Below are 72089 nucleotides of genomic sequence, written 5' to 3'. Positions count from 1 at the left end.
TGAAGGAAAAGTGATCAGCCCTCCGCTTCAGGTACCAGTCCAGAGTAATATTGAATAAATATTACAGTGAAAAAATCACTTTTATTTATTTGACCCCCCTGAGAATCGAACCCGGGACCTCCAGAACGGTAGCTGAGCGTGCTGACCATTACACTACGGAGGCGGAGAATTTTAGTTTAAGTAGTAAAAATCTATCGAGACAGCTAAACTGGTAGTACACAACATAGTCGTGGTGGCAACTGAAATGTATGAAAGTGAAGCATTGTGCTGGCAAAAAGGGCGAAAGTAGGTATATATTTACATAGTTACATTTAAGTACAAACTACTCATTGATTATTATTTTGTTGACATCTCATCAAAGATGAAGAATAATATGGAAGTCTTTTACGGGGCTGACGACCGTCATAATAAATAATAATAATAAAACCCTTATCCGCACCCCAATGGTGCATAGGGCACTGCTTCATATGAACATATATACCAGTCCAGAGTAATATTGAATAAATATTACAGTGAAAAAATCACTTATATTTATTTGACCCCCCTGGGAATCGAACCCGGGACCTCCAGAACGGTAGCCGAGCGTGCTGACCATTACACTACAGAGGCGGACAAGACGACCGTCATAGGCTGGTTTAACTGATCACTTTACACATGTGTAACATTCACCAATTCTACCCATTATTTACAACCACACTACTAAAATTCTTGGAAGTTCTATAAATATGAACCAATTTTGAAACATTGTTCTTGAATCACTAGAACTTCACCAGAGACATCTATTAGTGAGATGAAAAGAAGCTATTTACTAAGCTGAAACTCTTTTATTAGTATGTGAGGTCCAAATCCTGGATTATAATCACACACATGAGAAACGCCAGAAAATATGATTTTAATTTTTTTTATTTAAGCTTATTATTTGACCAGATAATTTAAAAATGACTCTTGTAATTGGAGATAATCCAGATTTTGTGAACAAGTATTTGGACACACTCAAAATGTTGTAAATACTTATTGATTATTTGTATTTCTATATTTATGGTCATTATCGTAGATTGCGTTTGTACTTTTTTTTAATTACTCATAATTTGGAACAACGAGCTTATTCTACGATAAGAGCAGTTGAATAACACTGGCCAACAATGATTTTGTAACAGAAATTTTGATTTATTTTTTTACAAAAATGTTAATAAAATTAGTATATAACCACTCACCGAGATTTTACGTCTACCGGTTTCGAGACGTACCCGTCTCTCCGTCAGGACAATCACTAACACAGCATGCAAACAATACTACCCTTCACCACCATAGCACCATTTACACACTCAAAACTACACAAAATGTCTAACACATGCGATTTTTGGTCGACCCGAAGACCAACATGCACTATAGTTTTCAATACAGACATGCGTTACGAGCCGAGGTTAAACGTGCATAAAATTAGACCTGTAATCGAATCAACTTATATACTCGTAGGATGAAAGGAGTGGGCGGGGTTCGAATTGGATATTGACGAATCGTGTTTAACCGATGTCGAATCAAACAATGGACTATATGTAAAATTTATTTGGTTGTTAATTAGAGGAATATTATTTTTATGGCTGATTTAAAGAAATTTTGATGACTGATTTGGACTAATTTGATCGTTCTTATTCAAAGTCTGTATGGTGACAAGCTAGTATTACGTCAAGTTTTGATGTCCAGCCCAAGAAGACCGAGAAGAAAGCGGCGGCTCCACTTTCCTGCCTTCAGACTCAGCCGATTGACGACGTTTTTCATTAATACATTTTTTTAAATATATTTTCTCTCATTATCATATTCATATCATAATCCATACCTGTATGAGCGCCCTTGAGGTAGTTTTTTTTTACGAAAATGGCGCTATATAAATCATCCTAGACTATTATTATAATTATTACAGTCATATTATTGTTTGTATGGACCCCATACATCGAAACCGTAATAGTGGTTGGTATATACACATGTTTTAGTTTAAGGTCTAAAGGATTCAAAAAAAGTATTGATAATTATGGAGTAACAGTGGAAATATATTGACTTATTTGTATTGAATATGATAGAATTATATATTTATTATATTTACATAAATAATAAGATTAACTTTATTTATTGTTTCGGCATTAACTTTGTGGTAAGACATGTTACAATGATTAAAGAAAACACTTCGTTTTTTACCACTTGAGTTTTATTATAGACTACATGTTTCAGAAGTTAAACTTCCATCATTCAGGTCTGTATAAAAACAAAATAACAGTTATTATACAGACCTGAATGATGGAAGTTTAACTTCTGAAACATGTAGTCTAAAATAAAACTCAAGTGGTAAAAAACGAAGTGTTTTCTTCAATCATTGTAAGATAAACTTTAGTCAATATCAGAATTAAAAAATATCCATAGGTAAAAAATCTCTCCGCCTCCGTAGTGTAATGGTCAGCATGCTCGGCTACCGTTCTGGAGGTCCCGGGCTCGATTCCCAGGGGGGCTTAATAAATATAAGTGATTTTTTTACTCTAATATTTATTCAATATTACACTGGATTGGTACCTGAAGTGGAGGGCTGATCACCTTTCCGTCATGTGTAATCGATCGAGATAACACCGCGTTTATATGAAGCAGTGCCCTATGCACCATTGGGGTGCGGTAAAGGTTTTATTATTATTATTAAAAAATCTGAAGTGCTACAATTTTTTTTGCTTTCGTTGTTGAATTCAGCCATGCAAATAGCATAAAGATCAGGTATTTTTATGCATGTTACAAAATAAAAGTTGTAAATTGTTGGCCAGTGTAATAATGATCGCGCGCAATATCAGTCACCTTTTCCATATTGTTTTATAATTTTAACTTTGGTCTTCATTGTTATGGCGTGTCTTTCCTCATTATCAATTTGAGAATCAAATTTTCATTTGTTTGACATTTCAAGGGTCATAGTTGGGTAGAAGCTCGACTGTGAAATTGAAACAAAGATTCTCGCCTCTTTTCTAAGACAAGTCACTGCTGACAATCAGGCGGCATCTCTCATCTGAACTTCGGGACGTAGCTCTGACTTGGGAAGATGCAAGGAAGCTGGCAGCCGACAAAAGAGCCTAAAGACAGTTTGTGAACTCCATATACTCCACATAAGAAATAAAAATGTATGTTATAATGATTAAAGAAAACACTTGTTTTTTACCACTTGAGTTTTATTATAGACTACATGTTTCAGAAGTTAAACTTCCATCATTCAGGTCTGTATAATAACTATAATATAAAATATAAAATTGTTCTATAAATAAGGAGAGGGTAAAGTAAGGGGAAGGGGTTAATCAAGGGGCGGAGTTTGAAAAAAAATCTTACCTCCCCATATCCAACCTGCATATTATACAAATAATAATTTACATAAAATCCTCGATAACTCAAAATCTAAAATTAATTTATTACAAAAAAGTGGTGTTTATAAAATTTCATGTGGAGATTGTGATAAAAAATATATAGGCCAAACTGCGAGAAATTTAAAGATTACAATTAAAGAACATCATAGCGGTCTTGTTAGTAATTATTTTTCGGAATTTGCAAATCACATAATAGATACTAGTCACTCATTTCACTCTCATAAATTAAAATTATTACACCTTGTTCCATATAAAGGCAAAATTATGAATTATCTTGAAAATTTATAAATCCAAAAAAACCTAAATTCTAATAATAATTTATTAAATAATATATTGTTTCAAAATTCTTCACCTTTGCTTTCCATTTTTCATTTGTTTTCAAACTCCGCACCTTGACTAACCCCTTCCCCTTACTTTCCCCTCTTCTTATTTATAGAACAATTTTATATTTTATATTTTAGTTATTATACAGACCTGAATGATGGAAGTTTAACTTCTGAAACATGTAGTCTATAATAAAACTCAAGTGGTAAAAAACAAATGTTTTCTTTAATCGTTGTAACATGTCTTACCACAAAGTTAAAGCCGAAACAATAAATAAAAATGTATGTCGTATATTTGTTCATATTGTAGTCATACAGGAGAAAGTGACCAAATGTATTTTTTATAAAAACGTGATGATTGAATATTTGATATCTTACTAGCTTAATATTGCCCTGAATAAAATCCCAAAGCATTTTAAACGTGGAAATATAATATATTGACTTTTTAAAAATGACTTACTGCATTGATGTTTATTTTCTTGCTAAACAAGAGTGACTTAAATGGCCTTCCTGAACATTTTACGTTTTGTTAGTTGGTCACTTTATCCTGTACGACTACGATATATAAATTTATATGCTTCATACATTTTTATAATATTTGAATATATTCGAATGATCATTAATAACGGTATTGATATTTGAATTTTCGTCTTTGTATCGCACCCCATACAGTGTACATAATATGTACAATTCAATGAAGGGATTGTTATTTTGAGGCTTCTATTTCATCATCCCTTCATCCTTTTACCCATCAATCTCCTCTAGAGCCTTCCTCCCCAATAGAACACAACCTTTTCATATCCTCGACCTATAATCCAATACACGCAATTTATTAAATAAGCGCTTATCATGAGTGATACGATGAGCAATGGGCTTGGGTATATTGATTCGAGCGAAATTCTGGAGAACCAATATGTTTGTTCATATATCTCTCACTCCTTTCAACAACGTCATATTTTAAAAAAAAAACTTGGTTTTTCAGGAGAACGTTTTAAAAGTTTAAAAATATAATACAATGTATTAAATATAAATTTCATGCCACTTATTAAACTTTTTACCGTACAACAGATCTTTTTAGGTAAAACCTGGAGTTTTTTCTCCATTTCAAAACATTAAGTATCTGTATTTAAAAAAAATAATTAAACAACACCTTTTGTTCAAAATGCAAAAACAACACTTTTTGTCCTGTAGCGGGTAAATATTAAGTTAAAAATATGCCTCTTTTGCTGGGATTTAGTACATTTTCTGGGTATTCTGAAAACCTACACAACAGAAAATTTACGATTTTTTATTTATGACGTTCTTGAAAGGAGTGAGTGACATGTTTATGTGTAAACGAGGGTTTTTCATAAAATTAGGTTCCCAAATTTCTCAAAAATATACAGCTTTAATGTTTTCCTTGGCATTATACATAATTTTAAATCTTAAAACATACTCTTTTCATACATTTCTACCTAATTGTTGTTTCTTTCTAAACACTTTTGCAAATAATTATCCAACTTTTGTGTCCTTGTAAAAATCGAGTGACCTCTTCTTTGACTTCAACAACAATAAACTCCGATAGATACGAATGCAAGACAGATAAGCATTATCGATAAAATTAAGAAAAGTATGTCGAGATGGTTTGGGCATATGGAACGAATGAGTGAGAAAAGAAAGATAGAAGAAGTTTATGCATCAAATGTAGTCGGAAAAAGGAGCAAAGGAAGACTGAAGAAAACTTTGCATGATCAAGTATGTTAAATATTTGAAAGCGGCCTGGTCAGGATTCGAAATTATTTCATTAATTGATTCAGCAGTCACATTGTGGTAAAATCTATAAATTTTAAATTACCTAATGTATTACTTAGTAAATACCACTTTTTCTTAAAATCTACTGTGACACGTGTTTCGATGCATTCTGCATAATTTTTAACATCGGAAAATGCATCGGAACACATCTCACAGTAGATTTTAAGAAAAAGTGGTATATACGTCGTAAAACATTAATTAAAAATTCGAAATAATTATTAACGTAACCTAATCTAACCTAGGGTATGTATGTATATAACCTAGGAGATGCATGCATGTTGAATAGGCGAAGAACGTTAGCAAAGACAGAGAGTAGCGTGGCGTTCTATTCTCTCTACCTACCCCTGCGGGGAAGCAGCATGATGGTTAGTTACTTTATTTAGTTAGGTAAGCGATGTGTTACAGAATTCAGAATTCATGATTCGATTATTCCTGAGAATGTATTCGAACATAAGGTATTTGTATGTTCAATGATTGGCTTATATCTATGTATGCATTCATTACGTCATATTTTGTAGGAAATGTAAGTATACAAAGAAACGAGGATAAAAAGTAATACAATACAAACACGATATCTACTGTACAACCCTGAATAGATCACATTACTTTTATCAAAAGGCTGAATGAAATCATAGATTGATTCTAAAGGAATTGCTTTTAAAAAGAGTATTGATGGCCTGAATATAAAAACAGGGGTGGAAAAACATTTTGAGTATAAAAAATGAAGATTTATTTCTTGAATATTTTTCGCAGATACTTTGTGGCACATTTTATAAACTTTATTATTATTTATTTACTTTTAACCACTTTTTATTGGTACACTTTATCCAACCGCTTTTGACATGAACCTTGTCATCATCAGGGTTATTAACTTTATTTTTAATGTTTATTGTTATCTTTATGTTTTACTTAGTAAATACCACTATTTCTTAAAATCTACTGTGACACGTGTTTCAATGCATTCTGCATCATTTTCAAACACCATTTTCAAAAACATGAATTAAAAATGGAAAGATTTTACCACAAAGTGACTGCCGAATCAATAAATGAAATAATTAACTTTAACCTAACTATGAGAATTTCAATGTTTTAGAATTTAGTACATAACCCTGATGATGTTCATGGTTCGACAAGGTTCTTGTCGAAACCGGTCGGATAAAGTGTACCAATAAAAAGTGGTTAAAACAAAGTTGTTTTATTTTATAAAGTTTGAAGACTTATTATTTTCTCCTTGTTATATTTTCAATGAATATCCAAAATAAAAAGTGAAAATAAATTTTATGTAGGCAAAAATCGTTAGATTTTTCTATTGTTTTTATTACTCAATTCAGACTACTGTGAAAGTCCAAAAAGGAGGCCTTTGTTCAATACTGGACACAAGAAGAAAAATGAAGAAAGTAAAATAGTAAAGCTGAAGAACGTAAGTTAGTTAAATAAGCAGCGGATAATCCTATATGGTAACTTCTAAATCAATAAAAAAATATAATTACATTTATATCGTAGTCGTACAGGAGAAAGTGACCAACTACCAAAACGTAAAATGTTCAGGAGGGCCATTTAAGTCACTTTTGCTTGGCAAAAAAATAAACATCAATGCAGTTAGTCATTTTTAACAAATGAATATATTATACCTTCAAGTTTAAAATCTTTTTGAATTTTTTCTCTGCAATATTAAGCTAGTAAGATATCAAATAGTCAATGATCACGTTTTTGTAAAAAATGCACTTGGTCTCTTTCTCCTGTATGACTACGATATATACGTTTGGTAACTATAAAAATAAATTTAATAAGTAATTCAAAAGTTGCTAGCCAAAAATTCAATATGGCTATATCCGCTACAAAGACCAAGAGTATGGTGTTCTCTCGCACCCCAGTGGGATGTAGCGTGACTGTGGATGGCGTCTTGGTAGAGCAGGTGGAAAAGTTTAAATACCTGGGTGTGGACCTATGTGCTCAGACGGATCTGCGATACGAAGTGATGGGGCAAGTGAACAAAGCTGCAGCCATCTCAGGATGCCTGAAAAATGCTATATGGAAAAACCCTGAGATGAAGATCGGCAGCAAGATCAAGATATACAAAACTTGTGTCCGACCCATCATGACGTATGGAATCGAAAGTAGAGCAGACACCGCTGCCACAAAAAACACGCTCAGAGTGTCAGAAATGAAGACTCCGAGAAGCATAACAGGCAAGAGTCTTCGAGATAGATTGAGAAATGCCAAGATCAGGGAAATATGCGAAATCGAAGATGTCGTTAGGTGGGGAAGGCAACGAAGAAGACAATGGTATGCGCATGTGAGGAGAATGGAACCATCCAGACTCCCCCACATCGCATTGTACGGCCAACCCCATGGTAGACGACTCCCGGGCAGACCACCAAAGAGATGGGCCGATAGCTGGGAATCGACGTCGCAGGAGGCTAATCCCTCTTAAAAACAGGCCGTAAGGCCTACAATAAGAAGAAGAAGAAGAAGAAGAAGAATTCAAAAGTTTGGGCGTATTTGTATTTTAAAAGATAATTACCGATAATCTATTTTTATTGGAATTATCCAAAATGTTGGTATATTGCCACCGTGTGATTAGTTCTTGCATTTTTGCCAAAAACTCAAGCTGAAATGTCACATTTTTTGCTTGAGTTCTCCAGAAATAATTATTTTCACATCATTAGTCATTTTTGGCTTCGTTTTATGAAAAAAATCAGTTCTCACCCGTCATTTGAAACAGACATTAATTTTGAAGATGACGTAATGATTTGAAAGTTAATGTATTTTAAGACATTTGCTCCTAGATAAAGATCTTGGAGCTTATGTCTCAGAATATATAATTGCGTTATGACTTGCTCTAATTGTAAAAAAAAAATATATTTTCTTATATTGTATCGACGCTGGTGTATGGAAGCGAAATCCGCAGGGGTAGGCAGAGAGAATACATCGCTACACCACTCTGCCTTTGCAAACATTCTTCGCCTCTTCCACGTACATATATCTCCTCATATGTCAATACCCACCGATTATTTCGACTCCTAACCTGACAGCTTTCAAGTATTTTACATACCTGATCATGCAAAGTATATTTCGGTCTTCCTCTGTTCCTTTTAATACAACTACATACGAGTACGTTTCATAAATTTGCGTTTTTATACAACTCAAGCGTTCCACATGTTCAAGCCATCACAACGTACCTTTCTTAACTTGATCAATAATCCTTAGATCAGCCTTGCATTCTTTCCTTATTTTACTATTCGAAAATCAATCTTACATCGTTTTGCCGAACATTTGTCTAAGGGATCGCTCTTCAATCTGGCAAATCAGCTAAAAAACCCTAAAATCACATTTCTCCCTTACTTTTTAGATTATACAGTTTTTTATCGATAATTTCATTTTCATTTAATATTTAGAGTGAATTTTTGTTGACAACAAGCCTTGATTTTATGTGGAATATTTAGGGCCATATGTAGCGTAAATTGACATGGCGGATGCATGAAATTATGTATGGTAATTGGTATGCATGAAACGTGACATGCACACTTCTTAATTACGTATGCATGTCGGGAAATTTAATTATGTACAGCAGACCTCATATTCAGTAGGTACGAGAAACTGAATATTGTAAGGCATCCTTGAGGTGATTTTTCACGAAAACTTCGCTGTATAAATTTTAAACAAAAAACATGCTTCTGAATATTATGAATGTGTCAACATATTTGATGATAGATTTGTGTATTTATTGTGTGTATTAAAAGCATTGTTAACTTTGTGGTATGGTAACATGACACTCTCCTTATAATTCATATTTACTTGTGTATAAAAAAGAACAACTTCGTGACTGCCGATTTCGGAATAATCATTCCATCATTAGGTCAAATGTATGTTTTGAATATTGAAAGCATTAACTTTGTGGATTATCTTGATATATTATTTCGAGAAATAAAAATACTTTGTGTTCTGATCCACTCACATTTTTATTTAACGAACTAGTTTCGGCAACAACCTGTTGCCCTCTTCAGGGTTATAAATGTAACCCTGAAGAGGGCAACAGGTTGTTGCCGAAACTAGTTGGTTAAATAAAAATGTGAGTGGATCAGAACACAAAGTATTTTTATTTCTCGAAATAATATAGGTCAAATGTAGATTAAAATTAAATTGTAACGTTCTGATATTTATAAAAAAAAAAAAAATTGAAAGACAGATAGGAGACAAATCGCTCACTCCTTTCAAGAACATCATAAATCAAAAACTTTATTTTTCAGGAGAACGTTTTTTTAAGTTTAAAAATAACATACAATGTATTAAAAATAAATATCAAGCCACTTGTTGAACTTTTTACCTTGCAACAAATCTTTTTAGGTAAAACCTGAAGGTTTTTTCTCCATTTGAAAAATATTAAGTAAATTTAAAAATAAATAATTAAGCAATACCTTTTCTTCGAAATGCAAAAATAACACTTTCTGCCCTGTAGCAGGTAAATATTTAGTTATAAATTTGCCTCTTTTTGGGATAAAGTACATTTTCTGGGTATTCCGAAAATTGACGATTTTTGATTTATGACGTTCTTGAAAGGAGTGAGCGATAATGAATCACAATGGGAATATTTTTGAATATGGACTTGTAGTGAAATTTAATGGGTTATTTATTATGGGTTAGTCTTTATTAATTGCTTTACTAATTTCTACTTTTTCTTGATCATCTAAACAAAAAATGAATCAACGGGGATAGAAATTTTACACGCAAATAAAACTGGTCTTGTATAGTTTTGTTTAGATAATCTAGAAAAATAAGTAAAGCCATTAATAAAAGCTTACCCATATAAAAGACCAATTAAATATAACTACTGTTCCACTTTTAGAAAAAAATGTCATTATGATTAATTTGTCTTCTTTCTCTCTTTCAATTTTTATTTGTTTAAATTAATGTTATTTTAAGCACAGTACAATATTATTATTTAACTGTAATAATATTTAAATTTAAGGACAACCCTGTTTCTCTTTTAACGGAAAGAAATGTATGTTAGCGTTCTTTTGTCATTTTCAGATCAAATCTAATAGTATCTCTGTGCTATTTTTCTAATGCAATCTGTCTCTAGAGTTTACGTCGTTTATGGATTAGTTTTTTTTATTTTTTTTTCATAAATTAATTAATTTATTAAAATTAAAAATAAAAATAAAATAAAAATAAACATTTTTACCCACCAAGACACTTTTTGTGTCTCGTTGATGGAATTAAATTTTTTTTTTTTTTTACATATTTTAACATGATATACATATAAGGAAACAGAAACAGATTATTTTTACAAAAGTAAAAATAATAACAAAAAGCTGAACTATATATCCAATTTCCAATATCTCATTGAATATTGATCTGTTCCACGTGTCTGAAGGAGTTTTCCGAAGCGGGATTCTTCTACAATAGCAATAGTATTCTTACATATCTTCGATTTAAATGTATTTTAATATACACGTACGTATGTACTTTAAATTTTAAGTTTGTAATGTGTACGTTAATTGTATATAAATAAATTGAGTTGAAATTGAATTGAATTGAATATTATTATTTAAAAAAAAAAAAACAGATCTAAGCAGCTTCTTTTTTTTAACATATAACTCATATTTACTAGTTAATTTTTTTCATTTTCATTATTATTTTTTGTTTTATGTATTAATTTTTAAATCAAACACAGATTTTTTTGTGTCTACTAAGTTGTATTTTATTAACAAAAATACATAAAAATTAATATTGTGACAGTTGTTTCGCCTAGTTATGGCATTTTCAAACGATTATAGTTATAAGCACTTAAAATATATATTTTTTTAAATATTTATTGAATCCATTTCCAACAACCTTTGCTATAATCTTTAATAAAATGTAGACCCACATACAGGCAATGCCTTCGTACGATTTTTTCTGTATTAATTTAATATAATAATTTTTGTATTTTTAATAACATATGCTATGTTGTAAATTAATAAAAAAAATGCTTTAAAAAAGCACAAACTTTTTCATACTTGTAGAATAAGGTAGAAAAATTTCATTCTAAAGATTATTAATATTTAACTCTTACCACTCTGTAGGCCAGACATTCTTGCCCGTATGATTCTAGTAGGCAGCTCCGTGAGCCACAATGTCCGGCCCGGCGCAGGTATAACTTTAATCACTGATTTCTCCATCACCCAAGTATATTGTACCAAAAAATATTTCAGATAAATACAGTTAATCTTTTTTATTTATTGTTTCGGCATTAACTTTGTGGTAAGACATGTTACAATGATTAAAGAAAACACTTCGTTTTTTACCACTTGAGTTTTATTATAGACTACATGTTTCAGAAGTTAAACTTTCATCATTCAGGTCTGTATAGTAACTAAAATATAAAATATAAAATTGTTCTACTTTCCCCTCTCCTTATTTATAGAACAATTTTATATTTTATATTTTAGTTATTATACAGACCTGAATGATGGAAGTTTAACTTCTGAAACATGTAGTCTATAATAAAACTCAAGTGGTAAAAAACGAAGTGTTTTCTTTAATCATTGTAACAGTTAATCTTAATATACATGGTCATACGAATTGCCAGACAGAGTGTCCCAAAATTAAGGAAGCAAAATATTCATTTTAATGGTAGCATTTTGTGATCAAAGAAGCTGATCAGTTATGAGAAAAAATGGTCAGAGTGGAAAGGGTTAAAGCATTTACTTTGTGGTTAGTCCTTTTTATTTTAATTTTAATTTTTAATATAATGTTTTTAATCAAAAAAATATAAAAGTAGCAACATATCACTGGATCTGGGTTGTGACCTTTCTAAGCTAAGGAACCATTCGAAGCGTAATCGATTCCAAAGGACAAATTAATTCCAGATAGTCCGAATATCAAACCAAAAGGGGTCAGAATGCTTCGGTAATTAGAGTTTAGATTGTTCTTTTAGGGTTGGAGAGTTAGGGAATGAATCCTTTATTAATGATCCAAAACGAATCCTTGAGTTGCCAACAAATTTCGCAAGCGAATGAGATAAATAATTGATTATGAAATGTACAACATTTTGACTGGGTCTAAATCTAAATACTTGTTCACAAATCTGGATTAACGCCAATTAGTAGTTTTTTCTTTATAAAATTAAACAACTTTGTTTTAACCACTTTTTTATTATAAGTACACTTTAACCCTGATGATGACAAGGTTCTTGTCGAAACCGGTAGGTTAAAGTATACTAATGATAAAAAAAATGGTTAAAACAAAGTCCGCCTCCGTAGTGTCATGGTCAGCATGCTCGGCTACCGTTCTGGAGATCCCGGGTTCGATTCCCAGGGGGGTTTAATAAATATAAGTGATTTTTTCACTCTAATATTTATTCAATATTACACTGGACTGGTACCTGAAGTGGAGGGGTGATCACCTTTCCTTCATGTGTAATCGATCGAGATAACACTGCGTTTATATGAAGCAGTGCCCTATGCACCATTGGGGTAAGGGATTTATTTTATTATTAAAACAAAGTTGTTTAATTTTATAAAGCTTATAAAATGTGCCACAAAGTATTTGCGAAAAACATTTATATAATATTTAATTTTTTTTGCTTGATAATATTTTTATGCTTTAATATTTTAAAAAACTTTCCTCATTCTAGCATAGATGGTTTTATCTAGCAACTATTCCTACTTCAATCTTATATTCCTGTCTAATATCTTCGTGTTTTATTCTGTCACACAACGAATGTAACTCCTTACCTTTTATTAACTTTTTTTTTCAAAACAATATATTTATTTCGAAAAAAAATATTACGTGAATGAATCAAAAAATCAATTACGTTAAATGTTTTTATAACCCTTATATCCGCACCCGATGGTGCATAGGGTACTACATCATTTAAACGCAGTGTTATCTTGGAAAGATAACACTGCGTTTATATGATGTAGTACTGGTGCATAGGGTACTACATCATATGAACGCAGTGTAATGGTGCATAGGGTACTACATCATATAAACGCAGTGTTATTGTTAACACATAAAGGAAAGGTGATCAGCCCTCCGCTTCAGGAATTAGTCCAGGGTAATATTGAATGAATATAAGAGTGAAAAATCACTTATATTTATCTGAACTCCTCCCTAGGAATCGAACCTGGGACCTCCAGTACTGTAGTTGAGCACGCTAACCATTAGACTACGGAGGCAGATAAAAATATAAAATGTTTCTAGGGTTGTAAGAAAATTAAGTTGCACGTTATCGAATATCCTACATTAAATATGACAAGTCTGCTGACGTTATTTATTTATAAACAAGGACGCTACTAAGTTTGACTACGTTGGCATTACTAAGGAAGTTAACGTTGGACTGCGTTTTTTCACCATGTTTGAAGTTAACGTATGACCATGTTTTTAACCACGTTTGACGCTACAAAGGATGTTATAATTTTACCAAGTTTTTTACCACGTTAGACGCTACTAAAGAAGTTAAGGTTTGACTACGTTTTTTACCACGTTTGAAGCTACTAAATAAGTTAACGTTTGACTACGTTTTTTTTACCACTTTTGACGCTACTAAATAAGTTAACATTGGAAAACGTTTTTAACCACGTTTGACGCCACTAAAGATGTTAATGTTTGACCACGTTTTGTACCACGTTTGACGCTATTAAAGAAGTAAACGTTTGACTACGTTTATAACTACATTTGACGCTACAATGGAGGTTAACGTTTGACCAATTTTTTTACCACATTTTACGCTACTAAGTTAGCGTTTGACTATGTTTTTAACCACGTTTGATGCTACAAAGAAAGTTAACGTTTGACCAATTTTTTTACCACATTTGACGCTACTAAGGATGCTAACGTTGGACCACGTTTTTTTACCACGTTTGACGCTACTAAGAAAGTTAACCTTTCGGTGACTTGTAGCCCTGATCACAGCATTACCATTCTCAGGTTCTCTTTGAGCCCAGAGAGGTCGGAGAGCAAACACTTAGACGCTATTTAACAGTCTTTAATAGCACCAATTAAACCATCCGGCTTAAGTCTCCTTGGCAAATCTCACCTTTACGCCACGGAGAACTTAAATATCAACTAGTCACATTGTTGAGTTTGCATATTTACAGTGGACTTGTGGAACTCGGTTACCTACCACTTAAGAGTTTGATGTACCTTATGAATTCATTGGCGCTCAGAGGAAATATATCTAAAGCGGTGGTTCCCAATTGGTTTTTCCTGGGTACCTCTTCAAAAAAGCCTCCAAGCTCGCAGGAATCTGATATAACAACAAAAAATTCTATCATTTTCTTTTCTAACATTTATCACCACCAAAAAAGTTTAAATGCATGATGGAAATCAGTTTAATATGACAAATGTCTTGACTTTGAAGACTTGTATAAAATATTAATTATGTACAACATTTTGAGTGTGTCCAAATACTTGTTCACAAATCTGGATCATCTTCAATTAAAGGAGTTATTTTTCATATTATTTTTTGACATCTCATTAAAAATTAAGAAGTATATGGATGTCTGGGCATTTGCGGGGCGCACACACTCAAAATGTTAAACATATTGAAAATTTTGTAAATAAATTATCTGGTCAAATTATAAGCTTAATATATATTCAGAACTAAGAACCAAGAATTTGAGTAGTGTGGCTGTCAATAATGGGTAGAATTGGTGAATGTTACACGTGTGTAAAGTGATCACTTAAACCAGCCTATGACGGTCGTCAGCCCCGTAAATGCCCAGACTTCCATATTCTTCTTCATCTTTGATGAGATGTCAAAAAATAATATTAATTATGTTTTCTATTTTCTAGCAAACATTTTATTGAAATTTAATTCATAGCAATGTAACTGGATTTTCGTAATTTAGTACAATATAAAATTTTATATCTTGAAATACATATGTATGATAATATTTGTGTGTGTCATATATAAGCAGATATATCGCTGGTTGAACACCAAAGGACTACAAAGAAAAAAAAAACCTCGTTATTCTGAAATGGTATCTAAATCGTCAACATTTTCATATTCGAAAAAGACACCCATGATTCTACCGTTAGAAATTTCCATTTTTAAATCGAGAGTTTTATTACTTAAAATAGTTTTATTTTTTTGCGTTGTGTCCCTTTGGCATTTAACCACCGATATATCTGTTTGTATATATCACTCGCTCCTGTCAAGAACGTAAGAAATAAATAAATAAAAAATATATTCCAGTAAAAGAGGCATATTTTCAACTTAATATTTACCCGCTACATGGCAAAAAAAATTGTTTTTGCATTTCGAAGAAAAGGTATTGATCAATTAATTATTAAAATAAACTAAATATTTTTATAATGTAAAAAAAAACCTTCAGGTTTTACCTAAAAATATCTGTTGCACAGTAAAAAGTTCAATAAGTGGCTTGATATTTATTTTTAAAACATTTTATTATATTTTTAAACTTACGTTCTCCTGAAAAATCAAGTTATCCGTCTCTTGTGACGTGGACTGCCAGCTGTCACCTCATCGCTTTGGAGGTCTTCCAGGTGGTCTTCTTCCGTCTAAGTTCTCTTTTAAAAACAAAATTTAAATTATTCTGACATGGGCAATCTAGAATAGTCTTTGCTGTTTTCTCCGTCTGACTTTATCCTCCGTACCACACATTTAGTTTTTATTCATTCATGTCGTTTTAAATGTTAAAATGCTGTATTTTGTTAAACACCCTCGAATCGATTTTTTCACAAAAATTTCACTGTTTAAATTACCCAATAAATAATAACATAAATGTGCACATTTTTCTTTGTACAACTATGAAAAATCTATTTGTGTTTGGATCAGCTCCAATCTCAAGTCGCCTTTGAGTTGAAATCGGTATGGTTTTTAATTTTTCTGTTTGACTTATCTAAGTGAAGAGATTGCCTTCGCTCATCTCCGGGGGTATGTAATCCACAGTTTTGAGATTGGATAATGGTCTTTTTTCATTGATACCTCAACATGAGTGATAGAGTCTGTTTGTGGTAGGAATATAGAATTCTGGGCATTTACAGGGCTTTCTATAATGCAAAACAATATTGAGAGAAAAACAATTCTCTTTTTTTTTTAATTTATAAGAGTTTAATAAAAAGTATTTTTAATAAATTATTGAGCACGTTTTTATAAAAACAATCATTGGGGTCAAAACTTTTCTTTACTTTATATGAGTGGAAGATAAAACAATAAAACAATTGCGTACCACTGATTGAAAAACACTGATCTAAAGTCTCGTTTGAGATGGGTTTGGATATTTTAAAGTTTGAAAACAGTCTGAAGATTTGTCTACTTAAGCTCGCTTCAACTCAAATCGTACGGCCTACATTTAGATAAACTGAAGCGGCTTTAAGATGATTAATCCCCAAACACAATTAAACATTAACTTCAAACGTCTACTTGTCACTTTCTATTCCCTTTAATTACTTTATTTTTGTAAAATCTGAGTAAAATTGTAAAATTGACAAAAAAACGCACTATATTTACAGTACAATTTACTAAAAATACAAATTATAAATAAAATGATTTATTTTAATGTTTTCTAATGGTATTATTCCAAATTTTGTCCGCCTCTGTAGTGTAATGGTCAGCACGCTCGGCTACCGTTCTGGAGGTCCCGGGTTCGATTCCCAGGGGGGTCAAATAAATATAAGTGATTTTTTCACTGTAATATTTATTCAATATTACCCTGGTCTGGTACCTGAAGCGGAGGGCTGATCACCTTTCCTTCGTATGTAAACGATCAAGATAACACTGTATTCATATGAAGCAGTGCCCTATGCACCATTGGGGTGCGGATAAGGGTTTTATTATTTTTTATTATTATTATTCCAAAAGTTGAAGGTTGATTGAACAGCTTTTTTTGACAGAAAAGGCAGTGCCATCTGTTGAACGTAACAGCAACATATATAAAATTAACATTTTTCAAAGCGGATAACGTGTTTCTTGACAGAATTTCTCATTTATTTATTTATTTAAACATCATGTACAGAAAATAAATTAGTAAATTGGCGGGCTTATCGCTAAAAAGCAATTTCTTTTAACCAACTAAAAACATACTAGTTATATTTGATACCATTTATAGCTGTTTGCAATCAGATGGTTCATAGTACTTGAACATTAAAAAAACATAAATTGCAAATATACATATAAAAAAGAAGACACAAGACATTTGTACACAATTTGAAATATGAATGATCCGGTGAATGTGATAAATTTCAATTTTAAATATAGTGTTTGATCATAATATTTACAATTTTTAAATTGATATGGTTTATGATATAATAATAACTCATGAAATTCATTGGAATAATCCGAGGGTATGGATGAGAAGATGTATAAATGCTAAAGAGGCGAAGATTGTTTGCAAAGACAGAATGGAGTAGCTTTTTATTCTCTCTGTCTACCCCTACGGAGAAACGGTGTGATTGTTAGTTGGTTAATATACATACAAACCCCTTTAATTATTAATTCATATAGATTTAACACGGACCAGTGTCAATCGATGAAAAAAGTCAATAATTTTAACAAATTCACATTAACTATATTATTTTTCAGGATTGCCCATTTATGTATGTATTATAACGACATTTTTCACTTTTATTTTAGCACCGGAAATGTCTTTTTTTTTCAGCCTTCTGACATCTGAATAAGATGTCCGTTTCCTCTGTCGAGACAATCCATTAATCGTCTTCCCATGTCTCACTAAACTCTGGACCGTCTTCAGAATATCCCCGAACCAGGGATGAGTGACGTACTGTCGGAGTTTCCTTCTTGTCGACTTCTTCGTCTGGATGTCTAAAAACGTAAAATTTGTCTTTTATTGGGTAACGTTTCCGGCTTTTTTTACTAAAGCTAAAAATATTTTATACACATTTGTATATATATTTTTTATACAAACTTTTTTTTTATTATTTTTATTTATTTTATATTCTTTTGCATTTCATAATACAATATCAATACAATTACAAAAAAATATATAATACAAAAAAAGATCCCACAAAGGCATTGCCTGTGTGTGGTTATACATTATATTTTATGTCATAGTAAAGCGCACTGGCAAGAAAACAATAGATCTTGTCAGAAATAAAATTAGATTTAAAGTGTTAGTTAATATAAACTACAAATATTCGATTTCAATTTTTTTTTTAAAGTTAGAAAATATGTACCAAATCGCTCACTCCTTTCAAGAACGTTATTAATAAAAAATCGTAAATTTTCAGTTGTGCATGTTTTCGGAATGGCTAGAAAATGTACTATATCCCAGCAAAAGAAGCATATTTTTAACATAATATTTCTTCGTTACAGAGCAGAAAGTGTTGTTTTTGCATTTTGAAGAAAAGGAACTGTTTGATAATTTTTTTTAAATAAACTAAATGTTTTTTCAAATGGATAAAGAACCTTTAGGTTCAACCTAAAAATATATGTCACACAATAAAAAGTTCAATAAGTGGCTTGACATTTATTTTTAATACTTTGTGTTACATTTTTAAACTTTAAAAACGTTCTCCTGAAAAATCAAGTTCTTTGATTTATGACGTTCTTGAAAAGAGTGAGCGATATGAGTTACACGTTTAAAAGAAAATTTTGTTTTGTTTATCAGATTGCAAAAATTTAAATAAGAACAAATTTATGAGTTAGAAATAGAGGCAGAGGAGGACCGCTTAGTGACATGAGATTTATATTATAAGTGACATGACATTTATGTTATATGTATGAGTTCCAATTTTATTAAAATTTGATTGTGAATCATGGGTAGAATGGTGAAAATTACACGTGTGTAAAGTAACAGGTCGTAGGCCCTGTAAATACTTAAACTACCATATTTCCTTCTACGTTGAGGTGTCAAAATGTTTAGATAACTTCGAACCCCATAGTACAGAAACCCATATTTGTGAACAAGAAATTGGAAATTCCGGATTTATTTATAATATACACATCGTAGTCGTACAGGAAAAAAAGACCAGTAACAAAACGTAAATTATTCAGGAGGGCCATTTAAGTCACTTATGCTTGTCAAAAAATAAATATCAATGCAGTTTGTCATTTTTAACAAGTCAAAATATTATACTTCCAAGTTTAAAATCGCTTTGAGATTTTTTCAGGGCAAAATTAAGGTAGTAAGATATGAAATAGTCAGTGGTCGTGTTTTTGTAAAAAATGCACTTGGTCACTTTTTCCTGTATGTCTATGATATATTAACAGAATATACGTATGTTATACTCGTATATGTAAACAGAATACCATATCGCTCACTCCTTTCAAGAACGTCATAAATCAAAAAACTTGATTTTTCAGGAGAACGTTTTTAAAGTTCAAAAATATAATACAATGTATTAAAAATAAATATCAAGCCAATTACTGAACTTTTTACTGTGCAACAGATCTTTTAAAGTAAAACATGAAGGTTTTATCTCCATTTAAAAAATATTTAGTTTATTTTAAAAAATAATTAAACAATACCTTTTCTTCAAAATGCAAAAACAACACTTTCTGCCCTGTGGCGGGTAAATATTAAGTTAAAAATATGCCGCTTCTGCTGGGATATAGTAAATTTTTTGGACATTCCGAAAACATGCCCAACTGAAAATTGACGAATTTTGATTTATGACGTTCTTGAAAGGAGTGAGCGATATGTTAATAGAAATATATAATTGATGAAATTTAAATAATGCTTACATATTTTTTCCCGGTAAATATCAGGTCGTGTAAATCAAAATTTTAGGGACCCCAACCTTGTTGCAATTTTAAACTATGTAAATATATTTTTAACTTTAGACTGAAACTGATAATTATTGATCTTGTATAAGATGTTAAGCTCTACAAGTTACTTAACTTTAGTTAAATTAACTGTACTTTAAAAAAATTAAGCCAAATTAAAAATAAAAACATAATTATTCTCAAGGATTGATTTTTTCGACTGATTATTACATTATCTCCGTAATTGAAAATCCAATGTATTCAAATCATAAACCAATATATGATATTCACAAAGTAAACTCCACTCAAATTAATTAGATAAGAATATCATATTAGCCAGCTCTTGAATAATTTACGATTGCTCAAAAATGGTAATACCCGACGCCGTTCTTTGGGGTGTGTGGATATTAGATAATAATTTAAAGTCCTATTCTGGCTGAAACAATGGGGTTCAATATTTGAACAACCCTCATAATGTCTACAATTAACGAGGATAAATTATGGAAAATTCAAAGCCTTATTTGTTCAGAACAAATGATAATTTCTCAGGATGAAACCAAGGTAAATTGGATACATACTCCTGAATCTATTGTTTATATCGTGAGAATACTGGCAAAAAAACTTTAACTCGAAAATATGCAATTTTGACTTGATAATGTACTTATCGCTCACTCCTTTCAAGAACGTCATGAATCAAAAATCGTCAAATTTCAGTTGTGCATGTTTTCAGAATGCTAAAAAATGTACTATATCCCAGCAAAAGAGGCATATTTTTATCTTAATATTTACCCGCTACGGGGCAGCAAGTATTGTTTTTGCATTTTGAAGAAAAGGTATTGTTTGATTATTTTTTTAAATGTACTAAATATTTTTCAAATGGAGAAAAAACTGCCAGATTTTACTTAAAAAGATCTGTTGCACAGTAAAAAGTTCAATAAGTGGCTTGATATTTATTTTTAATACATTGTATTATATTTTGTTTTTCTGAAAAATCAAGTTTTTTGATTTATGACGTTCTTGAAAGGAGTGAGCGTTATATGAAAACTTTATAAATTTTCAATGTTCTATAAACTGGCAAAATACATTAAGTAGGTAGTTTAAAATGTCATATGTATGTGGATTTACAAGTAAATTTAACATTGAGTTTAATGGTGGGTATATTATTTAAGCTAAAAGCTTTAAATAAGAGGGATTATTCAAACAGGCATTTTAGCTTGTTACGGAAATATATTTTTAAAAAAAAATCATTAAATTTTAAATTTGCTTCGGGTTTTGGTCCCGTGGTTAGTGTCACGGACACTTAAGTCAGAGTTTCTCGGTTAGTTACTCGAACCACAATTCAAAACATATTTCTAATGCTTAGGATCACAGAAATAGTATAAGATTCAAGTATTTTTGCATTTAATATAACACAAATATTTCTCTTTTAATAAAAAAATGTTAAGGATAGAAAAACATGATTTTAAATTCAAGGTTTACTTACGAAATTTTTAGTGTGACCAAATACTTGTTCACAAATCTGTATTATCTCTGGAGTTATTTTTTACATTTTTGACATCTCAACATAAATGAAGAAGAATATGGAAGTCTGGGTATGGATCTTGTCCGACTCTATAGTGTAATGGTTAGTGATATAGTTTGATTCCCAAATGGGGGGTGAAAATAAATATTAGTGATTTTTCACTCTAATATTTATTTGATATTACCCTGGACTGGTCCCTGAAGTGCGCGAGTGATCACGTTGCCTTCATATAAGTAACGATCAAGATAACACTGCACCAGTACGATGCAGTGTCCTATGCACTATTAGGTGCGAAAAAAGGTAAGAAGAAGAAGAATGGTATATAATCTACGAGTTCCAAAAACATGTCAATGATGATTAGTGAATGGTGAATGTTACAAAGGAATAAAATGATCACTTAACCAGCCTGTGATAGGGAATAAACCCTGGAAATTCCCAGACGTCCATACTTTTCTTCGTCTATGTTGAGATATCGTAATTTAAAAATATTCCTTAGAAGAGAAACATAAATTATGAAATAGGATTTAGACACATCAAAATTTTAACTTAATTTGCTTTATGTCATAGGTTCGCCGCAGTTAAATACATATATATATTTATATATTTATTATAAAACCCTTTATCCACACCCAAATGGTGCATAAGGCACTGTCATATAAACGCAGTGTTATCTTGATTGTGTATACATGAAGGAAAGGTGATCAGCCTTCCGCTTCAGGTACCAGTCCATGGTAATTTTGAATAAATATTACACTGAAAAAATCACTAATATTTATTTTACCCCCCTTGGGAATCAAACCCGAAACCTCCAGAACGGTAGCCGAGCGTGCTGACCATTACACTACGAAGGCGGACAAAAGTTACATACATAATACACAAATATATTTTATGTTGTAGGTACAGGTATGTGAATATATATATATGTGGTATACCATATGTTACATTCTAAGAAACCTCGCTTTTAAACAGTAAGAACATTTGACGCTGAAACTGATTATAGGAAAGGTATAGTCCCTTAAATGGAAAAGGGTTTCGGGCTAAAACTTAGCACTCAAAGTTTTCAACGAAATTCTAGAGTAAGTACCTACAATCCACATCCCCGAGTAAAGTTAATTTTCTGAGCTTATGTAACGAACACTAAGTTTTAAGTAAGCCTACAATTAATTGACATCTGCTTTGTTCTGCCTCGGAATTCAGCCATAAACAAACCTACTTTACGTGAGATAATTTAATTTAAAAGAGAAAACGCAAAAAATGCCATCAAAATAAATTAACCAAAAAATAAGAGAGGTACATTTGTAATTTCATATATCGCTCACTCCTTTCAAGAACGTCATAAATCAAAAATCGTCAATTTTCAATTGTGCATGTTTTCGGAATGCCCAAAAAATGTACTATATCCCAGCAAAAGAAGCATATTTTTAACTTAATATTTACCCACCACAGGGCAGAAAATGTTGTTTTTGCATTTTGAAGAAAAGGTATTGTTTAATTATTTTTTAAATAAACTAAATATTTTTCAAATAGAGAAAATACCATCAGGTGTTACTTAAAAATATCTATTTCACAGTAAAAAGTTCAGTAAAAGGCTGAATATTTATTTTTAATACATTGTATTATATTTTTAAACTTTAAAAACGTTCTCCTGAAAAATCAAGTTTTTTGATTTATGACGTTCTTGAAAGGAGTGAGCGATATATTAACTATGTGGAATGACATATTGATTCATATTTGGCTCACATACTTTTAAATTATTACACTCAGTGTCAAATAAAGGTCAAGTTAAGAATTAAAAAAAAATTAGAAATACAATACAATACAATAAATACGATCAGATCAATCAGAACCTAAAATCTGGCGGTGTCAAAAGTCTGCGTAATCGGAGGGCATGTATGACTAGATGTATGGATGTGAAGGAGGCGAGGAGTGTATGTCAGGACAGAAGAGTGTGGCGCTCCATCCTCTCTGCCTACCCCTGAGTTCGGAAAAACGGCGTGATGGTAGTAGTAGTAGTATGTAGTAGTAGAAATACATGAAAACTTTAATTCTGATTATGGTCTTTTAAAATATGTCACCACTATTATCTATGTTTTTCTTTTTACAAAAAGTCCCGTTTTTTATTAATCATTCCACTCTCCTTCATTTATTGTCCTATCAACCTATAGAGGTTGATTTACCTAAATACTTTTTGCTCGTTAGTTTTACCTGTAGATATAAAAAAAAAATCTATTGGTTTTCAAAACTAATAGAACGTGTGGGATGAAATATAACTCATAAACTGGTATTATCAAGTATTTATTTGAAATAAAATCTAAAGTGGAGCAAATTTCTGAATTTTTAAATAAAAACTTGGACATACTTAAAATATTATAAACAGAATTAAAACTTCGTTATTGGTCCGAAAATTAGATGAATAAAAATTGTACAGGAACTTTTCAAGGATCTCAAGGGTGGAAGGTAAAGTAAATTGAGAAGAATCTAACATAAATTTAATGAAGGTTTCTGAAAATAAAAACTTTTTGTAAGCAATTGAATATAAATTTAGATGAAACTTAAATATTTATCTTACGGATAAAATATGTTTATAATGCAATAGATTTTCACCCAAAAGACGATACATATATATAAATATATATATATATATATATATATATATATATATATATATATATTTATATATATATATATATATATATGTATATATATATATATATATATATATAAATATATATATATATATATATATATATATATATATATATATATATATATATATATATATATATATATATATATATATATATATATATATATATATATATATATATATATATATATATATATATGTTATATATATATATATATATATATATATATATATATATATATATATATATATATATATATATATATATATATATATATATATATATATATATATATATAAATGCGTATATTTCAAAGGTGTCTCAACTTGAGACAAACGTCACTATGAATGTTCAATAAACTAACTAACCAACTAACCATCACGCCGCTTCCCCGCAGGGGTAGACAGAGAGAATAGAGCGCCACACCACTCTGTCCTTGCAAACATTCTTCGCCTCTTCCACGTTCATGCATCTCCTCATACATACCCGCCGATTGTTACGACTCCTAACCTGACCACTTTCAAGTATTTGGCATACCTGATCGTGCCATGTTTTTCTCGGTCTTCCTCTGCTTCTTTTCCCACTAACATTCGCCTCATAAATTTGTTTTACCGTTCTTTCGTCACTCATTCGTTCCACATGTCCAAACCATCTCAACACACCTTTCTTAATTTTATCGATAATACTTATCTCAGCTTTGCATTCCTTCCTTATTTCACTATTCGCACATCTATCATACATCGTTTTGTCGCACATTCTTCTGAGAGATCGCATTTCGACTGCATTCAGTCTACTTTCATCCTTCTTTTGCCAACTCCATGTTTCACTTCCATACATTAGAGTTGGAACCAGGACTCCGTTGTGCACTGCCAGTTTAGCTTCCGCTGATAAGTTTTTATTTGCTATAACTGATTTCAGTGCACCGTTCACTTTGTTCTCAGCATTCACTCTCCTTTCTTTATCTTTATCAATCTTTCCATCCCTAGAAAACATACTACCCAAATACACGAAATCATCTACCTGTTCCAAAATCTCTCCGTTTACCAATATTTCACATTTAGATCTGCATTCTTCTCTTTCAAAAACCATAATCTTGGATTTGCTAACATTCATCAATAAGTCACTTTCCTTGCACACATTATACACTTTTGTCACCAACGCCTGCAGGTCTTCTCTCCTATTGGCAAGAAGAACTTCCAACCTTGAGATCCAAGAAGACTTTCTTCTACTTTCATAGTAAAACAAACATTTTTTTGTCTGAATTTGAGAATATATAAACTATGCTTAAAACACGTGCGTGTTAATTTGCAGAAATTAATTTAATTTAATTTTTTACAATACAATAAAATTTATTGAACGTGAAATTTTGGAATATGGTTCCGAATAGGATAAAACAGAAAATGCCTTATTTCACAAAGTAAATGAGCAGTTGAAAAGCATTTGATAGAACTTTCTATTGGTGATTATTTCAACAAGAATTTAATGGTCCCAAAACGAAAGCTTCGTTAATTTCAAGTAATTTATTGTAAAGAAGATAATTAACACGAACAAAGATTTATACTGCGAATTATTGTTTTTCTGCGCTGTCGTTCGTTAATTTATGTACTTTAAAAGAATCAAATCCTTGGAAATAATTGTCAATTAACAGTAATTTATATATTCTGCAGAAAGTTTTAATGACGTAGATAATCAAAAACGGTTCAGGATTCTGATTCAGTTCTGGTTCCATTTTTCAGGGTTATTTTATTCTGTAGACCAGCGATTCTCAAAGTGTGCTTCGTGGAGCTCTGAGACTCCGCAAGTTCTCTGCGAGAGCTTCATCGTGATGAAGAGCATAATTTATTAGTTTTCTGTTTAATTTAAATAACAATTAGTTCATACCTACAAATATATATTAAGTATAATTTATTTTTAGATTAAAACCAATATTTTTAGCTTTTCCACTTTTTTATTTGACCAGCGACCGGGTTTCGTCGTTACCGACATCATCAGACTGGTGAGAGGCTGTACAAATTGTTATGTTATATATAAAAGAAGGCAGGAGTTGATAACCATGATTTGATATAATTTTATGAGATATATTAAGAGATATATTAAGTATATGTAATAAGAATTCCAATTTTATTTTTTGACATTTCAGTTTAGATGTAGAAGAATATGGAAGTCTGAGCGTTTACAGGGCTTACAACCGTCATAGGCTTGGTAAAGTGATTACTTTCACACGTGTATCATTAAAAAATTCTACCGATAATTGATAAACATACTACACAAATTTCGGAAACTTTTAGATATATTGATCATACTTGTAACACAGTATGTGCGAGTTCACAACTGCCATATATTTTTCGACGAGGAAAGCATTTATTTTGATAAGTCATTACTTCCATATTCCTCTTGACCTTTATTGAGATCTCAAAAACCAATGTTAAAAATATTTCTTTATTGGAGATAATCCAGATTTCTGTCAAAAAAGTATGAAGTTTCTTCCGATAGTATGACTAAATCCACAAAATCTGCAAAAAAAACAGCTTATCGTGTACGAGTAGGTATTGCATTACTATGTTGTTGATTCTTATACCATTGTAGGGGTCAGTAGTGTTTAATGTATCTTTTTGGCATGATTTTCTTAAAATGATTTAGTCCTAAAATGAAATAAATTAATGAACCAGGTGTGCTTTTTAGGTAAAAAATATTATATTAAGTATATCAAAGGGGTTTCGATGCAAAACGTTTGAGAATCGCTGATGTAGACGTTTTGAAATATATTCTAGCGCCCAACAGATGATATGAGTGAAAGTGACACACGGCAGAGCGACCAAAGAATCGATAAATAACAGCTTTCTTCATTTTCACTTGTGATATTTTGCAAATGGGGTACGTTCAAAAACTTTTATTTGCTTAAGTTTAAAATATGTATTTTGATAACTGACTGATATTGAAGTAGTTTTATATTTAGGCGTCTTTCTTAAAATACCAAATAAATAAATAAGTGATAGATAGATTTGTTAACGAAGATTTGGACACACTTAAAATATTGCGGATAAAATAACTGGTCTTATAAATAATGTCTTTTTTATGATGACCATACTTTGGTCCTTGTCGAAAGTAGAAAAAATCTGCAGAAGCTGTGTTTTACTCATCAAGGGTGTTTGTTGAGTATAAAGAAATGATTTTTTGATGATTTGGACAAATACAAAATCATTGTTTTTCAAAGAGAATAATGTAAATTTGGATATTAAATAGAAGTTCACAGGGAAAGAACTGCAATATAAATTTGAAGATTGTAAAGTAGAAAAACCAAAGAAATTAATTTAATTTAAAAACTCTATTTAACTAAATTAAATAAAGAATAAAAACAAAAATAATCAAAAATTCGAAACAGGTAGACGATTTCCTATATTTGGGAAGTATGCTTTTTAAGGAAGGAAAGATTGATAAAGTTATATTATAAAGGAGAATAAATAAATGGTGGAAAAAAGTAAATGGTGCACTGAAATCTATTGACTGGTTGTACATAAAAAAAACAATATTTTGAAATATTAAAATAATGAAATTATAAAAAAAGAAAGGGAAAATTTTCTTTCATATTATTTTTTATATTTACAAAAAAGGAGTGAGTACCTCTTATAAAACTAAATTTATCGTATTAAAATTCATACACGGGGGATTTTGATCTCTTTGTTTGAGCCGGCTAGGTAAATTTTAGAAGATATTGAAGTGTTTGTATTTAAATTAACAGAGATCTTCATATGATATTTTAACCCTCTCCTTATTATCATTCAATTGTGTAAAACCACTTTAATAACACATAGTGAAGGATGATGATGAGGAGAGTATTATTTTACCATATCACAAGGTAAACAATGCTTTTAATATACAAAATATATTAATTAATTATTCACTATTAAAACTATGATTGCCGCCATGAGATCTATAAAAGGCAATATAATGTACAGTTGACGCGGGACGTCTTTCAAATTAGTGTTAATTTAAATGGTTTATTATTTTACAACCTCATTAAAACTACACAAATGTCCTTTCGCAGAGAGATTATCCTGAAATTGTCATTATTTTCATCCCTTAAGTAGTTATACTAACGAGTGTATCTACATTAAATTGTAGGACAGAGTGCTAACTTAAAACAGAACCTTTTAGGATAGGTGTGAAATAATTTTAACATACAGAGGGCTATGCATATACATAACAAAGGGTGAATATTTTAAATATTACTTTTAAGGGTTCTTTTAGATGACCTTTTTCAAAAGAAATAAAAAAAATCATGAAAAGTTTTAGGTTTTTCAAATGAAAAATATACGTTAGAAAATCGTAGAAATTCTATGGTAGGCCCCATTTTTGATGAGCTTTAAGCTGCGTGAAAACAAACTGCTTTTTTAAATACTTTTTCTAAAGACATTGTTTAATATTTAAATAAAGCTTCTGCAGGGTGGAAATGAAATGAATGAATAACTGAAGAAAAACAAATGCTACTATATTCTTTAAATTAATATGACTACAAAATGTGGGTATTAACCGTTAAATTGTTTTATATGTAGTTTGTGGGTACCTACTCAAATTATTTAGTTATAAGTAAGAATTACATTTTTTCACAAGAAAATTAATACAAAGAGAATATATGTTATTAATATCCCCCACATCTGATTTTTTTTTTAACAAGTTATCAATGAGGTACCCATATTAACCACAAATTAAGTCAACATTGTTTGGTTTTGTTTTTCCATTTTTTTACTGTATTTTAAAATTTTCAGCTTTTATTTAAATACATAATGAATATTCAGAAAACCAGCCGATTCGGGTTTGTGTTTTATCTCCTGGATTTTTTTCCAATTACACAGAGTAATTTACAACCCTTCTCGTGAAAGCCTACATTTGGGGAGAAAATGTTTTTCAGTACAAATATTTATCACAAAAGAGGGTTGCACAATTTTCGGTTGAATCGCGGTATTCTAATGTTTTTACTCAAAAAATAATTTTATAAAATTGATTTTAATAGATGAAGACCGAGGAAAACTGGCTACGGTCAAGTATTTCAAATACTTGAAAGTGGTCAGGTATGTATGATGGAGATGCAAGAATTCGGAAGAGGTAAGGATTTTTTGCAAAGACATATTGGTGTGGCGTTCTGGTATCTTTGCCAATCTCTGCGGGTAAGCGGTGGGATGTAAACATGTTTTCTGTTGCATTATAGCACTTATTTTTACTTTATTGCTCTTCTTAACTTATACATCTTATAACTGCTTATGTTTTTATTATTTTATTTTTATTTTTTTTACCATAACTCTAAATTAAGTCTGCCTATTTATCTTTTTAACTTTTGCTATATTTTATTCTTGCTGTTTACTTTTAACTCATTTAACATTTGTGAAATTTTGTAATTGGAATTTTAAAATTACCTGTTTTATTTGTTTTTCATTATTGTAAATGTATTATTGTTAATGTTCTGTTAAATTTCTAAATAAATAAAATAAAATAAAATAGTATAGTGAAATGTGCCTTTGTACAGGAGAACTAAGTGGGGGGACACTTGAATATAAATTTATAATTTTAGAAAACGTTAAAAAATCTTTTTTGCATTTCTTATATAAGTGTAGAGTATTCGCCTTTGAAGTGCATTGGAAGGTGCATTTGGCTACTATGCTGGTGGTCCTGAGTTCGATTCCCAGGGGGGTCAGCATTAATAATAAGTGATTTATCATTTTAATATTTATTTAAGATAACCCTGGATTGGTCGGTAGACTGACGACCTTACATTCACGTTAATAAAGATATCAAAACAATACTGTATCAATCCAGTGAAGTGTGCTATGTACCATTAGGTGCGAATTATTTTAATTTAAGATTCAAAATATCTAGTCATATTCAGTATTCTCTTTTTTGTATTGCTTATCGTGAATTTTTTATTATTTTTTCTAACCTTTGACCGTACTCATTGGTGCATGGGACACTGCATTGACGCTGTGATATATTAAACGTTGATTGAATGATGTCAGATGAACTCTCTTGTATCATTTCAAAGTGATATGAAATCAATAAGAGTATTAATGTCACTAATATTTATTGAACCCGCCAAGAACTCCAAGAACTCAAACGCGCTTACCACTAAACTACAGATGTAGAAAATTTATCATTTAAATAATTTCATCATCAAACTAAGTGATTTCGAAATTCAAGTCAAAATTACGTAAAGCCATATTCCATTTATTACGATCAAGATAACAGTATATCAAGCTATATATTTCTCGAATCCAGTGACTAGCATGCGACAAACACATAACATTTTTTCATTTAGAATAAATCTTCGATACAAACGTCTCCACACATTACCTCGACACTTAAGCTTTTCTGTAAGCTCTATACTGCGCAGAGCTTTATACATCCTGGAGGCAGTAATATAAACTTTTATACCCTTAACACGCTAACGTTCTCACCTTTCTCGCTGTGATAGGATGCAATCACATCGTTTTTTACGTTCTTGTTCTAGAACGAATAGAATACTCAATTAATAAGATTTTTTAAATTGAACAAATCTTCTTCTTCTTTTAGGACTAGGTCCTGTTACTCTCCGGTCCGCTCCTGGGAGGTGGAAGACCAGCCATCCTTCCATCGTTTAGGTGGTCTTCCTAGGGGTCTGATCCCGCTTATGTTGCTGTCCGCTGCCACCCTCACCACTCGATCCGAACTCGCTCTTTTTTGAACAAATGATTAGCAAAAATGTATTTTTATTTATTTCTAAATAAAGATTAATAATAATAATAAGATGGAAGGCTATTTAAAGATAAAAATAATGATAGAACCCTTATCCGCAGCCTAATGGTGCATAGGGCACTGCTCTATATAAACGCAGTGTTATCTTGATCGTTTACACATGAAGGAAAGGTGATTAGCCCTCCGCTTCAGTTACCAGTCCAGGGTAGTATTGAATAAATATTACAGTGAAAAAATCACTTTTGTATTTATTTGATCCCCCTGGAAATCGAACCGGTGACCTCCAGAACGGTTTACAACGAGAACGGGGAACAATACGGAGTCGGACAAAAGAGCGCTATAAAAGGCTATATAATTAGGATTTCGACATCTCAACAAAGATAAAGAAGAATATGAAAGTCTGGGTATTTACAGGACTTATGACCTGTCGTAGGCTGGTTAATGAATCACTTTACGTACGCGCAACATTTAACATTTTACCCATGATTTTTACCACACCACTCAATTTTTGGAATTACTGGATATAATGATCAATCTCATGACACATATCTTCTTCCTGGCTAATTGTCTTTGTAGACTGCTGCGGTCAGCTTCCTCGTTCTCAAGTTATAGCTCTATTTGTCCTGGAAAACATCACCTAGGCCATGCATTCGAATTGTGTTATCTTACTGCATAACCCATGAATTCCTTGGTCTTCCTCTGGATAACTTTCGAGGAAAATCTATTTCTATTGCCTGGTTAACTACATGTTCGGGTTCTCTGCATCCCATATACCCATACCATCTCAATTGTCTTTCTTCTACCTTCCTTTCAATATCTGTTACGCCCAGGCTTCCACGAATGCGTAACAAATATCACTCACTCCTTTCAACAACGTCATAAATAAAAAAAACTAGATTTTTCAAGAGATCGTTTTTAATGTTAAAAAATATATTTATTTATTTATATATTCATTTATTGAACTTTTTTACTGTGCAACAGATCTTTTAAGGTAAAACTTGAATGATTTTTCTCCATTTGGAAATATTTTCTTCAAAATGCAAAAACGACATTTCTTGCCACGTAGCGGGTAAATATTAAGTTAAAAATATGTCGCTTTTGCTGGGATATAGTACATTTTCTGGAATTTCCGAAAACATGCAAAACTAAAAATTGACGACTTTTGATACATGACTTCTTGAAAAGAGTGGGCGAAATGAGTTCACAATAGTCATCTATGTTGGATTGAGGAAAGCTTTCAATTATAACAGACCCTTTATTTGAGTAATTTTTCAGGCGTGTCTTTAAAGTTATCAGAATTACTGAAGAATGATGTTCTATGACGGAAAATGGAAAGTGTTCTTTTCTGAGAAGAAATAAAATAACATAATCTAAATGGTACATAAAAATATCGTCAAGATATTAAAGTACATTGCGTGAAGAATATTATTAGCTTAAGAAATATGATAGGTTTGTGATGTATTTAAAATGAAGCCATTTGTGCAAGAAAATGGTCATTTTTTAAAGATAAATGTAATTTAAAAAATGATTTTTCAAATTATTTTAATTATTTGTCTTTGAGTATTCAATGGGGATTTTTTTCTCGTTCGCTTGGTACAAGTCAAAAGAAAATGAACGAATAAATGAAAATTTATCCGTCCTAAAGTTTGCGAGTTGCAAACTCTGCGAATTATAGTTGCGAATTACTTATCCATGGCATATTGCAAAAGTTAAGCCAACAATATTTTCTGTGATTCTGTAAAATGCATATCTGGAAATGGAAACTGTGTAACTTCTTGTCGTCAAGCAATTCAAGCTTTTGATACAAAATTCTTACACGACAACGTACTTTTTAGTTTTTGTATTTTTAGCATATTAAGTAAAAGTTCTCTACGTAGGCGTAGGTACCATAAACAAACCGTTGATAAAAATCATTTTGAAGGAATGAATAATTTATTCACTACTTGCTGTACCATGCCATGTTGGCTGTGATTTAGTTTGGTTAAATGTAATAGAAAGAAAAACACTCACTTTCCTAATTTGTTTAATTCCATAATGTTTGTAAGGCGATAAAAATATTAAAAATCTTTTAAACAATTATGCCACAGGAACGTTGTCGTGAAATCTTTTTAAATTTCCTTGTTTTTCACCGATTATTTTAAAAAAATTGACAAAACGTTACATCCGAATGTCACGATGGTTCAAGTTAAATATTTATTCAAAAAAACCTTTTCCCGCGATGGCAGCGCCATCTGTTCGGTGTTACAGCAATATGCACACTATTAATCATTGCTTTTGGCTGAGCTTATTGAGAGATACTGTCACATTGCGTTCATTATTTAAAATAATGGTTCATTATTAAAAATAGGTATCAAATTGTGGTAGAGTGGGTTCGAACCGAGAAACTCTGACTTAAGAGTCCGCGACACTAACCACGGGACCACAACCCGACAAATATTAATAAATAACTCAGATTTTAAAATGTAATTTAACTATATTTTGTATATTAAAAGCATTGATTACTTTGTCCGGTTGTCACAAATAAGCGTTTAAAAAAGTGGTATTACAATGGATGATAAGGAGAGTGTTTTTTACTTTAACTGCTTATTTTCTATCTTCTTACTATTACATTAACCAGAATGAGCCATAGCAAGGCATGGTCGAGTATAGCTAGTTCATTATAAAATATTTCTTCCGTTAAATTTTCGGATGTTTACTTCAGTTAACAGTATTCAAGGAATTTTTTTATTCAATTTTCTTACCAAGATACGCAATTTTACAGGAAAGAAGCTTTGAACATCTCCTTGGTTAGTGTACTTTTATATCTCGTATAAAGCTAAGAAAATTATAATCTGAAAATAAAATAAATAAACCTGTTGCTATTAGTTGCTAAGAGATGGAAACGCTGGGAGAACAGAAATAATACAGCGGTGACTGCCAACCTTCAGAGTGAATAAAAAATTGAATTATTCTATTTCACTACAGTATCTCTTTATCATTTGTAAAAAAATGTAAATAAATGTTTTTTTCCTTAGAATCTTAAGTTGGTATTATCTATGATTTTTTATCTAAAATTTAAATAAAAACCATACAGTAGCTTTTTTACAACATTTTGAGTGAGTCCAAATTTTTGTTCACAAATCTGGATTATCTCCAATCAGGAGTTATTTTATAGATTATTATTGACATCTTAATATAGATGAAGAAGAATATGGAAGTCTGGGCATTTACAGGGCTTACAATCCGTGTATAAAGTGATCATTTAAATCAGCCGATGACGGTCGTAAGCCCTGCAAATTCCCAGAATGTCATGTAGTTTAAAAAAAGTAGTTTATTCGCTTAAACAAGGCGGTAAAACGGTTTGTCCGCCTCCGTAATGTAATGGGTAACATGTTCAGATCGTGTTAAAGGTCCTTGGTTCGATTTCCAGGGGGAGGTAAAAGTTAATGTTAGTGATTTTACACTTTGGTATTATTTTAACACTACCCTGGACTGGTGATCACCTCGCCGCCATGTAAGTAACCATTAAGATAACACTGCGTCAATACGATGCAGTGTCCTATGGACCATTGGATGGAGATAAGGGTAAGAAAAAGAAAAAAAAGGCGGGAATATATTTTTTTAAAATAATTTAATATTATTTTTATTTTGACATATCACGTTAAATGATTTATTGATCCGAAAAAGAAGAAAAAAAGGTTTTTTGCCAAAATTTAAATATTAATAATAATTCGTTAATAATTTGTTAGTTTTTTGGTTTGCGCCGCCCAGGACGACCACTGCTGACAATTCGTCGGCAGTTCTCGTCGGCAGTTCTCGTCAGAACTTCGGGACGCGGATCTGACTTGGGAGGATGCAAGGGAGCTGGCAGCCGACAGAAAAGCCTGGAGACAGTTTCTGGACTCCATATGCTCCACCTAGGGAGCGGATATGGTTTATTATTTATTATTTATAGTTTGTACAGAATATATACGTATTTAGTATTAAGTATGGTTATATTCTAAGTATGTATTGACGATAAATATAACACTGTATTTATATACAATACAATACCATTAGCACCATTGGGTGTGAATAAGATTTAGAAGGAAGGAAGTTCGTATTTTCTCACAAGTTTTACCAAATTATTTCTGACCGATTTTTTCCGATCATGAACCAATTTTCCGATGTTTGCACGCCTCATTAAAGATCTTTATCCGAAGGCAAAATTGATTAAGTTCATTATGGCTTAATCTTGGCGTTCGTAGCTCGTTATGCCTAATAGCCGGCATATTGAATTTAGTTATTAAATTTTGATGGGCAACCCGAGATTTAAGGGTAGTTAACACTCGTGTATTGAGGTGTATTAGAATATACATACGTTCACGTGTTCCTTACACATAGAGTTCTTACTTTTATAGGTTTAATCTACGGAGCAAACAACGTAAATTTAATATTAATTAAGAAAAAAACGTAAATGATGTAAAAATACAATATAATTAAATAGATTTATATTATCCACTGACACTTCGTGATGGAATTGCATTTTTAATATATTGTTAGATTAAAACCAATATTTTTAGTTTTTCACTTTATTTTTATTTGACCAGCGACCGGGTTTCATCATTACCGACATCATCAGACTGGTGAGAGGCTATACAAATTGTTATGTTATATATAAAACAAGGCAGGAGTTAATAACCATGATTTGATAGAATTTTATTGAGAAATTATTTAATTTGAGTGAATTTAAGTATTGTATCATATTAAAAATATTTTTTATTAAGGTTTATTTGTATTGAAAGTACGATTTTGTATAAAGTTATAATAGATTTGCATTTTTTTGTTTTTTTATTTTTTATTAATGAATTTAAATTCATTTCCAAAAAATGCAAATCTATTATAACTTTATATAAAATCGTGCTCTCAATACAAAAAAACCTTTATAAAAAATATTTTTCATATCATACAATACTTAAATTCACTCAAATTAAATTAATTTCTCAATAAAATTATATCAAATTATGGTTATCAACTCCTGCCTTGTTTTATATATAACATAACAATTTGTATAGCCTCCCAACAGTCTGATGATGTCGGTAACGACGAAATCCGGTCGCTGGTCAAATAAAAATAAAGGGGAAAAGCTAAAAATATTGGTTTTAATCTAATGATATAATTAAAGTTCCTTTAAATGAATGTCCTTGAAGTATCAAAGTATATTAAAAATGGTACATAATAATTTACTTGGTTTATATTTATTCTAATTAAATTAAACACTTGAATAATCCACTTAATTGAGTTTTATTTTTATTTACGACTAGTTTCGAAAACGACAATTGTTTTCATCTTCTGGTACAAATTAAAACTAACGAATAAAAATATATTTAGGTGTATATATAGGTTAATAAATATAGGTAGGGGGGTTTAGGAACAACATCTTTTGTTAATGGAAACATTGATAATAATGGTGACGTATTTTGAAACAGTATATTATTAATTATTGTTTTATCTGAATTAAAATTTTTATGTTTTTCTAAATTTTCTAAATTATTCATGACGTGACCTTTATTTGTAACAGAGTGTAATAATTTAAGTATATGAGAGTCAAATGAGTGGTTAGTATCCATGATATGATTTGCAAATTCCGAAAAATAATTACTTGCTAGTCCACGACGATGTTCTCTAATTCTAATTCTTAGACTTCTCGCAATTTGGCCACCATATTTTTTATTGTAGTCACTGCAAGAAATTTCATAAATACCGCTTCTATCTAATATATTTACTTTTGATTTTGAGTTTCCAAGAATTTGACCCAAGTTGTTACTCGTATAATACGCAGGTTAAATATGAATCATGTCATTCCACAAAGTTAATGCCGAATCAATAAATAATATAGTTTATATTTAATCAAACAATGCATTTTAACTATACGAATGAGTTGTGAAGATTTTTTTTTATAAATGTCTCAAAAAAAAACAAATGTTTTTATATACGAATGGTCGAAGCATCACAAGGCTAAGTTTAAAAGTATATTTAAAAAAAAATGTAGAATACAATTCACATGGCTAGTATTTTTATCAAGAACTGAACTTGAACTCTTTTCACAACATTTTGAGTTTGTCTAAATACCTTGTTCACAAAATCTGGATTATCTCCAATTACAGGAGTTATTTTCATATTATATTTTGACATCTCATCAAACATAAAGAAGAATATGGAAGTCTGGGCATTTACGGGGCTGTTATTTACACTTAGTCCGCCTCCGTAGTGTAATGGTCAGCATGCTCGGCTACCGTTCTGGAGGTCCCGGGTTCGATTCCCAGAGGGCGTTTAATAAATATAAGTGATTTTTTCACTCTAATATTTATTTAATATTACACTGGACTGGTACCTGAAGTGGAGGGCTGATCACCTTTCCTTCATGTGTAATCGATCGAGATAACACTGCGTTTATATGAAGCAGTACCCTATGCACCATTGGGGTGTGGTAAGGTTTTTTTATTTTTATATTTACACATGTGTAAAGTGATAACTTAAACCAGCCTATGACGGTCGTCAGCCCCGTAAATGCCCAGACTTCCATATCCTTCTTCATCTTTGATGAGATGTCAAAAGATAATTTCAACTCTTTAAATGAAATGTGATTTTTTTAAAATAAATGTATCAACAAAACAAATATATTTTTATAGGAATGGTCTGAGCATCTCAAGGCTAACGACCTGGTGCTGGTTGGCAAAAATAATCACTGAGCAATATTTAAAGTATGCGGAAATGCTCAGACTTTTGTGTTTCTTTCATATAAAAAATTAGAGAATTTACAATCAATGATGATTTAAAAAAAAATATTTATCATACTACAAGAAACTTTAAATAAAATTTTAATTTTAAACTTGTGTGGTTTTTAATAATGGGGAGAATATTAAATAATACTTTCCTTATCATTCATCGTACAATTTGTGTAATAAGTACCACTAAAAAATGGTGACTGCATGTAAAATGATCACTAAACCAGCCTTTGTCATTGTGTTAGGTGTTAGGCTAGGTAAAAAACCCTATAAATATCCAGACTTCTATATAATACTTCATTAAAGTTGAGATATCATTAAAAAATGTACCAATTAAATCTTGATGTTTAAATTACAAATAAATTCATACTCCTGACAAATCAAATGTGCCCAATTGCGTCAAATCGACTTGAATTTCCACTAAAGTATGTAAATTGTAGCACTGGCAGCGTGAAAGTTTCAGGAAACGCCGGTATTTTCCGCGAAATCGGCCGTAAAACCAGCTCCAGCCGGCGTTTCAATACAATAGAGCCTCTCTTGCTAATTTCCCTAGAGGAAATTGCAACCAGTACTTATCCGGCTACACTATGCCTTTCCATAAAATGATATTCTCTCGACTTGTCATTATGCTTAAAGTAATGCACGCAAAGCTCCCCGAATCACATGACGTTTGAATCCTGCAAGCTTTCTCTCTATGATGTAGAAATATAGAAATAAAGTTAGCAAGTTCATAAGATTAGATGAAGAAAAAGGGAAAATATAAATATTATTTTGCGACATCTCACCAAAGATGAAGAAGAATATGGAAGTCTGGGCTTTTACGGGGCTGACGACTGTCATAGGCTGGTTTAAGCGATCCCTTTACATACGTGTAACATTCACCAATTCTACCCATTATTGACTACCACACTACTCAAAATTTGGAAGTTCTATATATATGAACCAATTTTGGAATAATATTATCGAATCACTAGAACTTTACTAGATACATCTATTGGTGAGATGAAAAGAAGCTTTTTCTAAGCAGAATTTTTTTTATTAGTATGTGAGGTCCGAATCCTGGATTATAATCACACGGAAAATCACAAGAAACGCCAGAAAATATCATTTCATTTTTATTGTTTAATCTTATAATGTGACCAGATAATTTATTTACAAAATTTTGAGTGCGTCCAAATACTTGTATTTACTTGTAATACAAAATCTGGATTATCTCCAATTGCAGAAATTATTTTTTGACGTCTCAGATGTCAAAAAAATAACTAAAATAAACCTATAAAAATAACTACGGTAATTGGAGATAATCCAGATTTTGTGAACAAGTATTTGGACACACTCTATATGTTATTCATCCATGTTGAGATGTCAAAAATAATGAAAAAAGTAAATATTGTAATAAATACGACTTATGACAGTGAATATCTTTGAAATGTTTGTTGGTTCCTTATACTCATCTCATTAAGCAGGAATTTCGTTATTAATTATAAAAGTGTGAATAATACTTAATACATGTGTTGAGTATATATTTTAAAACATGAAAGACTAATATTTTCCCAACAAGCTTTGTAATATCATAATATAAATAATGACGAGATTATCGAAAATGATTACATGAAGGGAAAGATTCTCGTTAATAAAAGCGTCTGCCTGCTATTTTCTTTGTACAAAGGTAAATTTGCAAAGGCAAATCATTTTCCAGCAAAGCCTGAGGTAAATTTGGAAAATCATTTTAAAACTTTGCTTCTTGTTCGTCGAAAATCTTAATAATTACGTCGGATTAAAGCCACGTTATACGCCATCGTAAAAACAGATGAATTTATTAGAATATAAGTTTATTAAGTAAAAATAAAGATACCTACGTATTTTTCGTGTTATAATATAGCTTTATGTTTTAATTTTTAAATCAAACACAGATTTTTTGAGTCTATTAATTTGTATTTGTATTGTTAAAAACACATAAAAATTAATATTGTGACAATTTTTTCGCCTAGTTGTGGCATTTTCTTACGAATGTCAATTTTGCCTAGTTAAAGCATTTTCACACATTCGTGGAAAATGAAAATGGAGTTCTACAATTCAAACGCCAAATCAAAAATAATAATAATAACTGGTTGAAAAAACAAAATATCGAAATTTTCTCATGTGTGGGATTATAATCCAGGATTCGGACCTCACATACTAATATAAGAGTTTCTGCTTGGTAAAAAGCTTCTTTACATCTCACCAATAGATGTCTCTAGTGAAGTTCTAGTGATTCAAGAACAAGGTTTCTAAATTGGTTCATATTTACAGAACTTCCAAGAATTTTTCAATAATGGGTAGAATTGGTGAATGTTACACGTTTGTAAAGCAATCACTTAAGCAATCGTTGAATAACTTGGATTGAGATTTCGAAGTCATAGAACATTAATTAACTTATTTTTATAGCTTATAAAAACTCTATATTTTGTTTACAACATTCTGAGTGTGTCCAAATACTTGTTCACAAAATCTGGAATATCTCCAAACACAGTGGTTATTTTCATATTATTTTTTGACATCACATCAAAGATGAAGAAGAACATAGAAGTCTGGGCATTTACGGGGCGACGATTTATAGGCTGGTTTAAGTGATCACTTTACACACGTGAAACATTCACTAATTCTACCCATAATTGACAACCACACTACTCAAATTCTTGGATATCTTTATGTTTCATTTTTCAATTTATATTTTATCCCATCCTGTATATCAGCTACGTGTTTTCTTTCAAAACATTACAATATATTTGGTTGAATACAGTTTATAGATCATTTATATCAATGACAAATCATATTGGATAACGAGGACCTGACCGCCTGTCAGCAGATTAACTAGTCCATGCGACAGTCTTCGTAACAAGTGGAGATTCAAATTGACACAATAAAAATAATGTGCGATTATTGGCCTCTCTCAGAACCAAGATGTAAATATAAAATTATATTCATTAAATTATAAATTGCAATTTACAAATATGTGCCCCACTCAATTTTTCCACACCGAGGGCATACTTTGCAATATAAATTATAAAATTAAAATAAACAAAATTGTTTATGAAATGCAATAAAATATGACATTTACAACATTTTGAGTGTGTCCAAATACTTGTTCACAAGTATTTGTGAACAAGTATTTGGACACACTCAAAATGTTGTAAATAAATTTTCTGGTCAAATTATAAGCTTAAATAATAAAAATGAAAATGGTATTTTCTGGCGTTTCTCATGTGTGTGATTATAATCCAGGATTTGGACCTCACATACTAATATAAGAGTTTCTGCTTAGTAAAAAGCTTCTTTACATCTCACCAATAGATGTCTCTAGTGAAGTTCTAGTGATTCAAGAACAAGGTTTCTAAATTGGTTCATATATAAAGAACTTACAAGAATTTGAGTAGTGTGGTTGTCAATAATGGGTAGAATTGGTGAATGTTACACGTGTGTAAAGTGATCACTTAAACCAGCCGATGACGGTCGTCAGCCCCGTAAACGCCCAGACTTCCATATTCTTCTTCATCTTTCATGAGATGTCAAAAATAATATGCAAATATGACATGGCTGAATGACGCAATCGATTTTAGGTCTCCCTATTACCGTTATTCATTAATGAATTTGATTTTTTTAGTTTCTATTTTAAATGACCTTATGGAAGCAGGTTGTACAATTTTATTGGAAAAAAGTAAGATATTTTTGCCAAAAGAAGTATATTGTTAAAGAAAACACTTGATTTTTACCACTTAAGTTTATTTTATGACGACTGATTACGCAAGCTAAGCTTCATTCTTTAGGTCTAAATGTTAACTACGTATATATAGTAGTATGTTTACATTCAGACCTGAAGATGGAAGCTTTACTTCCGGAACTAGTTGTCATAAAATCAACTCAAGTGGTAAAAAACCATTGTTTTTTTTGATAATATCTTTACGTCGCATCACAAAGTTACCACAAATTAAATTCCATAACAATTAATAAAACAAAAGAAGTATGTTTTAGATTTTACTTGTCGTATTTTTATGTGTTTGGGTTCTAATGTATGTTACCGTTAAGTATGTTAATCGTAATTTAAATATGTTCAAAATGTAGGTTTGCTTTATTTTCTTGTAACAAAAAGAATAACAAAATAAAAGTATTTAAGATAAATTATCTAACGAAACATTTTTCTCTGTTTTATTTAATAAGAAAAAGAAATTTAACCCTGATGTGACAGGCATTTCATTATTTTGCTTCATTAATTTTTTTATTACAAAAAAATAATTAAAATAAGACCGCACAAAGGCACCAATCTCCGCCAATTATGAGTACAAGGGTTCCTGTTTTAATTTTACGTAAAGTCGTTAATTTTATTGAAAGGGAATAAATTGAATAAAGAATTTTTGTTCCACTGAATAAAAACAGAGACGTCAATTTAAATTAGTAAAGATGAATAATTTCGCTGAAAAAACAAAGAAACCATGGGAAAGTCAAATCAAAAATATTTTCAGGTTTATAAAATTGACTGAAAATTGTTTGGCGTATTTGAGTGGCTTATTCGTGGATGTCATTATTTTTCGGTGATATTTCAATCGATTTTTTATTATTTACATAATTTTTTCCACGATTGGAGGTTACACTTTTTGAATGTTTATTTTTGTTGGCAGCAAATACAGTGGCGTTGTTGACTTACCATAGTTATTGATTTCATATGTCAATATTATTTTACAGTAGAATATATATTGAGTTTTCCGTTTTCATTTATTTAATAATGTTTTTATTGTATACAAAGGAGATTATATCTACATATTTTTGCTTGTTGAAAAAAAATACGAAAATGTTAGTAATATTAGTATACATATAATCACTCACCGAGATTTTTATGTCTACCGGTTTCGAGACGTAACCGTCTCTTCGTGAGAACATTCACTACCACAGCAAGAAAACAATACTACCCTTCACTACCATAGCACTATTTTAAAAATAATAATAAATAAATAATGTTATCTTGATCGTTTACACATGAAGGAAAGGTGATCAGCCCTCCGCTTCAGGTACCAGTCCAGGGTAATATTGAATAAATATGACAGTGAAAAAATCACTTATATTTATTTTACCCCCCTTGGGAATCGAACCCGGGACTATAGCACTATTTACACACTTAAAACTACACAAAATGTTTTTTACTAAAAAAACCCGACGACCAACATGCAATAGGTAGACCAAAATCACATGTGTTAAACATTTTGTGTAGTTTTAAGTGTATAAATAGTGCTATGGTAGTGAAGGGTAGTATTGTTCGCATGCTGTGGAAGTGATTGTCCTGACGAAGAGACGGGTACGTCTCGATATACTAACATTTTTGTAAAAAAAGGAAAAATAACTAACCATAATGTAAATGCTATAAATATTAATAATATTGAGGATAAAAATACTTATTACTATGGTAGATTATTTGGTTTTGTTATATATGTTTTATCCTTGACGTATTTTAATTCATGTTTCTTATTTTATTTTATCATGTCATTTTTCCTAAAACTAATTTTTATTTCAAGTATGTCAATGATGCACTAGTTCAAAATATCTTGCCGTATTTAACCTAACATTCGTTTGATAATGCCCTAACAAGGCGAAACAATTGTCGCAATATAATTTGTATGTGTTTTTGTTAATAAAATACAACTTAGTAGACTCAAAAAATCTGTGTTTGATTTATAATTAATTGTACATAAATTAAAATGGAGTTCTACAAATTAAACGCCAATTCAATAAATAAATTTAACCTAAGTATTAATCATACTATGATATATTTCAAATATGAGTTGTTTTTAAAATTAATATTGAAATAATGGAAATTCATAAATAATAACGATGAATGAATGAATCGGTTGTATTATAAAAATTACTGTTTTCTGTTTTTGGAAGATACAATTTACTGTAGTAACTCAACGAATGAAATATACGAACTTTAAACCGAACAATAAGCTTAACGAATAATCCATTAAAAATTTAGATTTCAACCTTACTTACATCCTTATTTTGTCAATTCTATGCTTTGCTTCTACATAAAAAGTTTAAAAAAAAATAACAAATATGTTTTTACCATTGCTGTATTAAAGTCACTTTAAATTAGTGTATTGTTCTTTAGATGATATTTCAATTGTGCAAAATAATAAGAGTATACTACTTAATTGATGATATTAATTTTGTCGGGAAAAATTATAGTACTATAGTTCATTGAATTTTGATTAGCCTCCCACCAGTCTAATGTTATTAGTAACTAAGTTAGCTTGTCACTAGTCATATTAAAAAAAGTAAAAAAATGTGTACAAATTGTTAAATTACTGTAAACATAAAAAAGTTCCACCAAGAAATGTCAGTACCAAAGTAAAATGTAATATCAATTTTCTTCAACTTTTTAAAGAAATTTCAAGATAAAATAAAATAGCATTATATTTTCTTTATGAAAGTATTTCATACCTGATGGTTTTTATCAGCTCAAGTGCAGATGAATCCTTAATACATCGTTTAAAGTTTCAGCTGGAAGTTAAAGCTTTCATATTTGCTCGGGGAAGTCCTCCCTTTATCGTTGCAGATAAGACACTCGAAACTTATTCTAGTTTACGTTGCAGGAAAATGCATTTTATCTTCAAGTAGGAGCCATCTTTAATGGACCTAATTGTGCAAGGAGGTCGTTAATTAATATGTGCAACAATGCGGGTAATAGAAGCCAAGACTTCATAATTGCAGATAATTTATATGTGCATGGTAGAAGTTCTACCACCCGGACTTCTACGATTTTTTAAATTATTATCAGTAGGCAAAGAAATAATCAATTTTGTGCGTAACAAAATCATTGTTCACTAATCTAGATTTTTTCAACATAAGAAGATTTTTTTTCCAACTTTGTTGGGAAATCAATTTAAAAAATCCTTTATGGAAAATATAAACATTTGAGAAATAAAATAAAGCTTTGTGAGTGTTTTAGAGACACTGACAATATTGTGAATAAAATAAAAATATAACATTTTGAGTATGTCTAAATACTTGTTTGCAAATCTGCATTATTTCCACTTCTTATAAAATACTGTAAATGAAATTACTAGTCAAATTATAAGCTACATAAAAAGAATGTGAATAAAGTATGGGGTTTGGATCTTGCATATAAATAAAAGAGTTTCTGCTTAATAAAAGCTTTGGTCAATCCAGTGTATAATGCTTATCATCTTGCATTTTTTTATATATTTTACCATTCGAACATCTATCATACATCGTTTTGCCGCACTAAGAGATTGCATTTTGACTGCGTTCAGTCTACATTCATTATTCTTTTGTAAATTTCATGTTTCTTTTTCATACATAAGAGATGGAACCAGGACTCCGTTGTGCACGTTAATTTAGCATTCACTGATAGTTAAATTTATATATTCAAATCATTTTTAACTTTGTGGTAAGGTAATGTAACAACCTCCTTATCATTCATCGCTCACTTTGTGTAATACCACTTTAAAAAAAAAACACTACTTCGTGACTACCTACTGATTTTGGAAAAATCATTCCATCATCAGGCCAAATGTAGTCCAAATTGAAATTGTAACAAAACAAAACTAAAATTTGAAAGAAAGAGTGAAGACAAATGAATTTCAATTGGAGTATTTTAATTTTTTTAATTTTGTATAAATGTCAGACCGTAACAATTTCACTTTAGTCTACATTTGACCGGATGATGGAATGATTATTCCGAAACCAGTTTTCAGTGTTTTTTTTTAAAAGTGGTATAACACAAAATGAACCATGAATGATAAGGAGAGTGTTCGCTGATAGTCTTTTATTTGCTTTAATTTATTTCAGTCACCATAGCAATTAAAATATTGAGAAAAGTATGAATTTTTCCCGGATATTTTTTTTGATCACCCTCTAAGCGACCTTTCAATTGATGAATTCTGTCGGTCATGTAATTTCAGCTTCACACACCTACATACACTTTATTGTAAGCCCGTATACACCGCCACTGCATGCCTAATCCGAAGCAATTAATGTTAACTAGTACTATGCATAGAACATTACCGTTAGTAACCTACTAATCTTGAACGCCACGTTTAGGGTGACCATAATCTCCAATGGATCTTTGTCAGACGGTGGGAATATCTAATTTAACGTACTCGACCTATAAACGGTTGTATTGGGACTCGTTTTGTGTTTATAACAGCCGATATAATTAATATTTTCATTCATAATTTTATTTCGGAAAATTCGCCTTAAAAAAACGTTATTTTCGTAAGTTGGCAACGTATGACGTCACAGAAACGATGGAGTTATTTTAATATTGGCAACTTTACTAAATTATTAGCGGCTCTGTTTGTTGATGTCTATGGTCCACCCTCCCACTCCCCCCCTCCCCTCATATTTGTAAAACACAAATGGTAGTATAGTGGTAAACAAACGATCCACACTACTACTATAACAGCTCTATAAACCATAGACAATAAACCATATGACGTCATAAAACATTCGATAACGGAAATTTGAGGACGTATGCAAACGCACGTTTTTCGTTATATAAAAAATATCCAATGTTTAAACCTTCATATATCCCTTATTTCTCTACATATTTCAATGAGAATGCTAACGGTAGTCTTGTGATTTTTTACCTTAATTTATTAGCTAGTATGTGTATGAATTGAAAAGGCCTAAACCAGCCTATAAATGTAACTTCCTAAATTTTTAAAGTTTTGGAAGATGAAATTTTTGTTACATGTTTTCTAAAATTATTTATTTGAAAACCTTTTAATTATATTTTTATAACACCTGTTTTTTAAATAATTACTATTCTGAAATTAAGATTTTAAAATACATAATTTAAAATTATATGTTTGATAATGTTTTAATTCTAAATCTAAAAAAATTAAAATATCAATTCTAAAATGAAATTATTGAAGGAGTTGTTTTAATTCTAAAATTAGATTTTAATAATATCTTTTCTAAAATTTTATAACTGAAAAGTTCTAACGCTAAATTTAAATTTAAAAATATTTTTGAAAGTTCAAAAAGAAATATTTAAGAGAATTTTATAAAACACAGAACGCTTTTAAGTCATAAAGTCTCTCGAAGGAAACATAATTATGTGATTTTTATTATAAAGTAATTTTTATTGTACAGAATAATTAACATAGATTGAAAATGGAATAGTTGATTAACAATTGGTCTTTTTGAAGAGAAAACATGATTCATGGCACCATTTTTTTAATATGATTTTTTTAAATAATTGTTTTGTACATCGTACACCTTGAAATCATGGTAACCCTATTAATCATGAACTACACTTAATTGCCTATTCTTAATTAGTTAACAGAGAAGCACCTAAATACAGTAACTAATTACAAACCTACTTCACTCCTTGACCTTCGACCTCCTCCCATATTCCGTACAACCCATAATTGCTCATTAAATCATATATTTATTTCACATATACTCATATGTAGTGCTACGATTTTTTCGGATCCGAACAGCTATCGAGGGACTATAGCAACGAAAATGTTGAAGCATAAAAATATTGTGTATAAAATTAATAAGAGTGTGTTGAGATGGTTTGGATATGTCGCTCACTCCTTTCAACAACGTCATACTATATCAAAAAACATGATTTTTCAGGAGAATGTTTTTAAAGTTTAAGAATATAGTAAAATGTATTAAAAATAAATATCGAGCCACTTATTGAACTTTTTACTGTGCGACTGATCCTTTTAGGTAAAACCTGAAGGTTTTTTCTCCATTTGAAAATATTAAGTTTATTTTAAAAAAATTAAACAATACTTCTTCTTTGAAAAAACAACACATTCTGCCTTGTAGCGGGTAAATATTAAGTTAAAAATATGCCGCTTTTGCTGGGATATAGTAACTTTTCTAGGCATTCCGAAAACATGCACAACTCAAAACTTACGATTTTTGACATATGACGTTGTTGAAAGGAGTGAGCGATGTGAAATTAATGAGTGAGGAAAGAACAATATTGCAAATTTATGAGGCGAATGTCAAGAGGAATACCGAGGAAAACTTGGCATGATGAAGTTTGCTAAATACTTCAAAGCGGTCAGTTCAGTAGTCGAAGTAGTCGGCGGGTATGTATGAGGCGATGTATGAATGTGGAAGAGGTGAAGATTGTATGTATGAACAGTTTAGTGCGGTGTTTTATTCTCTCTGCCTACCCCTGCGGGGAAGAGGCGTGATGGCGAGTTAGTTGGTTAGTTAGTTATATATTTAAAATATTTTATTTACATTTAAATAATTACGAATGTTTTGATGTACACGTTGAAAATTACGAAAGTTTGTATTTTGGAGGTTTTTCCGCCTCCGTCGTGTAATGGTCAGCATGGCTGCCGTACTATATAGAGGTCCCAGGTTCGATTTTCAAAAGGGGGGTCAAATAAATATAAGTGATTTTTTCACTCTAATATTGATTCAATATAACCCTGCACTGGTACCTGAAGCGGGGAGCTGATCACCTTTCCTTCGTGTTTTAATTATCAAGATAACACTGCATTTATATTATGCAGTGTCCTATGCACCACGCGGTGTGAAAAAGGGTTGAAAAATAAAAATAAAATAATAAAAATACGAACAAAGTACTTTTTAAAAAGTATTACAAATATAAAAATAGAAATATCTCAGGTTATTCTTCGCCTACCTTTTACCTTGAAAGAGAGCACAAAAGGTTTGCTGTAGCAACCTTCAACTATTGCAAAAAATAACCGAGAGAATGAAAGCGTTTATAATAATCTATACAGAAAAATATCTTTTGTGCTCGGATTACGGAGAGCTTATCTACTTTTCGATTACTTTTCTGATCAGTTGGGTCAAGAAATCCGCCGAAATTACATTTGAAGAAGTAGCCATTATGCCTTCGAGAACTCGCAAACAAATTTAATCACAAATGGGAATTTGAGCGACCATCCACGGCGGGTAATCCCGAACAAAAGTTTTTTCATTTTGTATGGGGAAAGTTGGTAATGCGAACTAACGCTTGTTGCCACTTCTATTTACGGCCAAACCACAAACGCCATGAGCGCTAAGGAGCTTAAATACTTCAGGCCTCAGATAAGCGACGGATGAAACGGGAAATTAATTTTTACTTATTATTTTTTGACATCTCATCAAAGATGAAGAAGAATATGGAAGTCTGGGCATTTACGGGGCTGACGACCGTCAAAGGCTGGTTTGAGTGATCACTTTACACACGTGTAATATTCACCAATTCTACCCATTATTGACAACCACACTACTCAAATTCTTGAAAGTGGAAGTGGAAGGAAAAAATTAACTTAACGACTAACACTAGTGTGTTAGTCGTAAAGTTGACATCCCTGTGTAGCGCGCTGTCATAGTCTGTGCGCGCGATGTATACGATGTATACGCGATGTTTTCAGATAAGATTTTCAATATTACTTTTAGTCAAAAGTACTACTTTGAATATATTTTTTAAAATTCTCATTAAAAAAACAACAAAACGTCCAATTTGATTGGCAAAGCATCCAATTATATTTGTAAAACGTCTTATTTTAAATGAAAAGTCTAAATGTGATCAATAATTTACGCTCCGAATTGCTTGAAGGCATTGAAATAAAAAATTAAATCTTCTTTCAATTTAATCGAGAGTTGAACAATTTTTTTAAATTTAAATTTTATTTGGTAAATACAACTAATTCCTAAAATCTATTATAACATGTGAATAATATGTTTCGATGCTTTCCGCATCATTTTCAAACACCGTATATTCATATTCTCTCTCTCTTTTTACCTGTCTTATTATGTATTTATTTGTTTTGAATATATTATTTTGTACCGAAAAGCTCACAAATGTGTATTTATTCTGTTAAAATCTAATAAAATAAACGTTAAGCGAAGATGTAGATACTTAAAACACTAACCTTTTCTATTATTACTACTCGGAAAAATTCAATCGCTTAGTTTGTTAACCATCAATTATATTTTTTTTATTGTTTGTTTCCACTTCAGCGAAAAGGCTGTGATGTTTTTGTGGAACCCTTTACAACGTCAACACTGCCTTTAAAACATTTGATGGATTATGATTTTTGGTTCCATTAAAACGTTATCGCCTTTTTTGTTCCTTGGAGGCTTTCACGGGGCAAAATATTTATACAACCGATTGAGGACTCGAAGGACTATTTTTTCAGACTCTAATGGATTTGAAAAAAAAACAAGATGTAAGCATTGTGTTACGAAAAAGTGGATTTTCAGTGCAGTTGAAAATCGTCTATGAAACATTTTCTACTTTTCGACATTTTTAATGATGGCACGGAGAAATACAAGAGTACTATTACCAGATTGGTGAAATCAATTTCAATTTGATTTCACCAATCTGGTGGAGTCTTGAATTTTGTACCTTATGTAGCATAGTTTAATTTCACTTTTAATTTTTATTTCTCATTTTTATCTTTTATTTTTTATTTCATTTCTTTTAATTGTTATCACCCTTTTTTACAACCAAATTTCTATTTTTTATTTATGTATTTAACCTGCAACTTTATTGTTTCTGTAAGCTTGTTGTGTTCTCATCTAATTGATGAAAAACATTCAAACAATTTGTATTGCACTGCATTTCATTTATTGTAATATGTTTTTCATTTTTTGTGAACCAAATAAATAAAATAATATAAAATAAAATATCCGAATACTTTGTAAGTTTAGCTGACCACTCTGCGCAGTTGTTCGTACTTTGATTTAGGGGTGAGATATAAATGAAAATTGTCTGCAGTGCGATGATGCGTAAATGACCGATTCGGAATGATATGCAATCGATAGATAGAATTCATAGAACCTCAATGGAAATTCCTCGAAAATATTCGTATTAAGGAACGACGATAGTAATTTCTTGGCTGGCACCCAAAGGGTAAGGGGTTGTTCGAAGAATTCTCTGTTTGCAAAGCCCTTATACCAAAATATAATACGCTCAGAAACTTTTGTACGTAGGTGTAAATTCCGGGAAAATCTATCGCTCAAATAACATATTCTTACTTATTCGTACATTTTAATTACAATCTAATTACATTTTAATCACATTTAAAATTTATAATATTAACAAATCGTCAGTCAATTAATAAATGGATTATTTTTTTCAAATCATACTCTCATAATAAACCACTTTTTATATACTTACACTTACAATAATAATAATTATACACTTACAATAAAGTTTTATTTTTAAACACGACTAGTTTCGAAAACTCATAGATGTTTTCATCTACAGGTGAAAATTAAATGTTTTAATAATAATAAAATAACAAACAGTAAGCACTGGTAAATACACGTCTCCTTCACACACTATCAGCGAGTAGCGAGAGAGAGTGAAATACAACGTTTAAATTTATCCATTATAACATGGAGAAGAAATGCTGAGAAAGTACAGACTTTAAGGTGGATAACAATATATTAAATAAATCTTTACTTTCAAAAGCATTGGCTTACATGTGAAGCCGCGGAATCGGAGAGAACATGGCATAGTTTGCATTATGTACAAATGATAAATATAGATTTTTACCTAGTACCTCTTCGACGCACGCTATGCTTTATTTGATTAGGAGATCAGAGTTCATATATCAGACACTGGATGTTTCACCTAACGACAGGTCTTCAAGCCTGTAATTCTCGTCTCATATATTTTAAGATTTCAATGGAAAATCTTGTCAAAAATGGTAGTTGAATGCAAACGATTGATATTGGCTGAAAGGGACATTGAAGTATTAGCCCAGACTTCCGTATTCTTTTTCATTCATATTGAGATATTAATAAAAATCTTGATATAACTTTTACCTTTGCATGTAGTTTAACGTACGAAGATTTTAATCGACTTAATTGTATACAAAAACTCTGACAAATTGAAATAATGGAGTCCCGTTTTTAATGCAGCGCTGCGTCTTAGAGATTTCTGTCATGGATTTCCAATTGGAAATTTAATTTCCCTCTTTTTAACACTTTTGCCAATGGGGAAAGCGCGCTGCAATGATGGAAATGTCATTTTCTTATTACATTTCTCCTTGAAAGAGTTTTCATTGGTTTCCTTTTTTCTTCAATTTCCTCTGAACGCTAATGTAAAATAAATGTAAGTTTTAGTTTTTTGGCAGAAAATATTAAAAAAAGAGTTTAATTCATTTTTCTTTATCCGTAATACATTTTTTTAACAGTGAAGATAATCCACGAGAGAGATAAAATTTTAAATCATCTAAAGTTATTCAGTTTTTTTTGCCTCCGTAGTGTTATGGTCAGCATGCTCGGCTACCATTCTGGAGGTCCCGGATTCAATTCCCAGGGGGGGATCATATATATATGAGTGATTTTTTCACTCTAATATTTATTCAATATTATCCTGGACTGGTACCTGAAGCGGAGGGCTGATCACCTTTTCTTCATATTTTAACGATCAAGATAACACTGTGTTTATATGATGCAGTGCCATATGCACCATTGAGGTACGGATAAGGGTTTGAAAGAAAAATAATGTTATTCACTTATTGCTTAGAAATTGTGACACAACGTTGCATTTGAATACCCGCGTATTTAATTAATAAAAATATAATGTATGAAAGGTTAAAAAATGTTTTTCTTTAAACAGATTTTTTTTGCCGCAATGGCAGTGCCATCTGTTATCAACACCGAATAGCAACAACGAAAACTAAACTTTGGCAAATGCTGTTATTAAGTCATTTATATGATTCCGATTGTTTTACAAGCATTGTTAAATAACATGTATTAGAAATGCTTGTTTTACATTCTCTTTCTTTTTCCTTTAAACAAACTAGGCCATAGAAATACGTGGCTGTGAACAGCTAGTTTAATTGTGAAACTTTCACGGGAGGTGGCTTGAAAGTTAGATAATAAGTAATAGTTAGGTACTTAGTACAGATCCTGATTGGCCCACACTATTATTATTCTCCTATTCCCAACACAGATTCAAATAAAACCTTTTTTTTAAGTCAGAAGACACAAAAATCTAATGAGTGACCCATGTTTAAACCTTGTACAAAATAAAACATTAAATAATAAATAAATAATAAAAAAAATAAATAAAAATAATGTATGGAAGTGAAACATGAAGTTGGCAAAAGAAGGATGAAAGTAGACTAAATGCAGTCGAAATGCGATCTCTCAGAAGAATGTGCGACAAAACGATGTATGATACATAGATGTTCGAATAGTGAAATAAGGGAGGAATGCAAAGCTGAGATAAGCATAATCGATAAAATTAAGAAGGTTGTGTTGAGATGGTTTGGACATGTGGAACGAATGAGTGAGGAAAGAACGGTAAAATAAATTTATGAGGCGAATGTAATTGGAAAAAGGAGCAGAGGAAGACCGAGAAAAACATAGCAGGATCAAGTTTGCCCAATACTTGAAAGTGGTCAGGTTAGGAGTCGTAATAATCGGCGGGTATGTATGAGGAGATGCATGAACGTGGAAGAGGCGAAGAATGTATGCAAATACAGAGTGGTGTGGCGTTCTATTATCTCTGCCTACTCCTGTGGTGAAGTGGTAAGTTACTTAGTTGAATAATAAATTAAACTCCCATTTAAAAAAGGTAATTTGTTCAAAATATTTTTTATTAAACCACGTGACCTTTATAATCGATTACGTATTTAGTCACCATATTAAGAAATGTAATATTATACTATCGACCCAAAGCAGGTTTAATTTTTTCGTGAGTCCTAAAGGGCGAAAAGAAGAAGAATTATTATTTTGATATTTTCGGAGTCGTAGTTATTGTAATTTCATCCTCGCGTCTGGCAACATCAGGAATGACAGATGTTCAGCACTAAATTTCAGCCGGGAGAGTGAAATGGTGCATAGGAGTGGGGTTTCAGCCAATTATTCGAGTCGGTTGTCAACATGAAACAATTTCTCATCATATTCTTAACATTCTCTTCAGAGTATAAAATATCATAACCAGTCTTAATATTCACCGTTTTATTATTATCTACAACATTTTGAGTGTGTCCAAATACTTGTTCACAAAATATGGATTATCTACAATAACAGGATAAGATAAGAAAGGAATGTAAGGCTGAACGAGGAATAATTGAAAAGATTAGAAAGAGCTCTTTGCGGTGGTATGGACATGTGGAGCGAATGGATAGCGAGAGAATGACTAAGAAAATATATGTGGCGAATGTGAGAGGGAAAACAGAACGTGGACGACCGAAAAAGACTTGGCACGATCAGATCAATCAGAACCTAAAATCTGGCGGTGTCAAAAGTCTGCGTAATCGGAGGGCATGTATGACTAGATGTATGGATGTGAAGGAGGCTAGGAGTGTATGTCAGGACAGAAGAGTGTGGCGTTCCATCCTCTCTGCCTACCCCTGCGGGGAAATGGCGTGATGGTAGTAGTAGTAGTAGTAGTAGTACAATAACAGGAGTTATTTTCGTATTATTTTTTGACATCTCATCAAAGGTGAAGAAGAATATGGAAGATATCTTCCATATTCTTCTTCATCTTTGATGATATGTCAAAAAAATAATATGAAAATAACTCCTGTTATTAGATATTATCCAGATTTTGTGAACAAGTATTTGGATACACTCAAAATGTTGTAAATAAATTATCTGGTCTAATTATAAGCTTAAATAATAAAAATAAAAATTGCATTTTCTGACGTTTCTCATATGTGTGATTGTATTCCAGGATTCGGACCTCACACATAAAGTGCTTTTTTTGCATTTTGAAGAAAAGGTATTGTTTAATTATTTTTTTAAATATACTAAATATTTTTCAAATGGAGAAAAAACATTTAGGTTTTACCTAAAAAGATCTTTTGCACATCAAAAAGTTCAAAAAGTGGCTTGATATTTATTTTCAATACATTTTGTTTTATTTTTTATTCTTAAAAACGATCATCTGAAAAATCAAGTTTTTTGATATATGACGTTGTTGAAAGGAGTGAGGGATATGGTAGACTATAAGTCAGCTATCAATTATCAATTTGACAGTCTGTAGAAACAATGTTGCTAGTTTAAAAGCCAAAACTCTGAAAAATTACCCTTTATAATACCACTTATTGAGTTTTATTTCATTACACACGACTAGTTTCAAAAAGTATGTAGATAACGTAAAATTTTACCACTTTTTCTTAAAATTTAATTCACTTAAATTCTTTTGTAGCAATACAGTGTTTAATCATGATGCGTACGTAATGCATCTCAAAACACGTGTGGCGATTGATTTAAAGAAATTGTAGTATTATCAGTAACACAATTAATGAATTGTACATATTCTGCGTATATAATATTTACGACTTTGCTAAAAAGCAATAAAATATGACCAAGACGATAGCAGTATTATAGATAAGAAAAACCTTGTCAGCAATTTTCTTTTCTCTTAAAACGTAGGAACATTTTTAAGGATTTATTACAAATAACCCACTCCTCTCTTGCTCAAACATCACTTGAACATCACTTAAGCTTTCCTTTTATTTATTGGTATTCTTAAATTGAGTTCCTTGTAACCGAGACAACTTACTTAATCTCAATTTATTTGACCCAAACGGCTTATAAATAAAACTTTACGTCTTTTTCCCGAGCTTTACATAATTTATTGCTTCAATTGATGTATTTATTTTATTTTAAATGCTTTCAAACCTATTGATATTATGTATTTAACTTGGCAACATGGAAAGACTGAGAGAATTTTTCGAGATTTATTTGCCCACTGTATAGAGCCATCAACAACTAAAGTAATTAATATTGGCGATGAAAACATTGAGAAGATTTTTCATTTATTTTACATGTAAAATTACTTAAATAAATTCATGTGTTTCCTTATTTATTAAATCAATGGACATTCTCAATGGAAGTTCTAATTTTCTTGAGAACAGAAAATATGTGAAAATATAATGTATTAATATGTAAAGCCATCAACAACTTTAGTAATTAATATCGGCGATGAAAATATTGAAATGATTTTTTATGTATTTTATTACACGTGAAACCACTTAATTAAATTTGTGTTTCTTTATTTATTAATGGACATTGAGAGCAAAAATATGTTCAAATTAAACCGTATATAAATATCAACTCACTGTGTAAAACCATCAACAGCTGTAGTAATTAATAACAGCGATGAAAACATTGAAATGATTTTTCATTTATTTTACATGTAAAACTACTTAAATAAATTAATCTCTAGTTATTATATTGATGAACATTTATAAGTATTTATATTTTTGAGAACATGTTTAAATAAAATTGAGTTTAAATATCAACTTATTATGTATTGTAGAACCATCAACAACCATAGTAATTAATGTCTAAAAAAATCTAAAAATATATGCATATTTAAAAAAAATGTAAAGATACCAAGGACACATAAACTTCAGTTTCTTAGCAGAAATACATAGCGAAAGATGCGTAATTATTTTGTTTTTTTATTATTTATGTTTCCTGAAGTAAATATATTACTTTTTTTCAATACAAAATAAGTTGTTTACGAAAAGTAGAGAAGAAATACGCAATAATTCATGTGACAGGCTGTTGTATTGTATGTAAATTACTAGAAATATACCTTGAGTGAAATATTTCACCATACCATGTGTGTTTTGGAAGATTTACGGGCATAATGGCAATTTCACCGTGAAATTCTGAAGAAAATAAAAACATTTTTCACAAAATACTATTTTATTCTCACATCCCCAACATTCTCAGCATTTCCTAGTACAAAATTTGGACAAAATACGTGTAAAAACTTTATGACAGTCATATGTTGTTCTTAAAAATGACATGGAGTCATTTTAGAACGAAGTTTTTTTTCTATGCTATATAAATATTAATAAAAACGTAAATTGACATCATAAAAAAGATGAGGAAGAATATGGAAGTCTGGGTATTTACAGGGCTTACGAACTATCATAGGGTTGTTTATACACGTGTAATATTCACCATCGTTCCCATGATTTACCACCAAACTACTCATATTTCGGAAGTAACAAATATGCTTTAATTGATACCGCTTTGCACATGTGAGCTCTCTGCACCATCTTTGGTCTAGTTGATTTTTAATTTTTAAATTTTATTTAGTAAATACCACCATTTGAAAAATATATTGTGACACGTGTTTCGCGCATTCTGCATCATTTTCAAACAGCGTATGTATTTAAAAAAAATGTAATTAAACATATTACCAAGTAAAATTTAATTTAAAAATGGATGGATTTTGCCATAAAGCGGCTGCCGAATCAATTGATGAATAAAAAAAAGATCACTACATGACAGGTTGTCAGCCCTGTACAAAGTCAGACTTCCATTTAATTTTTCATCCATATTAAGTTGTAAAAAAATAAAATAATAATAATAACGCATCGTCAGATATTTGTTAAGTTTAATTAAAATAACTTGAGTGTGAACTGAAACGATAATATCAATATCTGAAATACGATTAAACCAAGTGTACGATTTTCTCATCCGTACGGGAGAGGATGTAGATGGTGACGATGATAAGAGAGCTTTGCATATTACTTTGTATGCATTATCATATAAATTGAAAAGCATTGATTTATACAAAACATGATGGTATACATATATGCGTATATGTAGTACTGAACACTTCCCTTACACACTTTTCAAACAAGAAGATTTAAATATGAGATGACATCAGAAATTTGTTTAAATTTAATTTTTATTACGTTAGCTTTTATTACATTTAAAACAAATCATTTTCAACACTTAATCTAACTACTCGTTCTTGTCATATATTTATCAATATATCCAGAAGTTTCAAAAATTTAAGAAGTGTAGTTATCAATCATGGGTAAAATTGGTGAATGTTACACGTATGTAAATTGATTACTTAAACCAGCCTATGACGTTTGTAAGCCCTGTAAATGCCCAGTCATCCATATTCTTCTTCACCTATTTTGAAATTTCAAAAATAATGCAAAAAATAACTCCTTATTGGAGATAATCCAGATTTGTGAACAAGTACTTGAACACACTCAAAATGTTGTAAATAAATGATCTGGTCAAATTATAAGCTTAAATAAAAATTGAAAATGATGTTTTCTAGCATTTCTCAAGTACATATGTGAATAAAATAAAGAATTCGGACCTCACATACAAATGAAAGAGTCTCTGTTTAATGAAAGCTTGCTTCGTTCCACTATAGATGTCTCTAGTGACTCACGCACACTGTGTTTCGAGTTTGATCAAAATATCTAAATGTATCAAGGAGAAAACATGTGTTAGTGTATTTGTCAATCATGGGTAAACTTGGTGAATGTTACACATGCGATAAGTGATTACTTAAAGCAGCTTAAAATTCCATGTAGATAGCGTCTTACACGCCTGAAAACTAGGCGTAATTTATTTTATTTGATGTTTTTGTTTATTTATGTTTGTAGATGACGATCTGTTGATAACGTACACCAAATATCTCAAAATTGACAAAGATATCAAAGTTTGATTACCATTTATTATTTCTTATTTATATGTACAAACCCTGTAAGCGAACTCCCTCTCTAAACACGAGCAATCTGCTCTCTTAGTGAGGTAGCACGTAAAAAAAAAATAATAATAAAAATATGTAGCTATGTTGATTATTATGATAAAATATGTAACTATGTTGATTACTATGTTGATTATTTTTGCCATACAATGTATCTTTGATTTAAAAAAATTATAATAAAAAAAAAAAATATATATATATACATATATATATATACATATATATATATATATATATATATATATATATATATATATATATATATATATATATATATATATATATATATATATATATATATAGTTAGAGCACTTTACGTAGGGCACGTCGATTTGATAAAACCATTTTTTACACCTAATATATTATACTACTCGTACTTATCATATGTTTAACATACTCGTATAATATAACAGTGTTTATCCCTAGTTTTAAAATGTTTTTTCTCTGTCATTTTAACCCACCGGTATATGGTTCCTGTCAGTAGTCAGTTATCGTATCTAAGTGCTTAAAGATAACTATAATTTCACTGTGTGCGAACTTTAGGACTCAATTTAGTATATATAGCTGAAGGTCAGTATTGTATATTTATTTTTTCTCGATTTCTTATTATATACATACATTCAACATGAATGAAATACCAGTTCGCATTTCAGAAAAATAAATTGATCGAATGAGGGAAAACTTTGCTTACGTGGTATCTGTGATTGAAATATGTTCGATTTGTATATAAGTTATTTTGTTATGTGCACAAATAATTTTATTTTAAATTATACTTCTCGTAAAATACTGATTCTACCTATTTATCATTAGAATCCTAGAATACTTTTTTGTCTAATTGTTAATAATTGTTTTTTAGTTTGTTGATAAAATCTGTTACATCAGACAATAATATGTATTAACTTTTAAAAACGTCTGAGACATTACTATCTGTCATTAGAACCCTAACTGTCGATCAAACCTCCTCCCTCTACCTCCTTCCCTAAACTCCCTTCTTCCTTTGCCCTCCATATTATCGTCTTTTGTTAATTTATGTTTCTTTTTAAATGTCAATTTGTAATTTATGTTTTTTTAAATGTTCAAGTACTATCTGCCCACTGATTGCAAACGGCTATATATGGTATCAAACGTTTTGATCAATATCACTAGTCCGTCTTTGGTCGGTTGGAAGATATTGCTTTTTAGCAATAAGCCCGCCAATGTACTTTTTATTTTCTGTACATGAAGTTTAAATAAAAAAAAAAAAAAAAAATACTATTTTTTTAAGTTTTAATTTAAACACTTACAGTTTCGAGAAGTACAGATGTTCTCATGAATAAGTGAAAGTACAGATTGTATTTTGCCTATTGATGAGAACATCTGTAGTTCTGGAAACTAGTCGTGTTTATATAATTTAATAAAAAAGTGGTATTACTCAAGTGTGTACTTACTTCTTGTGTACTTACTTCTATGATATATTTAGTATTGGTATAACTTTTTACTGTATTTTCATGTTTTTAATCGAAAAAACGTGCAAATATGTTACGCTTCAGAGAAAAATAATTTGAATATTGACTTTTAGCACCCTTTTGGTCGTGTGTGGCTTGACATCGTATTAATTACGTCAATCCTGATGTAGAGTTTAGTTCAACATCGCGTGACGCAAATCCTTTAAAAAAATAACATATTGTAGAATGTTCCCCATACAAAATTAGTTTGAAAACATTTTGAAAGTCTTTTTCTATATCAATAAAGTGATTCCTTGTAGATAATAATAATAATAATAATAATAATATAAAAAAAAAATTATCCGCACCCCAATGGTGCATAGGGCACTGCGTCATATAAACGCAGTGTTATCTTGATCGTTTACACATGAAGGAAAGGTGATCAGCCCTCCGCTTCAGGTACCAGTCCAGGGTAGTATTGAATAAATATGACAGTGAAAAAATCACTTGTATTTATTTTACCCCCTTGGGAATCGAACCCGGGACCTTCAGAACGGTAGCCGAGCATGCTGATCAAAAATTGTAGATACACTATAAAATAATCTTAAGGCATTTAAGAGTGGTATGTCTAAACAAGAAATACAAAACAACCTCCAACACGTGTTTTATTTTTGCATTTTAATCATGAGTCACAAAATTGTTTCATGTATAAGGGTTTGAATTTTTTTAAAAATAACTGTTTTGTTTACTGTAAGGACATGTAAATATATATAAAGATGATGTAAATTAAGTGTAAATAATAGTTAATATTTCTGTAATATAAGCTAATCAAAGAAATTAAAAAAAATGTTTTTCCACAAAGTCAATGGTGTCACAGTAAACATATTTTTTTAATGATACTTTCAGTACAAACATCTGATTGTAAAAAAGTTGGATTTATAATTAACAATAAATGACCAGTAATATGCTAAGGCCTTGGATCTTTCACTTTTTTGGGGATGCAACTTTTTAAATTTTAAAGAGCTGAATCGCCAAAAAAGTTTAAGTTTAAGTTAAAATGATCAAATAATATATCATTGAGCCCTAAGATTTTTTTTATCAATTAATGAACGAAGAAATTAAATAACAATCCATAGTTATTTAATGTAGCTATTTTCATATTATTATTAAATTTATTCCCCATATTTTTATATGATGGTATTCGTATAAGTTCATAACAAATATCAAATGTCAAAGACGTTTTTATCAATATTAAATTATCCATGAAATATTTCAAAGAAAATCCATTGTTATTTAATGTAGCTATTTTCAAACAGTTGTTTAATTTACTCGCCATATTTTTATATTATGGTATGCGTTTAAGTTCACAACAAATATCAGATGTCAAAGACGTTTTTATCAATATTAAATTATATTGTAGATGAAATATTTTCTACACCCTATTCACCTACGTCCGGAAAATGTAATCCACTTATAAAATGTCATAAAAAGAAATGAAATACGATTTTCAAAGCAGTTCCCGTACTCTGTGAAAGTGTCGTTGAGCTTGCCGTCATTTCTTGAAGTGATAATAAAAAAATCTTTGAAATATTTTTATTTTCTTACTGTAAATATACAAATTTAATAACAAATGGTAGAATAGAACTTCCATAACAGTTGGGAAGTAGTACAAAATATTTGATTGAATTTTATCGGTTGTATTTTTTGATAGAAATACAAATATGTTAACAAAAAATTATGGTACATTTTCATTTATAATGATATGAAGACTCTTAGAAGCATATCAGCCAAGAGTCGAGATAGAATAAGAAACGCCAGGATCAGGGAAATATGCGAGATCGAAGATGTCGTTAGGTGGGGAAGGCAACGAAGGAGACAATGGTATGCGCATGTGAGGAGAATGGAACCATCTAGACTCTCCCACAGAGCATTGTACGGCCAACCCCGTGGTAGACGACTCCCGGACAGACCACCAAAGAGATGGGAATTGACATTACAGGAGGCTAATCTCTCTTAAAAATAGGCCACAAGGCCTACACCAAGAAGAATAAGAAGAAGAAGGAGATATTAATCAAATTGTAAATATGAAACTTTCATTTCAACTTCTATACTCGTATGTAGAAGAAATTAAAAACATTTCTGTGGTATGAGCTTAAACACAATCCTAAAAATATAAATGATTGTATTTGTATTTGACGGCCTCCGTAGTGTTATGGTCAGCACGCTCGGCTACCGTTCTGAAGGTCCCGGGTTCATTCCCAGGGGGGAGGAACAAATAAATATAGGAGATTTTTTCAATTTAATATTTACTCAATATTACCCTGGACTGGCACCTGAAGCGGAGGTCTGATCACGTTTACTCTATATGTTTACGATCAAAATAACACTGTGTTTATATGATTCAGTTTCCTATGCTCCATTGAGTTTGGATGAGGGTTTGAAGAAAAATATGTATGAGAAGATACATTCATATACAAAAGACGGAGATTGCTCTCACATACAGAGTGATGAGGCATTCCTTTCTCTCTGCTTACCCTTGCGACGAAAGTGCGTGATGGTTAGTTTGTTAATTAACATATTTCTATTTATAATTTCATAAATGTAAAAAAAAACTTACTAACTATCAAGCCGCTTCCCCGCAGGGGTAGGCAGAGAGAATAGAACGCCACACCACTCTGTCTTTGCAAACATTCTTCGCCTCTCCACGTTCATGCATCTCCTCATACATACCCACCGATTGTTACGACTCCTAATCTGACCACTTTCAAGTATTTGGCATACCTGATCGTGCCATGTTTTTCTCGGTCTTCCTCTGCTCCTTTTTCCAATTACATTCGCCTCATAAATTTGTTTATTTTTCTCTCTCATTAATGTAAACTTGTTGAAAACCAAACAAATTGAGATATTTGGGCTTTTAATCACTTCATATTAAATTGTTGGGGCCCGTCACAGTAACGTAATTTGGGTGATCAATCTATTTCAGGGAATTCAGCGACGTAATATGTGTTTTTAACCGTCCGAGGTCTCGTGAACGCCGGTTAAAATTCACTGATTAATGATCCCAGAGGCACCCGAGTCGTCTTATTGACGGATACAAATATGTTTTCAGGAAAATTTCAGCGGGGAATTTATGAACCGCTGAAAGAAATCAATCCTTATTTCTGACTAGACCGAGACGCATTCCATTTTGTCATTTTTACGACCGCGTCGGTAACATGGTATTGAAATTAATTGTTCGTAATCATTTTTGGTTTGACAAGTCTGAAAGCTTAGTAATTTATTTAAAATAAGAGGTGAAATATATGATATATGAGCTTTTTAAAATATTTTCTTCAGATATTCATGTTTATTTGAATATTTCATTCAGATGTCACTTTGGGGTATAATATGTATCCATTTTAATTCAAATTTTACTTGGTAAACAACATTTTTTCTTAAAATTGTATTGAAATTAATTGTTCGTAATCATTTTTGGTTTGACAAGTCTGAAAGCTTAGTAATTTATTTAAAATAAGGGGTGAAATGTGTGATATAAAACCTTTTTAAAATATTTTTTTTAGATATTCATATTTTTTTTAATATTTCATTCAGATGACACTTTCTGGTAATATTTATCCATTTTCATTAAAATTTTACTTGGTAAATAACACTTTTTCTTAAAATCTATTTTGACACGTATTTCGTTGCATTTTGCACCATTTTCAAACACCGGTAATTTAAATATAAAATGAAATACTTGTATATGATGACTATCGAGATGATTAATGTAAACATGGCTAGTTTCGAAATGTTTATATTTTTACTCATTTATGAGGAAATCCATAGTTCTCAAAACCGGTTTCGTTTATAAAAAAAAAGCTCAAAACTGGGCTAAAGCAGACGTTTTGTTTTAATCTTTTAAAATAATTTTGATTATGCTGAATATTTTCTTTAAAAAAATGGAATACTGAATGAGTTATAAGGAAGAAGTTTAAATTATTTAAACCAATCAACAGTTTCATGAGATTTTATTTCATTAAAAATAATTGAGGTCTCCCTGCAGACAAGCTATAAAATTAGAGGCTTTACAGGTTATTCCTCTCAAAAATATGTAATTTCTATAATTAATTTAGCGCCGTTTCTGTTAAATTCTACCTCCAGGGTGCTTATTTAATTGTGTATTTCTTAATTTTTAAAATTGATATTTTTTTACCGAACATTGCATTACCTTACAGTTATAAAATTAAGAATAATATGGAAGTCTGGGCATTTACAAAAGTAATAAAGTAAAAATGTGTAAAGTGATCACTTAAACCAGCCTACGTCGGTCGTCAGCCCTGCTAATGCCCAGATTTTCATATTTTTCTTAATTTTTTATGAGGTGTCAAAAAATAATATGAAACATATTTTAGGTCAAATAAATTGTATTTAACTGTTAAAAAACACACAATAAATAAAATTTGTGACAATTTTTTCGCCTTGTTACGCCATTAAATAGGCATATAAAGTGATTTTAAAATTTAATTTATAAATTAAAATAAAGTTCTACATATTATACGCCAAATCTATATATATATATATAAAAAAACATTTAAAAATTTGAAATTTCATTATTTTCAATGATTTGTTAAATCATTAACATCAAAACGTAATCTGCAAGGTTACAGAGATGTTACATGTCAAAAAGGTGGCAGGTTGACGCTTTAGTCATTGGGCTATTATTTAGAAATATGATATCACTGATGAAGACGATTGCATCATTAATAATGGCTTTTTAAACAGTGAAATGTTTTTTTTTTAAACTTTGATGTTTGGACTGAGTTCAAACGGTTGTGTCACTGTCATATAATTCAAAGAATGACATAGAAATCGATTTCAAAAGAATTTTCTTTCTAATTTTATTACAACCTTTTTTACCTGCTGGTGCTTGTAATAACCTTCAATGTTTTATTAAAAATAAACAATAATAATTGCGATCTCTCAGATATATGTGCTTCACAAAAAGGTATGATATGATTTATTTTTAATTTTTATTTTTGTGTTTTAATATTTTTTGTTGTTAGGTTAACATGGTTTGGACATGTGGAATAATTGAGAAATGAAAGAACGGCACATCAAACGAACAGAGGTGTACTGAAACGTATGCAAAATAATTTACAAAGAAAGTGATTAATTACACACGACTAGTTTGAAAAAAAATTGTTTTATTGTTCAATTATAACCCATCCACTTCTATTTATACCTAATTATTTTGGCTTGCTAGTTTTTGTAATCACCTGTTGATGAAAACAGCTGTAGTTTTCCAAACTAATGAAATTAAACTTTTTTAGGGGTTTTTTTTTAAATAATCACGAATACATAAAAAAATCGTTAAATCTTAATTAATTATTCACCAATAAATTATGCCAACCGTCGAATTTCGTTTTTTTCGAAATTTTGAAATTTTCTTAAATTTTATGAATAATTATTAATAAATTCCGTGTCCGCCTCCGTAGTGTAATGGTTAGTACGCTCGGCTACCGTTCTGGAGGTCCCGGGTTCGATTCCCAGGGGGGTCAAATAAATATTAGTGATTTTTTCACTGTAATATTTATTCAATATTACCCTGGTACCTGAAGCGGAGGGCTGATCACCTTTCCTTCATGTGTAAACGGTCAAGATAACACTGCTTTTATATGACACAGTGCCCTATGCACCATTGGGGTGCGGATAAGGGTTTTATTATTTTTTTATTTTAATAAATTAGTTTTCCATCGGTGGGATTATTCTTTAAGGGTTAGTGGATATGAAGGCAAAAAAACTATTAATGTTTCATCCTTTTATCCGCCCTTATCTTTCGGTCGCCATTACCATAATTATTTTTTTCACAAAGCACCCTTAGAGGTGAAAAATGAGATCGTCCACCTACCCCCGTCGTTCTGTAAGGGAAAATTTTAACGAAGCTTGTTAATTAAAATTTCAATCAGATAACAAGTGGATTAAGAAAATTTTCAGTGGCGCACTAATTCGAGGAACCGTTACTTTTGAATTTTGTCTTGAAAATAATTAAAGTAATACTAAGAACACAATAAACAATTTTAATTGATTCGGCAACTACTTTGTGGTTTTATCGAAGAAATGAACGAAGAAACACGGTCACTAGTAAAATAAAGTAAAAGTTGGAAAAGCTGTTTACTTGTTGTTTATATTCTTTTTGATTTTTGTAAATTGTGCATTTTTTGATTTTTGTTTTCTGTTAAAATCAAATATTTGTAGCTTATACACATTAAATATTATTTTATTTCTGATAATATCTATTGTATTCTTACCAGTGCCCTTTACTTTAGCAAAAACATAATGTTAACATGCCTTTGTAGGATCTTTTTGTATTTATATATATAAACATATATTTTTTGTATTTATATATTTTTTACTAGTTTTATATTAAATTGTGAAATGCAAAGAAAAAAATGTTTGTAAAAAATACTTTAAGTTATAATTAACATTAAAAAAATATTATACATATGAAAATAGGTAATGAAACTTGTAAATTAAAAATTGTTTTTTTTTACCAATTGAGTATTGTATTTATTTTTTATTGCTAGTTTTACTTTAATTTCCACGTTCCCGTTATTTTCCGACTCCACTCACTAATTCAACCCTTCCCCTTACTAACCCCTCCCTTACTTACAGTACAGATAATTTATCCTTATGAATGGTTTAGTTTATATTCAAGAAAGAAGCATCAGTAGCTTCATATAATATTTCAAAAAACATGGTAACTCAAGTGGTAAAAAATGTGTTTTATTCATAATTTAATAATGTTTTACCACGAAATAAATGTCAAGTATGAGGCAAAACAATAAAAAAGGTTACTCTTCATTAGACATCAGTAGCTTTCTTCACCATTCGTTATAATATAATACTGAAGTGGTAAAAAAACTGGTATAATACTCAAGTGGTAAAAAAGTGTTTTATTTATAATATTATAATGTCTTTTTTCAAACCCTTATCTGCACCTTATGGTGCATAGGGCACTGCATCATATAAACGCAGTGTTATCTTGATCATTAACACATGAAGGAAAGGTGATCAGCCCACCGCTTCAGGTACCAGTCCAGGGTAATATTGAATAAATATTACAGTGAAAAAATCACTAATACTTATTTGACCCCCCCTGGGAATCGAACCCAGGACCTCCAGTATGGTAGCAGAGCATGCTGACCATTACACTACGGAGGTGGACAAGATATATTATAATGTCTTACCACAAAATATAAAACTACTATTCATCAGACATCAGTACTCTTCATTACTCTTCATAATTAGCTTTGTTACTTGATGAAAAGGTGTCTTGAAGTTCTCTAAGCTCTACAATGGAACAAACTAAGGCGGGAACAAATCCATGATAGTTTGTTAGTCGAGCGACTACCCAATTACCAGTCCGAGTGTTGTAATTTGAATGCTTTGATAAAAATTGGTTTCATATGCTGGCACGCCACTGCATAAACTTAGAAATACGGCGTCGAACAATCCTTAGTAATTTCAAACAAAACACAGTAACGATTACTCGAGTGCTATCCAATCTCACATCGTATCGAGACTAGCGTTCGACACGAAAAATGCAAATATCGTTTGGCAATTCGACGCCTCGTATTAATGTGATTAGGGACGAGTTTTCTTTGCAGGTTTTATATATTCAAATCTAGATTTTGTGTTTGAATTTGAATGCTGTGCGGATACGTGATTATAGGGTGTTTTCACTTCTTTAAATCAGTATATAAGTAAATCCACCGAATCTACATTTCAAAGCTTTTTTTATAGGAACTGTTTTTGAAGTAGATGGTGATATATAATTTTGTACTTAAGTAAATATTAAATACAAAAAAAAATACAAGGGTTACACAAGTCTATAAAGTGACCACTTAAGACAGCCTAATGTAAGGTTGTAAGCCATGGAATTTTATGACTTCTATTTTGTATAAAGCTTAATGATCCAAATTTGTTGGGTTTTTAACAATTTCATGTATAATGAAATAAAAAAATTAATTGATGTTTGGTAATTTACAAAAAAAAATATTGTCAGCCTCCATAGTGTAATGGTCAGCTACCATTCGGCTCCGTTCCACTCAGCTACCGTTGTAGAGGTCCCGGGTTTGATTCCCATGGGGGGGTAAAATAAATAAAAGCGGTTTTTTCACTCTAATATTTATTCAATATAACCCTGGACTGGTACCTGAAGCGGAGGTAAATCACCTTTTTTGTTTTTTCTATTTTTTAACGATTTATATGATGCAGTGCCCTATGCACAATTGGGGTGTGGATAAGGGTTTCAAAATCAAAACTTACTTACATCATGCCGATTCTCCGCAGGGGTAGGCAGATAGAATGTAATGACACACCAGCCTCTTTCATATTCATGCATCTTCAATTCAATTGAATTGAATTGAATTTATTTACAATAAACATACACATTATAAACTTAAAATTTAAAGTGTATACATTAAAATACATTAAAATTGAAAATATGCAAGAATACTATTGCTAAAGGTGTAGAAGAATCCCGCTTCGGAAAACTCCTTCAGACACGAGAATAGATAAATATCCAATGAGATATTGTTCAACATAGCGGTAGCTCTTTCTACAGGCATAACCATTGGCAGGTTGGTCCTGTGTATAGGAATGTGAAACAATCTATGCCGATGCTGTCTTAGGTAACAATTGGGAACATACAGACTAATGCTCCGGATAATTTCAGGATTATCGATCATACCGCTCAACAATAGATAAAAATGCGTAATCAAATACATTCCTTCTAGTCTCCAATATATTGTAACCAAGCATACCCTGGAGAAACTCGGTCGGGTAGAGCCAAGGATAATAGCCGTACTCTCTCATGTAGAGATACCTCAAAAACTTCTTTTGGACTTTCTCTACCATAAGCGAGTACTTAAGCTTGTGTGGCCCCCAAATCATCTAGCCACCCTCGAGTCTACTTCGCACCAAGGAGTTATAAATGTTCTCATACATACCCGCCGATTATCCCGAACTCTAACCTGATCACTTTAAATTATTTAAGATATTTGATTGCACTAAGTTTTTCTCGGATTTTCTCTGCTTTTATGCGGTGAATATTACGATATATATTTAAACATATAAAATTGAATACAAAACACCATCAAGGTGAGAATCCATACTTTAGGAATATATTATAATTTTTTTAAAGTTGGAGCCTAAATAGAAATATGATAAGCAGTGTTGCATAAGCCGTAGCTAGATTTGAGTCTTTTAGACTGTGGGTAAAAGGAAAAATTCAAAAGATATTAATAAAAAAAAAATATTCAAAAGGTTGAATTGCAAGCGCAAAAAAAGTATTTCAGGCTGCTGTATTTTTTTACAGAAATATTCCTAAATTGATTTATTTTTCTTGCTGTGAAAATTCAGTTAATTATTTACACATTGGTTTAAGGGATGAATAAATTAAAAAAGCAGGTTTAATTTGAATTTCCCTTTCGATAAAGATACCGTCTGTATCCCAGAGGACTTATCTATCAAAGATCGATTTCGAACATTAGTCATTTCGGTTAAAACAGACATTTGTTATCTACCGGTTAACCTAGTAACTTTAACTCGCCTTACTAATGTTAGCTATAATAACCTTACTGAATACATCAGGGCTGGTCAATTACTTATACTGGGCGACCGTAATTTTACTGTTTAAAAAAAAAACAGTTATTAAAAATGTGTTTTCCACAGTTAAAAAATACAAATATACAACACTTAATATTGTTAGCCACAACTGTCTGAACTTGATATGAATAATTTTAATGAAAGTCTGAGTATCCCAGGGCTTACGGCTGGCTTAAGCGATCTTTTTATACCCATGTGTAACGTTCACCATTGTGCCCATTATTGAACATCCATTTTGCATTAATTCTCGAAACTTGTATTTATACAATGATCCTACCGCATACTGGTTAGGTTTTCGAAACATTCGTGAATCATATCCGATTTTCACTTATTTCATAAATAAAGTACACCACTTAATAATTAATTCAATATGGATATTAAATAACGTGAAGAATGGCAAATGTTACACAAGTGTATAAAACGACCAATTAAACCAGCCAAAGGCCATGTTTTAACCCATGGGATGCTCAGACTTTCATCGTACTCTCTTTAAAAACGATAGACGCTTCCTGTTGAGACACCTATAATACAAAAATATTCAGACCAGACAATGATATATTTCGTTTTCTCTACCAACTTCAAAACTTCCGGCAAAATTCATCTCTCTTGACTAGTCGAACCTAACCTAACCTAACCGAAAGACAAAATGACAGATTGTGTGTGATACCTTTTATTTTGAAACCATCGATATTATATACATATGTTAAGGGCCGCATCCTGTACGCGGACTATAGCTTGCCCAGGCCCGGACTATAAACTAAACTACTGTATTAATTACCGCAGAGTTAATAGGTGGATTATTTCAACCATACATTCTGAATAATGTATTATTTCTTGGAAGATTAATTATAACTGCCGATTTCGAATCGCGACATATATCTTTTGAAGAGTCATTCAAAAGATTTATAATTACAAGATTCTGTTATAGAATACAAAGAATATACGAGTTTTTACTATTTTTTAATTTATTTTTTAAGGTGTCTTAATTTTAGATGTAATAAATATATTTTCATTGATTGATTTGGCAGTGACTTTGTGGTAAAAATCTTTTAATTTTAAATTCAAGTTTTACTAAGTAAATACCTCTAAATACATAAATGAAAAATGGTATTTACTAAGTAAAACTTAAATTAAAAATGGAATATCTATCGTTTTATATGAAAGAAGATGGAAATCTGTCCATTCTAGGGCTGATGACGTTTACCATTTTGTCCACATACGCCCTACACATACGAACGTACGTTATACGCGCGGTTTTTCTTCACCATTCCGCGCTAACCCGTATGACATACGCGCACGAGAAAATATATCTGTTCGAAAAATATTTAATGCGTACGGAATACATTGACAAATTTGTGTCAGGCTTCATACCTGACAATATTTTGTGAAAACAAATGTTGTGATTTTTTTTGTTTATAAAAAATATGCCCGAAAATAAACCGAAAGTGGGGTGGTTAATAAACAACAGGTGAATTAATACTTTTTTGGGACTTATGTAAATGCAATGGTCTTGGATTCAAAAGATTTGAAAGCATGCCTTATTGTGGGGCCATCAGTTGAGAAATTAGTGAAGTATTAATATATCAAACTAACTTACTTACCAAGGCAGGGTACAGGGGTAGGAAGAAAAAATAGAATGCCACACTTCTCTGTCTTTGAAAACATTTTTCGCCTCTTCCACGTTCATGCATAATGCTAATTTCTCAACCTTTGGCTCAATATCTTAAATATATATTGAGACACCTATAATATTTATATTTCAACCGTAGGGTGAATAATCCAGCGCTTGATAATGAAAATTGAAGTATCTACCGATAAAATTGAGACTTGAATTCTCTAATGATTTAATATGTAGACTATTTTTCAATGTTTTTACACATATACTCGAATATTAACACACCTTTAAAATGCCTGACATCCTTCGTTATCAAAATTTACAAAACTGCTCTAGGAATATGCTATAGTTTAAAAAAAAGTTGGAGTTTAAATAGAAATTTGATAAGCGGTGTTGCATAAGCCATAACTAGATTTGAGTCATTTAGACTCTAGGTTATTTTGAATAAATGCAGCGCTTGAAAAGATAAAAATTATTTTGTAAAAAATTTTCAAATTGCATGTCAAAGGTCAAATTGCAAGCACAAAAAAATTTACATCCCAAAACTGCGCATACAGAAAAAATGACGTATCTTTTCAAGTATTTCTCTATGGGGTTGAAATCTGAACTCTCACCCAAGGTACCACAAAGAAGATTAAAGATTAAGAAACGTGGTTATGTAGAAGAATGCTTAAAATATCATGGGTTGAGAGACATCCAAACAAAGTTGTTTTAAAAAAAGCACAGGGAAAATCAAAAAAAGTTGAAAGAAAAGAAAGCTCGAGTGTTTTGGCCATTTTATGTAAGAGGGGAGAGAAATATGAAGTAATACGTATAATATTACAAAACAAAGTCGACGGTAAACGCAGGATAGGAAAAAACTTTATACCCTGATTTAAAAACGTAAGAAAGTGGTTAAATCATAGTACTTAGTCGCTCTTTAGAGCGGATGCAGAACAAAGTAAAAATTACAATTGTCTCAAAAAATACAACCTTCAAAGTAAAGCGTCACAATTAAGGGAGGAAACAAAAGAATACTCGATTTATATACCTACATAGGATGTTTTCAACCATGTTTTTTGTCATTTATATGTCGAAAATTACGAAATAAATATT

The sequence above is a fragment of the Brachycentrus maculatus genome, unplaced genomic scaffold (genome assembly GCF_059751285.1).
Source record: "Brachycentrus maculatus isolate JH-2025_06_01 unplaced genomic scaffold, ASM5975128v1 h1tg000543l, whole genome shotgun sequence".
In the NCBI taxonomy this organism is placed as follows: Eukaryota; Metazoa; Arthropoda; class Insecta; order Trichoptera; family Brachycentridae; genus Brachycentrus; species Brachycentrus maculatus.
The sequence above is the reverse complement of the archived record's forward strand: the minus strand, read 5'-3'. Positions refer to the sequence as shown.